The sequence below is a fragment of the Nicotiana tabacum genome, chromosome 2 (assembly GCF_000715075.1).
Source record: "Nicotiana tabacum cultivar K326 chromosome 2, ASM71507v2, whole genome shotgun sequence".
In the NCBI taxonomy this organism is placed as follows: Eukaryota; Viridiplantae; Streptophyta; class Magnoliopsida; order Solanales; family Solanaceae; genus Nicotiana; species Nicotiana tabacum.
The window spans coordinates 14,831,660-14,903,748 of record NC_134081.1 but is presented as its reverse complement, the minus strand read 5'-3'; the positions used below and the strand labels follow the sequence as shown (position 1 = coordinate 14,903,748).

Genomic DNA, 72,089 nt, shown 5'->3' with positions numbered 1-72,089 from the left:
TCGGATTTCGAGACGTGGGACCGGGGGCCGGGTTTGAGCCAATTTTGGATTTTGGTCTAATTTTGTAGCTTTTCTTGTGGAATTCATTCCATTAGCGAATATTGATGGTATTGTACTGATTGTGAATAGATTAGGAGCATTTGGAGGCCGAGTCCAGAAACAAGAGTATTGCGGGGTGGAGATTTAACCAGTTTGAGGTAAGTAACGATTGTAAATCTAGTCCTGAGGGTACGAAACCCCGAATTTTGTATCATTCTACTATTTTTAGTGACGCACATGCTAGGTGACGGGCGTGTGGGTGTGCACTATTGGGGATTGTGACTTAGTCCATCCCATAGCAATTGTAAAGTTGCATATTTTGTTGAAACTATATGATACTTATATGTTTTAGAAAGAGTTTCTGTAAATTGGACTGAATGCCATGTTCGGGCCTTGCGCCAGTGCTGTTTGGACCCTTAGGGGCTTTTTCTTACTATCCTCTCACTGTTTTCGATTAAAATCTATACTCAGTCATGTTAATACTTGTTTACCGTATAACTCAGTTTTATGACTCTATTTTGATGCATATAAATGATTTGGGCCGAATGTCCTGTTTTACTGAAATGCCCGAGTGGCTTGCGAGGTTTATGACTGAGTGAGGTCGAGGGCCTGATTTGTGAAGATATTTATGGGATCGGGCTGCACGCCACAGCATATTGCATATTTATGAGATCGGGCTGTACGCCGCAGCATGTTTGATATCGGCCGAGGGCCTGATTGTGAGGATGAGTGTGGATCAGGACTGTCCGCCTGCAACATACTTTATTATTATAGCACGTGAGTTGTCTGTGAAGATTATAACGCTTGAGCTGAAGGAGCCCCTCCGGAGTCTGTACGCACCCCCAGTGAGCTTAGGTACCTACTGAGTGCGAGTGCCGAGTGCTGAGTGACTGGGAGGCATGAGTGATTGTGAGGTATGCCCGAGTGGCAAGAGTGATTGTGAGGTATGCCCGAGTGGCACGAGTGACTGTGAGGTTTGCCCGAAGGGCTGTATATGAGTGATGTTTTGCCCGAGGGACCGTTTATGATTTCATCATTTTTGCTCACCTTTGCATTGAGCCTTTGTTTGAAAGCTGTTGAAAAATATCTTTAAATGATTTTTTTTACTGTAACTGAGTTTAAACGAGATGTTTTGATTTAAATCCTGATTTTAAAAGCATGTGGTATTTTACTGAGATTTTGTGATATGAACGTTATATGCTTTATTGCTCGTCACTACTGCTCAATCTTTATTTATTATTGTTACTTACTGAGTTAGCGTACTCACGTTACTCCCTGCACCTTGTGTGCAGATTCAGGTGTAGCTGGACACGGTAGCGGTTATTGATTGTTCTGGTTGCAGATTTTCTTGGAGATAACAAGGTAGCTGTTTGGCGATCGCAGCCCCTGCTCTTCTCACTCTTATCTTCCTCTAGTTGTATTTAGCTATTTTCCAGGCTGAGTTAGCCTTGATATTATTAGACAGATTATAGTAGATGCTCATGACTAGTGACACCCCGATATCAGGCTTTTCTTTTCCGCATTTTTATTTTGATTGGAACTCCTTTACGAAGGTTTTTATGTTAAATAACATTGAAATTATCTTTGAGATGAAAATATCGGTTTGTTTTAAAAATGAGTCGGCTTACCTAGTTCCACGATAGGCGCCATCACGACAAGGGTTAGTTTGGGTTGTGACACTTATATATCAAAAAAAAATTCTTCTTCTTTTCCCCCCAGTTAAAATCATTCTTCTATGTATTTTATAAATGATGTATATTTTGTAACTTTTGTGATTTATTTGTGAAAGAGTGGCGGGGGTTTGCCATTTTGGAATATCAACGAGAGGAAAAATGGGTAAATCATATGTGAGAAAGTCTACTTTTTCTAAACCCAGGAAAGGTCGAAATAAAATCTCAAAATTCCTTCAGATCTGGTTATATATTTTGGGATTTGGCGGACTTGTTCTTTATTGCATTTTTGGGGGGATTTGGGTTTGTATTGTTTCCTCTTAGCTATTACTTACCCTAAGAAGATGTTAGACTAGTTCCAATTATTGTTTTGGCGTATAAACTCAACTATGGAACTAAGTTCTGAGTGGTGTAACGGCCCGTAAATAATGGAGCAGAGGCTGTTTGAGTGAGGAATCCATTTTGAATTCTAGAAGTCAATATACTTGTCGTTACCTACTATCCAGGCAAACCCTTGGGAGCAAATGTCCCAGCCACGCAAAATATTCTGCCAAATAAAGGGGGTTTTGTGGGAACAATTACTCCTACCATATTTGGTGATAAGAGTGGTAGCCCATAAGGAGTTTAGCTTCATATAGAGTCTCCAGGAGAGGCTGGCTAATAAAGCTGTATTTGTTTTAGAAGCTGGTCTAAGTCCAAGACCCTCTTGAGCTTTAGGACGAGTGATAGTTTCCCAGCTAAGGTAGTGACGTTTTTTACGGTTATTAGTGGAAACCCATATAAAATCTCGCTGGATTTTGTCTATTTGCTTTAGAGTTTTTGTGGGGAGTTGAATATATTGCATGGAGTGGTTTGGTATAGTTTTTAAAGTTGCGAGAGCTAGAGTCATTCTTCCCGATGGGGCAAGAAAGTTTGTTTTCCATCCCAAAAGTTTGCTTCGCATGTTGTCAATTATATATTGGACGTCAGATACTTTTTGCCTCTTATTTAATATAGGAAAACCTAAATATCTACCAAAAGTGTCAGTAGAATTGATATTAAACTTTGAAGTTATGGTTTCAATGATAGAATTATTACCGTTTTTGGAGAAGAGAATTTTGGACTTGGAGATATTGATCTTTTGTCCAGAGAGAGAGTAGAAGTAAGTTAGGCAATGATGAATTGAGTTATCAGACTCAGTAGTGGCGTTAGACATGAGTGTGAGATCATCTGTAAAGAATAGATGTAATAGTTGGGGACTAGTGGGGCATAATTAATTTAATGGGGTCCCAAAGGCCAACATTGAGTTGGTGGTTAATATAGAGCGATAATAGCTCCAAGCATAGAATAATGATGTACGGGGACATGAGATCTCCTTGCCGGATGCCCCTAGTAGGAGAAAAGAAGTTAGTTTTGGCTCCATTTACAAGCATTGCTATAGTGCTAGTAGATATACAACTCATAATTAGTCTAGTGATGTTTGGAGGGAATTTGAAAAATTTTGGGGCACGGTAGACAAAGGACCATTCAAGTATGTCAAAAGCTTTTTCGAGATCTATTTTAAGGATGAGTTTACCTCTAGAACCTTTAAGTTTTTGAATATGACTAATGATTTCTTGGATGATGATTGCATTACCACACGCGCTATGCTCTTTAAGAAAGCTAGCTTGGTAGGGACCAATGATTTTGTCTAGCAAGGGCTTAATACGGTTGACAATAATCTTTGTAATGATCTTGTAAATAGTATTGCAAAGTCCAATAGGCCGAAATATTTTGAGGTTGTTTGCATTATGGAACTTGGGATGAGGCATAAGTAGGTTTTATTAATAAAGTTGGGAATTGATTAGGTCCTAAATATTTCATTACAAAGCTTAGTAATTGAGGGCCCTACAATATTTTAATTTTTTTGGTAAAAGAAAGGATGGAATCCTGGGGACTTAAAGGGCTTGAATGAGAATAAAGCAGATATGATTTCTTGGTCGCCTAGGGGTCTATCTAGGTCAGAAAGCCAGAGGTGTTGAAGCTCGTAGGACTCTTGTTGATATCTTGCCAGTTAGTGGAGATATGGCTTATAGAAAAAATAGACTTGAAGTAAGCAAGGGTATGGTCCATAAGTTTATCCTGATCCATGATCCAGTTATCGTTATCGTCTTTAAAAAAAGAGATTCTATTCCTCCTACGTCTATTAATAACTGAGAGGTGAAAGAATTTGGTATTGGCATCTCCCTCATTTAACCAATTAGTGCGAGATCGGAGTTTCCAGTAGTCTTCCTCAATTTTAAGAAGGGTATTGTATTCAAGTGAGAGACTTTGTTCCAGATTTTGGAGAAAGGAATGGTAGAGTGACAAGATTGTTGGATACCCTTAACTAAAATTGAGTGGCCTCCGCGAATTCCTTACCCCTGCCAACTATTATAAATAATTGAGGTAAAGTCAGGATGGGTGCACCAATAGGATTCTAAATGGAATGGTCTATCTATAGATTTGGTATGCGATTGGGTAAGATTAATAAGGAGTGGGTTATGGTCAGAGTATATTTTTGGGAGATGCAAGACTGAGGCCTGGGGGTACTGTTGTAGTCACGCATCATTAACCAAACAACGATCAAACCTTTCCAATATTAAACCATGGCTTCTCCTTCTATGATTTGACCAAGTATAACGACTGCCTTTAAATCCTAGGTCACTGAGATTACAGTAATTAATAGAGGCTCAAAGCTTAGAGGATCTAGTTCTATTTAACGGTCTACCACCCCATATCTCTTCTTGACTCATAATGTCATTGAAGTCGCCTCCCATAAACTAGGGACCCTTATAATTATCATAAATAGTTCTAATGTGATTCCATAGTAGATTACGATTTACCACTAACGTACTAGCATAAATGGTACTAAATAACTAAGGTTGGGAATCGATTAAATTTTAGATGTTCTTTATCCTTTTTCTTGCTATTCTATGATTTTTTTTAATTTATTTTGCTGGAGAAGCATGCTTATTACGTAGGGGTGTTCAAACTGAACCAGAAAACCGCACCAAACCGAAAAGTCAAACCAAATCGATTAAAACCCGGTTAGGTTTGGTTTGATTTGGTTTGGTATTGAGTAAAAAAATCCGAACCAAACCGACATATAAATATATAATTTTTATATATACTTTTAAGACTTTATATTGAATTTTCTTTAAAAAATATTTGAGATCTTCTCATGGGATGTAATATTTAATACAACTATGAAGTGTATTCATTTTGATTTACTATAAATAATGGGTTGTATCATTTTCTTATCAAATACTATTAAAATGCGTCAATCATCTCTTTGTTCTTCCATATTCATATGTCAAGATTTCTCATATCTTTTTTGAATTTTAAATGATATTTCGATAATTTAAAATTAAATAGAATATATTATTAGTTAGGTATCATCTTGATTTTTATGTTTAATTATTAAATTCGGTTAACCTTAAAAGCGTACATTAACGAAAAATTAATGTTAGACAACTAAAAAAATAACCATCATGTGTTATTAAAACTTTTTCCCATAAAATATTTTAATAGATCATATGTTTGTCAATTTTTAATTTTTACTAAACATATATTCACTTATCAAAACTTTATCTATTACTTTAACAAAGTAAAATTGAAAAATATTCGTGTAACAAAAAAATTTGAAAAAACCGATAAAATTGAACAAATCCAAATCGATATAATTAGTTTGGTTTGGTTTTGATAAAAATCGAACTAACTTGGTCCATGTACACCCCTATTATTAGTGCCCAGCTTTACATAAAAAGAGAGGAATTTTTGTGTTTTATTTTTTATTTTTTATTTTTTATATTAATCCTTCTTTAGGTGACGGGGGGTTTGACATGGAACCTATCTTGTAAATTAAAATTAAGAGGTTAATACGTTAAGGAGGGGGACATAAAATCTAACCTCCACAAAAACTATAGAAAATGAAGGCATATCCGTGGACTCGTGAAGAAGGATATACAATGAAGATTAGGGGTGGATATCGGTCGGTTCGGTCGGTTAGTATGAAAGTACGTTTTATCGGTTTTCGATTTTGTAATATTACTAACCAAACCAAACCAAAGTATTTATGGTTCGGTGCGGTTTTTCAAGGTTCGGTTCGGTTATTTTCGGTTTAGTTTTTCGGTTATTAACGGTTCAAGATTTTTATATCCGATATAAACTATAGATCTTTACCCTCTGCAATTGGCAGATATATTAAATTTGATTGATATTATTGTATCAATGAGATTTTTTATTAGATTTACATAGCATTCTTTTCACTTGCTTTCTTTATGTCATCTGTGGCTCTTGCATTTTGTAATCACAAAATTTTATTCTAGCAAATTCACTATTTCTAGTTGGCAGTTTGGCACTCTCGAAATGAACGCTCTAGTTATTTTCTTTGATTAAGAACGAAAGTTAGTGTTAGCATTTAAGTAGAAGTTGATTACACTAAATTGTTTCTTTTCACTAAATAATGAACTTTTGAGATTTTTTTACCTTGGAGACTACAAAGGTAAGTTTGTTGGCTTGTAGGGTATTTAGGTACTGGTATTGGGTAAATTGGATTTCAGATGGGTATTGGGTAAATTTGGTTTCAAATGGGTATTGGGTAAATCACTAAATTGGGCTAAAAAGTTGGTGGCCAAGTGTTGAGCCCATATGTTCAAACCTATTTTTCTCAACTCATACCTAAAACTTCGATTTTTCGGTTTAACCGAAATACCAAAACCGTTTATCGCACTGAATACCGAAATTTAATATTTTATAAATCGCACACCGACTGAATAACCGATTAAACTGACACCGAAATACTGAAATTAATGGTTCGATCGATTTTTTCGGTCCGGCCGATATTATGCCCACCCCTAATGAAGATCCTATCATTTGGAAAGGAACATTTCTCTTATTCACAGTTGCAATTAAGTGTGTACAAAGAAAATCGATAAACCGCACCAAACTGATAATCCGAGTCAAATCGAAAAAAAAACTCAATTATGGTTTGGTTTGGTTTTAACTAAAAAAAGTCAAATTGAAACCAAATCAACTCGACATTACATATATACAATTTTAAAATATATTTTATACATATAAATATTTATTGTAATGTAATTTATAAATATTTTTTAAACTTTTTCACAGTTTTATCTTTTAACGTATTATTTCAAGTTTGGACTTAACATTCTTGAATGGTAAGTAAATTTTATAACCCATAAATGTAGTAACTCAAACAAAGTTCAAATCAATACTAATGCTAACAGAAGAAATTCAATTCAACCCTAAGAATGATGATAGTGTTGAATATCTATTTTTTAGTTTTACATTGGTTTATAATGAAAATGCATAACTTAATTTATCTTTTTCTTTAGTGCTTGATTATGTAATTAATAGTACTTATCAGCTATACTTATTTTAGTATGACCTATATAGTATTTTTAGATTATGTTAATTTTCATTATGACTTATTAATTAGCAATATTTGCTTTATGCAATTTTATTATCTTTGTTACTGAATATTTTAGTATAATGCTATGACTTATCTCATATTATTATGTTATTTTCTTAGAAAATACATTGTATAGTTGTATCTTACTAGGACTAAGGAAATATTTGGAGCATAAGTTACATATTTTGTGCTATGAAGATTTTACCGGAAAAAAACTCGAAAAATTGAAGGAAAAAAAACGAAAAATTCGAGAAAAACCGAGATTGAAAAACCCAACTTTATTGATTTGGTTTGGTTTATAGATTTAAAAATCCGATTCCATCGATTTGATTTGGTAATTAAAATATCTGAATCAACCCAACCCAAGGTGTGTACATCATACCCTAGCTGCAATGATTAACCAATGATTAACCAAAACACAAAAAGTAGTATCACTATTATCATGTGGAACATTTGTGTTTACATGTCATTTCTTTGAATACCTGTAATCCATGACGATAAGCAGTGTTATTAAAGAGTCACTCAAAACGTGTTTGAACGAGTAAATATACAAGTAGTATCACTATTACAATGTGAACTTAGTGGGGGCACTTTTTCCGTCGTTTACCCATACTTTTAAATTCCTGGAAGTGAGACACACATTTTTCAGTTCAGCATTCGATCGGCCATTAGTCCATGTTAGGAACTAGGGAGTAATCTTTATTTAAACTTGATTGCTAAAGAAATCACTTACTAGGTACCAAATTAATGTTTATCTCAAGAATAGAAGCTTACTAATACCACAAATTAAAACCATAAGATAGAGAAAACAAACCAAGCTACACTTCTTTTTGTCTAATAAAACAAAAATTCAATTTACAATAGCTGGAAAACTGGTGGACTTCGAGAAAGATTCTTCAATTTTCCATCAGATACAACCAGCTGCTTTGCATTCTTCAACTCAGAGTTAATCATTAGCTTTGGTTGAAGGGGCTGAAGATGCCACTGTAGGTGGCCAAAGTTGTGCATTTTTCACCTTAGAAATACTTGCAAGAACCTCCAATGGTGTCACATTCCCAGTTACTATTACCTTCTTTGCAACAAAGTCTATATTGAAAGATGTCACCCCTGCTCATCACAATTAAATTGTTACATGTTATTTGCGATAGGAATAGTGGTGTCCATTGGAGACTTGGCGTAACTGGTAAAGTTGTTGTTATGTGACTATGAGGTCAGAGGTTCAAGCCGTAGAAATAGTCTCTTACAGAAATGCAAGGTAAGGCTGCGTACAATAGACTCTTGTGGTCCAGCACTTTTCCGAACTCCACGCATAGCGAGAGATTAGTGCACCGGGTTGCCTTTAACAATAGCGTCAAATTTAACCCACAAAATATAACTCGCCTGACATGCCCAAATTTGGGCAAATTTAGGCTTGACATATATTCATTGACATTTCAATTTAAGTACAACTCAAGTTAGTCCATCTAAAGATTGGGCCAATTTGGACGGCCTATGTAGCACAAAACCCATAAGGAAACTTATCAAAACAAAAAACAAATCGGAAAAGAATCAAAATTGCCCCTCAACTATGTGCTATCGAAGACATTTGTCCTGTGTTTAAAGTTGTGGTCGTTTATGTCCTTCCCGTTAATGTGAAGGCCTAAAAATATCCTTATTGACTAACGACCCTCACTTAAAAATTAATCGGGATTTAATTAGTCTTATTGGTCTTATTTAAAACGGAGGACCAATGTGTTCCACAACGCATAGTTAGGGGTAATATTGAACCTTTTCCGAAATGAACTTATAGGTTATACTAGTACTAGAAAACGGAAAGGTTGTCACAAAATTAAGTCCAGAGCCTTACCTTCCATTGTAGAGAGATGTTTCCTCATCTTCTTCTCACATCCTCTGCAGTGCAGTGAAACTCTTAGAACCACCACCTGCTATCAAAATTCATTAGTTTGTCTTGTTATCTCCTTGCATTGTCCTTTGGACCACTTATCTCTACAACTAATTCTCTTGTCTTTATAATACTTGTTATAACTACGAATTTCCTCTTGCTTCCACATAAAAAGGAAGGGCATAAAATCTAACTCAATAGTAAAGCTAGGATAACTTTTATAGCACAATCATAGAATTATTTATCCGATATATATAGAAGGTGAGATAAATAATCATTTAGTTAGTGAAAAAAGAGATAATAATCTCGCGATTTAACGCAGAATTATTCTATCCCGCGTTTGATTGAATTTTTGAATCCAGAACTAGCAATCCGGGGATTAATATTATTTTATCCCACATTAATGATAAGATAAAATGATACAATGATAAATATGCCATTTTTAAGGCTCTTCGCCAAAGTCCTTTTAAAAATTCATATATGATTCAAATTGTAAATAAAAGTTTATCCCAAAATTGTCTAGTATACGCCAAACACATTTTTTATATTATACCTTGTGTATTCTATTTTTAGTCTAACTAACCTGGTCCGCAGAGCATGAGGAAGAAGATGGTGGCTTTGGAGGAGAAGACTCGACTTGATGACAAGACTTGGAATTCAAAACTGGATCGTCATTATAATCAGATAAAGCATCAACCAAATCTTTTTCACTCAAAAGATACCTTGAAGAACTAGGTGGGGTGATAAATTCACTAGGCTTTGTACAACTCCAATTACTTTTTCTCTTAACAACATCACCTTTATAATCACTTTGCCTTTCTTTTGATGGTTTTGAACATGTAATTTTCTTCTTTGGTTTTGGAAAAATGGGTGGTTGATCAGAAGAATGAGATATTCTTCTCGAATCTCTAATGATGGGGTTGTAACGGTCGATTAGGCGGCTGGCAGAAATGTTGCCGCCGCCTAATTGGATTACAGAAGAAGAAGAAGAAGAAGATGAGGCTTCTTGCATACTAAGACATATGGCAGTTGCAGCTTGGGATGCACAGAATATATCGATTCCTTTCATTTTTAAAGTGATGAGAAAGAATGGTGTTTCAAAATTTGTGGATAATGGTCTACACAATCTGAATCAACACTTTTGCTGAAAGCGGTGAAGAAACTATTACTCCTATACTAAGATGCTATTTTTTTATTTTTTGAGTGGTTTGATTTTTATAAGCTTTGAAGTTTTTGAGTGAATGAGATTGGGGTTGGGTTGGTGGCATTGGCAAATTTAGAATTTAAATGTCATGAATTTTGAAGAATACAAGTTTTGATATGTATATTTAATTCTTTATAGCAGATGACCCGTGGTTTTCATGGTTTCTCCATAATACTCTTATTATGCTTTTTTTGAGCCAAGGGTAGTTCCGTATGAGGTATTAGAAAAAATAATGCAAGCTATGTGCATTACTAATACCTTGTTAGGTATATTTTTTCAACTTTTGTATAACTAATATATCATACTTTGTATTATACTATGTATAAGTAATGCATAGAAAATCATGACATTAGTAATACCAATACTATTAATGCATGCATTAGTATGGTTAAAGACAAAATTATCCTTAAAGTCCCTTAAGCTAGAGAATATGGAGGGCATTTTTGTAAACAACTATTTTTCTTAAAAATTATGCAATGCATTATAATTTTTAGGGAAAAGGCCCAAAAATGACCTTGTGGTATTCGAAATGGATCAATTATAACCCCCGTTTAAATTTGAATCCAAAAATGACCCTGCCATTATAAAATGGGTCTAATAATGCCCTTGTGTTATTCAAAATGGATCAATAATGCCCTGGAATTTTTTTTTTTAAATGCTTTAAAAAACTGAAAAATATATATTTTGTAAAAACTAAAAAAAGAAAGGAATTTGCAAAATATATATTTTTAAGTCTTTTTAATTTTTTTAAAGTATTTATTTTGTAAAAACTGGGGAAAAAAAATTAAAAAAACTGGAAAAAAAAAACTCTCCTAAAGCAGTGGACTACATATGCATTAGTTTTAAAAAAATAAAAATATTTTGCAAAATCTTTTTTTTTTCAATTTGACGGTTCAATATTTTTTCGGTTTATTTTTATAAAATAAAAAATCTACCATAATTATCGGTACAATTATAGATTTATATAAAAACATACGGTTTTATTAAAAAAATCTAAAAATCGGTTCGGTACGGTACGATTATGTCGGTTTAGTCGGTTTTTAAATATTCATTTACAAATCTTTTTTTTTTCAATTTGACGGTTCAATGAATATTTAAAACTAATGCATATGTAGTCCACTGCTTTAGGAGAGTTTTTTTTTTCCAGTTTTTTAAAAAAAAAAATCCAGTGTTTATAAAACAAATACTTTAAAAAAAGTGAAAAGACTTAAAAATATATATTTTGTAAATTTCTTTCTTTTTCTAGTTTTTACAGAATATATATTTTTCAGTTTTTAAAAGCATTTTTAAAAAAAAACAGGGCATTATTGATCCATTTTGAATAACACAAGGGCATTATTAGACCCATTTTATAACGGCAGGGTCATTTTTGAATTCAAATTTAAACGGGGGATATAATTGATCCATTTCGAATACCACAAGGTCATTTTTGGGCTTTTTCCCTAATTTTTAATACATCACACCAAACAGTAGATAAGAAATAATATCTGCATAACTAATGCTTACATTAGTAACTCATGCATTATTAATACACCTTATTCCGCATTATTCTTATACACCCTACCAAACGATCCCTAAGAATTTCGAAAATAGTTTCTCTACCTTCACAAGATACGGATAACGCTACCGAGATACTATCCTCCACTGACCCGGTTGTCGAATCACACTGACTTTGTTCAAGACCCGTGGTTGAATTCATCACTGGTTGGTGGAGTGGGGTTTGGGGGTAGAGGTATTTATTTATGAATTTTTGTACCTTGGAAATAATCAAGAAGGAAGACTGATATGTTCCACATGTATTTAAATTCATATTAAATAATGTATGATCCAGCCTGGAGATAGATTCTTTACATCTTCAGAATTTAATTTCTAACGACTATACTCTAATTTTACGAGCTCATTAATACTTCAATAGTTTGTCGGAAGCACTACATTTATCATGCTATTGAGCATCTCCAATGCTTCTTGGAGTACTTAGCAAACAAGTAGACAGTCTCAAACAGAAACTAACCAAGAAAATATTTAACTGTAAAGATTTTTATTAAGAAAAGATGAATTAAGTTCCTTTTCATGCAATATCTGTTGGAAGCGTTGATTTTACTTATTCTTCAAATTTGTTAATTTAGTTTATCATAGGTGTCTGTTGAGATATCCTATAGAGTAAATTATTTGCATTCACATTTAGTAAAAATTTAAGTAATGTTATTGATGGAGATGACACATAAATTGAAAAAATATTCAAGAAAGAAGGATTAAATATTAAGACATGAATAAGGGTAAAGTAATCAAAATTTCATCCTAACTAATTTTTCTTTAAGGACGTGTACAAGATAATCATGACAGATAATGAAACGGGGCAGTACACAAGTAGATAAATATTGTGTTTAATAGGCATCAAAGCACGAGAATAAGATAAAAATGTATATTTCGATTTGAAGTCATTTCTTCTTCAAAGATGTTTTTTACTCCCTCTAGTCCATATTAGTTGGCCTCGTTACTAAATATATTTGATCCAAAATAGTTATCATTTTAAAAAATCAAAGTACAATTAATTATATTTTTTCATTTTGCCCTTAGTATTAAATGTTCTTGAAAATAAAAACACTAACTGCAACACATAAAAATATACTCCCTCCGGTCCACAATAAGTGATTTTTCAACCTTTTTTTATGGTCCAAAATAAGTGATTTTTCTAGATTTCAAGAATGAATCAATTATTTTTTTCCTACACTGCTCTTGGAGTAAATAGTGTTAGAATATATGTTAGGAGTATTTATGTGAAGAGATAGTAAAGGTTAATATGGTCAAGTTTATTGTTAATTAATGTTAAAAGATAAATTTCTTAATCTATGTGAAAAAAACTAAAAAATTACTTATTATGTACCGGAAAGGAAAGAGTAAAAGTAGAGAGTATTAAATAAGGGTATAGTAATATAAAAAAATTAATTAATTATTTCTTAAAAAATGTGAAACAGGATAATTAAAATGGACCGGAGGGAGTATTAAATTCCTAGGAAGATGGGTATGATACTAAGATATTGAAGAAAGATATCCACACCTAATCTTCCTACCTATATTCATGATTAGCAATAAATCTTTAAAGAGTCTTTAGGTACATCAAACAAAGCTTATCTTCCAATGGGTGGGGGGAATTTGGTATCAAAAACTGTTTACCCGAAAAATCAGATAACGTTAAATTTATGTATGGTTCTAAGGATACGTGATACCCTTTGATACAAATTGTATAGAGAGATAGCAATACGAATGTTCTTGACTATGAGAATGGGAATAATGAACAGACAGAATGAATAAAATGAAGTAAAACAAACACAATGAGATATCTTTTGTTCCAGTGTATTCAGTATATCCATAGCTTAAGGATCCCCCTTTTATAGCAGAGGGTCATTACTTTATTTATAATAAAAAATAATAAAATAAAGCATATAGTGGAGGACCCATGATGATTTATCTCTTTCTCGATTCCCGCCAAGATTCTCTCTTGGTGCGATTGAAACGGCTCTTGTCTGTGAGCTCAATACTGGCTCGAACTCGTTATTGGGTCGAGCCCTTCGATCTTGGCTTGAGTTCGACCTTCGGGTTGGGCGTCGCGCATTTCCGACCTCGAAACAATGCCCTGCGGATTGATTTGGTCACGGGCTCGATAAGATTATCGAGCCAACTCCTCGAGCAGCCTTCGGACTCGAGGCTTGTTTGTACTATCTTCGGAGCTCACTCCAAAAATCTCACTCCGATTTCTTACCACTTGAACTCGATCGAACGTAGGAAGGCCGAAATCTATTTCGACCATATACAGATAGTCCCCTCGTTTCTCACGAAGGATACAGTGAGAATCGATATGATTTTCGATGGTTCGATCGGGTTATAAGCTGACATTTTAACAAGGATCGATATTGAACCGTCATGATGCGAGCCTATAAATAACCCTTCCATTTAACATTCACCACTTTTACGCATTCACTCTTCCAAATTTTCTTATCCTTTCTCTCTATTTCGTCGCTTGCAGAGCCATCTACACTAGAGTTTTGGTGTCGTCAATTTTTCACTTTTCTTTGCCTTTCTTCCTCTCATATCAATGGCCAAAACTTCGAAAACTGTACCTCAGAAGGAGAAAGCTTCTTCTTCACGGCCGTCCGACGATAAGGCACCAGTGGAGCCGTCCACCTATGACTATGTTCCTGGCCCGTGTACTCTGAAGATCAATTTTAAGGTTGAGAATCCTTCATCTGTTCCGGGTCGATGCGAGCACGTGTCGATGTACATGTGCTCTATAATGGAGGTTCATCTCGAGGCTGTTAGGAAAGACTGCAACTGGGGTTTCAAGGTTGTGTTGCAATTTTCATCCCCCGAAGAGAGCGTCATCACCTATGTGGAGGGGTTTTTAAGTGTTTACACTTATCCCTTCATATTGGGTCCCGTCGACCTGGTGATCATTGATTTTTGCAAAAGATATCAGGTCACCCTCGGTCAAATTCATCCCTCTCTATGGCGTATAGTAATCCTACTTCGTTTCTTCTCCATCAAAGCCGGGGGGCTGGATTTTTCCCTGAATCACCTCATACGATTGTATCAGCCTCAAATCTTTCGAGGACTAATCAGACTTCATCGTCGGGCATCAAAGGCTTTAATGTCGAGCATCGACGAAGATAAGGATCGGGGTTGGATGGGAAGTTATATTCTGGTGAGGACCCGTGATCTTATTCCGGAAGAGAAGATGCCATTTCCCGAGGAATGGAATTTCAACCGTAAGTGGTTCTCATAAGACGTTGCTTTTCGTATCTCTTCCCGATTTTTTCTGATGTCTTTTTTCGATATACAGCTGCCCCTTGGATGCCACAAGCAGTGCCCGACCTCGAGGATTAGGTTCGGAAGTTAGCCTCGACTTCCTCTTATGCCAAACGCGCTTGGCGTGATTTGGCAAAAGGTAGATGGGAGGCCAAGAATCATGGTAAGGTTTTACTTCTCGTTTCCTTCGAAGTGTTCTTTGTGCTCCATTCGTTACCGATTTCCTTTTATGCAAGTGTAACCAAGGATGCCGCTTTGAGGCCTTCGAGCGGTGAAGAAGGAACCAAGTCCCCGGTCCCGAAATCGGGAAAAGATAAGAAGCTAAAAGCTGCCTCTCGGTCAGAGGACCCCAAGCCCAAAACTCGAAGGGTGAGGAGGAAGGCAATTGCGCTTCCGTTTGACTCTGTCCAATGACTGAGAGAAGAAGAAGAAGAAGAAGAAGGCGGTGCCTCGGCTTTGGTGATCCGATCTACAAAAGCTATCGAGGTCACCAGAGCTCCTGAGCCGATGGTAGCTGTACCGGTCGGGGTCGGTCCAGGAATCCCGAGTCTTGATCGGAGTGCCCCGAGTGATTCTCTTGGGGCTATGACAGTGGGTCATTCGCCTTCCCTTCCAACCTTTTCTGAGGAGGCGTTAAAGGAAGCTCGAGAATTGAAGACCCCCGATATGGGAGGAGGCTCTAGTGTAGGGGATCCCTTTCGGGATTGCTTTACTGGAGTCGATAATGCTTCCGATATTGGTGACGCTTCTCTTCTACTAGAAGAGGCCTAACATTTCATTACTCGGGTAATGATTTTACTATACTTGGTTTCTTTGTTCTTTTCCAAACTTGACTTGTGTTCTTTCCCTACTGTGCAGGCCATTAGTAGGTTTTGAGTCGACCTTAGCCAGTGTGAGGTCGAGCTTCAGAAGGTCTCGGGGGAGAGAGACGCCCTGCGGCTTCTTTGTAGCCAAAAGGATGAGGCTATAAAGGATTTCCAAGCGGATTTGGCTAAAGCTCGAGAAGAAGAGGCCGAACTCGATAAGCAAGTGAGCCTCGTTCTGTTAAAGTATGGGTTTGACTCAACTGTGGAAGTTAACCCTTCGTTGTCTCAGCTGCAGCAAAAGGTTGAAAAGATCGGGTTACTTCGGGAAGAAGTTGATCAAATCAAAGCTGAATGTAATCGGTGGAAGGAGACTATTGACCGCCTGGCTGTGGAAAAAGAAACCATTTTGACCAAATTATTACCGGCCGATGTTCAGCTTCAAAACGTCAAGTAAAAGGGTTCGGCTCAAGCTAAGAGGATCGAGGAGCTTGAAGCACGGCTTGCTGAGGCCAAGGCGGAGGTTGAGTCATCGAAAATCTTGGCGGTAAATCCATTGCCGTGTATCGAGCTAATGCCAAGGCTGCTTAGATGGAGGCACGAGAGGCGGCGGATACTGCCGACACTCGAGCACATTGTGTTGCCGAACTTGCTAAATGTAGGTATCGGAGGGAGACCTTCGAGGAGATACACGCTCGAGGTTTCGACCTTACCGAAGAGATAAAAAAGGCTAAAGAGCTCGAAGTTGAAGCTGAAGCCTTGGCTTCTGATGGCGATGATGATGATGATGACAGTAGCAAGAGCGGATCCGAGGGCGGGGAAGAGCCCGACAGAGAAGCAAACGCCCCTGAGGATGATCAGGAAGCTTATTTCTTAATTTTTCACGTTTTTAATCACTCATGTAGACAATTTTGTATATAGACAACTTGGCCGACTTGTGAAGACTTTATACGTGTCTTACAAATGTTTTCACAAGGATCTTAACAATTTAACAAATTTGGACTTCGTAGTCTCTATGATTGATTGTTTTTTCAGACTCGAAGTGACGTAGCCCTTAGGCTTACTAGTTGAGTCAATGATTCGAACTCGAAGAAATATAACCCGTAGGCATAATGATCGAGTGAGTGCTCGCTCGAGCTCGAAATGAAAGTAGCCCGTAGGCTTAGTCGTTGAGTGAATGATTCGAACTCGAAGTAATGTAGCCCGTAGGCATAATGGTCGAGTGAGTGCTTGCTCGAAATCGTAATGAAAGTAGCCCGTAGGCTTAGTCATCGAGTGAATGATTCGAACTCGAAGTAATATAGCCTGTAGGCATAATAGTCGAGTGAATGCTTGCTCGAACTCGTAATGAAAGTAGCCCGTAGGCTTAGTCGTCGAGTGAATGATTCGAACTCGAAGTAATGTAGCTCGTAGGTGTAATGGTCGAGTGAGTGCTTGCTCGAACTCGAAATAAAAGTAGCCCGTAGGCAAAGTAATATAGCCCGTAGGCATAATGGTCGAGTGAGTGCTTGCTCGAACTCGAAATAAAAGTAGCCCGTAGGCGTAATGGTCGAGTTTATCTTAATTCTGATTGCATAATAAATCTCCAAATAGAGGAATTTTTCTTGGATATAAGATATCGGTAAAGAGGAGGACTTTCTTTGCAAGTCATTATACATGTTTTCATGTTTCGCGTCTGGGTTCGGGCCAACTACATGAGCATGGTTCGTTTTGACCATTTTGGCTCTTACAACTTTTCCTACTGGAACCCCGTTGTTGCGAAATAACTTTCTTGCATCAGAACTTGATATATTTGAGGGCTAATGCCCCCCAGTATTCGAGGTCAATTGTATAGAGGCCTCGGATACTTGTTGTAAGTGCAGCACGATCATTGGTTGCCTCATTAAAAACCTTGTCGAAAAGCCCATTTGGAATAAAACCGGTCTAAGGGAAAAAGAGTGCAACTCGTGCTTTCAAGCGAAGGGTCCATCTTAGCTCTTGTTCAGACTTCTGCAGGGGTCAGTTTTGAAATGTAAATGAATATGGAAGGGTCGTACCTTAGCAGTAGTATCGTTTTAGATGTGACACATTCCAACTGCTTGATAGCTGTTTGCCATTTATAATGCCGAGCATGTACGATCCCTTTCCGACGTTCTCGAGAACCTGATTTGGTCCTTCCTAATTTGGTCCTAGTTTTCCTTCGTTCGGATTTCAGGTATTGATGGTGACTTTTCTTAACACTAAGTCCCCGGGCTTGAAATGGCAGAGCTTGGTTCTTCGATTATAATATCTTTCGATTCGCTGCTTTTGGGCAGCCAATCGGACGAGAGCGGCTTCTCGTCTTTCGTCTGATAATTCGAGGTTGGTATTCATAGCCTCGTTATTTGATTCTTCCTTAGTGAATCAAAATCTGGTACTGGGTTCACCGACTTCGACTGGTATCAATGCTTCGGACCCATATACTAAGGAGAATGGGGTCGCCCCCGTACTGGATTTTGACGTTGTCCGATATGCCCAAAGGACTTCGGGCAGGATTTCTCTCCATTTTCCTTTAGCAGTCGTTCAACCTCTTCTTTAGGTTTTGAATGATAGTTTTGTTCGTTGATTCGGCATGTCCGTTCCTACTGAGGTGGTATGGTATTGATAGTATCCTTCTTATTTTGTGATCTTCGAAGAATTTTGTTACTTTGCTGCCAACGAATTATTTCCCATTGTCACATACTATTTCAGCGGGTATCCCGAATCGGCATACGATATGATCCCAAATAAACTCTATAACTTCTTTCTCTCTTATTTTCTCGAACGCCTGTACTTCAACCCATTTAGAAAAATAGTCAGTCATAAATAAAATGAATTTGGCTTTACATGGGGTCGATGGCAGAGGGCCGACGATATCCATTCCCCATTTCATGAACGGCCATGGGGATAGGACTGAGTGAAGTTGCTCTCCGGGTTGATGGATCATTGGCGCAAATCTTTGACATTTGTCACATTTACGAATAAATTTCTTCGCATTTTTGCCCATATCGGTCCAATAATACCCTGCTATGATTATTTTTCGAACTAATGTATCGGCACCGGAGTGATTCCCACCCTGGCCCTCGTGCACTTCCCGTAGGATGTAATCTGTACCTCCCGGACCCAAGCATACTGCCAGCAATCCATCGAATGTCCTTCGATATAGCATTCCATCTGAAGCCAACGTGAATCGAGCAGTTTTAGTCCGTAGGGCCCTAGAGTCTTTAGGTCCGATGGGAGCTTTCTGCTCTTCAAGTATTCAATATACTTATTTCTCCAATCCCAGGTTAAGCTTGTAGAACTTATCTCGGCGTGACCTCCTTCGATTATCGATCTTGAGCGTTGGACGACAGTCCCCGAGCTCAAGTCACCTTCCTCGACCGACGATCCCAAATTCGCAAGTGCATCGGCTTCATTATTTTGTTCTCGTGAAACATGCCGTAAAGTCCATTGTTTAAAATGGTGCAAAGTGACAAGTAGTTTGTCTAAATACCTTTGCATTCTACCTTCTCGAACTCGAAGGTTTTGTTCACTTGACTCACCACCAGCAAAGAGTCACATTTGGCTTCAATGACTTCTGCTCCCAAGTTTTTAGCTAGCTCGAGACCTGCAATCATGGCTTCATACTCGGCCTCGTTGTTAGTCAACCTGGTAGTTTTAATAGATTGCCTAATAGTGTTACCCGTGGGTGGTTTCAAAACTATGCCTAGCCCGGACCCCTTCACGTTCGAAGCCCCGTCCGCAAAAAGGATCCATACCCCCGATGATGTACCCGATTTCTTTTTTGACTTTGGGTACGAGGGTTGGCGTAAAATCAGCCACGAAGTCTACTAAAATTTGAGACTTGATGGCCATACGGGGTTAATACTCGATATCGTACCCGCTGAGTTTCGACGGCCTATTTGGCCAATCGGCCTGATAGTTCGGGCTTGTGCAAAATATTACGAAGCGGGTAAGTGGTTAATACGCATATAGGGTGACATTGAAAGTACGGTCTTAACTTTCTAGAGGCGCTTATCAGTGTAAGTGCTAATTTTTCTAGGTGCGGATATCTAGTATCTGCTTCTCCTAAGGTCCGACTTATATAATAAACGGGAAATTATATACCTTGCTCTTCTCGAACTAGGACACCGCTTACGGCGATTTTCGATACTGCCAAGTACAAGCAAAGTTTTTCGTCTGTTTTTGGAGTGTGAAGTAGTGGTGGGCTCGATAGATATCGTTTTAGTTCCTCTAATGCTTGTTAGCATTCCGGGGTCCAAGCGAAATCGTTCTTCTTTTTTAGTAGAGAGAAAAATTTGTGACTTCGATTTGATGATCTCGAAATGAATCGGCCTAAGGCTGCAATCCGTCCCATTAGTCTTTGTACAGCTTTCACGCTATCCACGATGGTGATGTCTTCGATGGCTTTAATTTTATTGGGGTTAATCTCGATTCCCCAGTTTGACACCATGAAGCCGAGGAACTTGCCCGAACCGACTCCGAAAGCACATTTTTCGGGGTTGAGCTTCATGTTGTATTTCCTCAAAATCTCGAACGTTTCCTGCAAATGGGTCAAATGGTCCTCTGCGCGCAGGGACTTAACTAGCATGTCGTCAATAAAAAATTCCATTGATTTACCTATTTGTTCTTCGAATATTTTATTTACTAGGCGTTGGTAAGTAGCCCCTGTATTTTTTAGCCCGAAGGGCATCACATTATAACAATATGTTCCATATTTGGTGACAAATGAAGTCTTTTCCTGGCCCTCCGGGTTCATCTGGATTTGATTATACCCGGAATAGGCATCGAGAAAAGTGAGGATCTCATGGTCGGTCATGGCATCGATCATGCGATCGATGTTGGGCAGCGGAAATGAATCTTTGGGGCATGCTTTGTTCAAATCCTTATAGTCCACACACATTCTAAGTTTGTTCCCTTTTTTAGGCACTACAACTACATTGGCTAAACATTCGGGATATTTCACCTCCCGAATGGACCCTATCTTGAGAAGTTTGGTTACATCGTCCTTTATGAATGCGTGCTTTTCCTCGGACTGGGGTCTTCTCTTTTGCTTCACCGGTCTGAACCTAGGATCCAAGCTTAGCCGATGCGTTGTTATGTATGGTGGGATCCCTGTTATATCTAAATGGGACCAGGCAAAACAATCAATGTTATCGATAAGAAATTGAACAAGTTTCTTCCTGAGTTCGGGGCTCAACCTCGTTCCCAAGTATACCTTTCGCTCGGGCCAGTGCTCGATTAGTGTGATTTGCTCTAGTTCCTCAATTGTTGATTTGGTGGCGTCGGAGTCATCGGGAACCATGAAAGATCGAGGGACCCTTTGACCATCATCTTCTTCGATCTTCTATTTATCTGGCTGGGTCGAAGCCGACATCTGTGATTGCTATTTAGTGTCTCGTTCTCCTTCTGAGCCCGATCCCTTTATCGGCGAAGGCGAGGATATTGATTTCGCTTCCTCAACGGTGAACATTTCTTTTGCGGTCGGTTGTTCTCCGTACACTATTTTGACACCTCTCGATGTGGGAAATTTGAGGACCCGGTGTAGGATCGAAGGTACAGCTCTCATGTTGTGGATCCATGGCCTTCCGAAAAGGGCGTTGTATCTCATGTCGCCTTCGATCACGTGAAACTTCATTTCCTGGATGGTTTCGGCCACGTTTATTGGTAGGATTATCTCGCCTTTGGTGGTTTCACATGCCATATTGAATCCGTTTAAAACCAGAGTTGCGGGTATGATCTAGTCCTGCAGGCCGAGCTATTCTACGACCTTCAACTGATGATGTTGGTCGAGTTACCTGGATCGATTAACACACGCTTAATTTTAGTTTTATTCATGAGTACTGATATTACTAGTGCATCGCTATGAGGTTGGATGACTCCTTCTGCATCTTCATCATCGAAGGACAAAGTCCCTATGGGTGCGTAATCTTGAGTCCGAGATCGCTTTTCCCTCACAATCAATGTTTTAGTGTGTTTAAGCATTGGTCCTTGAGGGGTATCGGCGCCGCCGATGATCATGTGAATGACGTGCTGCGGTTCTTCTTGCTCGTTTTACTTGCCGAAATCCCTATTTTTAAAATGGTTCTTCGCCCTATCACTCTGAAATTCCCGAAGGTGTCCTTTGTTAAATAAGCGGGCTACTTCCTCTCTTAGTTTCCTGCAATCTTCCATTCTGTGACCATGGGTGCCATGATATTCGCACATTTAATTAGGATTCCTTTGGGCAGGATCGGTCTGCATGGGTCGAGGCCACTTAGTGACTTTGATGCGTCTGATAGCCGACACGATGGCGGATGCACCAACGCAGAAGTTATACTCTGATAACCGAGGTGCTTCTATAGGATCGGCGTATTTATCAAAGTCACTCTTGCTCATAAGTCCCCGAGAATTTTGCCCTCGATCAATCCTTCGATTGTTCCGAACTGTATTGCGTGTTGAACCGTTATTCATCCGATCTGCGACGTACGGTTGATATCGGTCTCTGTTCGACCTTTGTTCTATGTCAATCTCCCTTTGTTTTTTAGTAGCTGTCCTGTTCTGATGTACGGGTCCATACGGAGCTCCCAACTGGTCATCTTCGACCCTAATTTTCGATTGATATCGGTTGTGTATATCTGCCCAAGTTATTGCTGGATACTAGATCAAATTTTGCTTCAGCCGACGTGATGCTGTCAAACTTAGCTCGTTCAACCCTTGGGTGAAATCTTGTACGGCCCAATCGTCTGTGACCGGTGGCAATTCCATGCGTTCCATTTGAAATCGGGATACGAATTCCCTCACCATTTCATTACCCCTTTGCTTTACTTTGAAGAGGTCTGATTTCCTTGTTGCAACTTTTATGGCACCAGCATGTGCCTTTACGAACGAATCTGCTAACATGGCAAAAGAATCGATGGAATTTGGTGGTAAATTATGATACCAGATCATTGCTCCCTTCGAGAGGGTTTCCCCGAACTTTTTCAACAATACGGATTCGATCTCATCGTCCTCCAAATCGTTACCTTTGATGGCACATGTGTAAGAGATGACGTGTTTGTTAGGATCGGTCATACTGTTATATTTGGGAATTTCGGGCATACGAAATTTTTTGGGGATTGATTTTAGGGCCGCACTCGAGGGAAAAGGCTTTTGTATGAGTTTTTTCGAATCAAGCCTTTCTATCATTGGTGGAGCTCCCGGGATTTGATCGACCCTGGCATTGTATGTTTCCACTCTCTTGTTGTTGGCTTCGACTCGTTTTGTGAGTTCCTCGAGCAATTTAGTAATTTCGGGAGTGGTCCCCGATTCTTGCTCGTTTGATTCACTATGGCGGGCTCCGTTCTGGGGGTGATTTCTCGAAGCGGATTGGGATCCGGCCTGCTTTGTATATGAGTTTGGCTTTGTAACAGGGCTATCGCTACTTGTTGGGCTTGTAGCATCTCGAAGATCATACGTAAGCTGGCTCCGATTTCCCCCGTGTTATGGATGTCTCGGGCTACGGATCGAGTATCGCCCTGAATGTTTTTTTCCGGTTCGGAGCGATGATTCGCCTCCAGAGCTATTTGTGAATTGACATCCAATGGTATTTCGACTCGAATTTCGGATACTTCGATTCGAGTCTCAGTGCCATAGTCAAGTGGCCTTCCGTCCCCGGGTGCCAAGTTATTGGTTTCATCTTGAAGGCCGGCTTCGTGGTCGATAGGTAAAGCCATTGCTGATTTGAAGTTGTAAACTAGTGTGTACTGCAGATTTATATCAAACGATCACTGTTATCCTTAGCCCCACGGTGGACGTCAAACTGTTTATCCGAAAAATCAGATAACGTTAAATTCATGTATGGTTCTAAGGATACGTGATACCCTTTGATACAAATTGTATAGAGAGATAGTAATACGAATATTCTTGACTATGAGAATGGGAATAATGAACAGACAGAATGAATAAAATGAAGTAAAACAAGCACAAGAAGATATCTTTTGTTCCAGTGTATTCAGTATATCCATAGCTTACAAGGATCCAACTTTTATAGGAGAGGGTCATTACTTTATTTATAACAAAAAATAATAAAATAAAGCATATAGTGGAGGACCCATGATGATTTGTCTCTTCCTCGATTCCCGCCAAGATTTTCTCTCTTGGTGCGGTTGAAACGACTCTTGTCTGTGAGCTCGATACTGGCTCGAACTCGTTACTGAGTCGAGCCCTTCGGTCTTGGCTTGAGTTCGACCTTCGGGTTGGGCGTCGCACATTTCCGACCTCGAAGCAATGCCCTGCGGATTGATTTGGTCACGGGCTCGATAAGATTATCGAGCCGACTCCTCGAGCAGCCTTCGGACTCGAGGCTCGTTTGTACTGTCTTCGGAGCTCACTCCCAAAATTCCACTCCGATTTCTTACCACTTGAACTCGATCGAACGTAGGAATGCCGAAATCTATTTTGACCATATACACTTATATAAATGTATTAGGTAAAATTATGGTTTATTATTTTTAAAATATTTGTAAAATTTCAAGAAAATAGCTAGTTTTGACAAAGTTATGCACTCTGTCCAATATGCAAGTGCACGAGGACGAATATTCTGCACAAATCAAGAATCCAAATTTAAGAATATTGGTGAATTAATAATCATGAGTTAATATGGAGGTATTACTCTCTGCAATTTTCACTGACAGTTCCATAAGAGTGGCGTTTGGCCTTATTTCTCTACAGTACCTATATTTTTATTTAATAGTTTTGTACTCTCTCAATTTAAAAACAACAATATTATTAGCACTATTTTACGAGTACTAAATTATTTCAAAAGATGTTAGATGATTTTTTTAATTTGTATAGCCTTACCTTGGTGAACATCACTCATTTACTCAGTATTTGTATTGGTTGAAAATAGCAGTTATCATTATTTTTCTGGATGAAGGAAATTTTTTTTTGTTATCCGACAGTGTTATGAATGAGACGCAATAATGCTCACCAGAATCAGATGCCTACAGAAAATTAACTTTTTTTCTCAATCTTCTTCTCTCTTGTTTTCTTCTTTTCCTTTAGTAAACTTCTACCATTAAACTTTTCCTACATTTGACATGCCTGCCATTTTATTTTCAGACTTTGTTCGCTTTGGGTGTGTTTGGTACGAAGGAAAATATTTTCCAATTTTTTCATGTTTGGTTGGTTTAAATATTTTGAAAAATATTTTTTTCATGAACTTATTTTCCTTCAATTGGAGTAAAATATTTTCTCTATCAAGAGAAGGAAAAACGTTTTCCAAAACTCTTTTTCAAGAATGAAGAGTTTGTATTTTTTTACTTGTTGAGAGAGGAGCTACATTACTCCAGCCCACCCTAAATAAAAATATTATTAATAGTACTTTCTTTTCATGTTATAGATAGATTTTTTTTCATTTCAACAAATGAGTATTTTCTTTTCATGATATAAAAAAGTATTTTTTTTATTTTAACAAAAAAATTATTTTCTTTTCTAGAAAAAGTATTTTCTTTCATTTCAACAAAATGATGAAGTAAAAAGTATTTTCTTTCATTTCAACAAAATAAATATTTTCTTTTCATGACGTAGAAAAAGTATTTTCTTTCATTTCAACAAAGTATTTCTTTCATTTCAACAAAGTGAGTATTTTTTTTCCTGATGTAGAAAAAGTATTTTTTTATTTCAATAAAATAAGAACTTTATTTTCATGTTGTAGAAAGAGTACTTTTTTTTCAACCAAAAAAGAAGTATTTTCTTTTTAGCTATGGAGAACAAATTTCAATATTGTTTTGCGTAAAAAAGTAAAGCATCACATTAGTTCCTTTGAATTTGTGTGAATTTTTAAAAGAATATTAAAATTCTTGAAGAAAATAAAGTCCTAAAAACGTTGGGTATTTGGAGGGGGAGGGGAGAGGGGGAGGAGCAAGGAAACATGTGGACTTGGGGGAAGAGGAGGGTGAGGAGTAGGGCTACTTATCGGCGGATCGGGCAGTTATTTACTCTTAATAATTCGGCTTATCGGTTATCGGTTTTTAAATGTATTAATCCGCTAGCCACCCGATAAGATATCGGGCGGATTGGTATCAGTTTAGCTATTATCGGGCGATTTATCGGCCTAGTTGTCCTTCCAACCTGCTGTGTCTATATCGACAGCCTGCCCAAAAATCTCATTTATAGAGGCATACTGGTTACGAGTCCAATCAACGAATATTCTACCTTCACTTAAAAGTGCATTCTTGACAATTTATCTCGTTTTTGTCCTGCAGCTTAGGCAGTACCCAATTGTTGAGCAAATGTTGTCGCCTTATTTGCCATCTCCAATAACTATCAGCAATTGACAAATTACAATCGAACATTTATAAGCTGAGACACTTGAGCGACAAGCTAGAGTTTGAAATGTATTAAGTGGTTGACAATGAATTAGTTCCTGGTGAAGCAAGGCACAAATGCGCACAGAGTATACAAGTACATACATACAGTATATATCAGTAAGCATTAAGAGACAGAAACGAGCTATCTCCATCATAATTCAATTGTCAGTAAGAGACGAGGTTTTCAAATCAATAATTCGTTGATAGGAAAAGATATATATATATATATATATTCTTAACGGGTTAACAGTTTATCCGATAAAAAAATTGAATAATTCGCCCCCAAACCGATATGCCGTTAATAATAAAATTTCATTCCGTTCCCCATCCGTTAAACCGATAAGCCGATACCAATAAGCCATTAAGCCACTTTTGCGGTTCGGTTTTGAACACCCCTAGTGAGGAGAGTACCACAAAAAAATATTTTTTACTCTCTAACCCACTCGAAAATATTCTTCGGAAAAAATTTTCCACTCACCAACCAAACAAGAGAAAGTAAGTGATAAAACCACTCATTTTTCATGAAAACATTTTCTAGAATATTTTCCTTCGTACCAAACACACACTTTATCTCTACTTTTACATAGCTGTAAGTGTTATTCTTTTTTTGCCCCCTCTTTAACATAGTTAACACTTAATAGAAAAGTAAAAAAAAAAAAAAAAAAAGAAGTTTAATATAGCCAGTTTAGTGAACATCAAAGGTCACTTGAACAGAGTTTCTGAAGCTGTCTCCGAGAAGAAAAGGCCAGCCCGGTACATGAAGCATCTCACGTTCATGTATGGTCGGGGAAGGACTGCACCCCAAGGGGTGTGATGTAGGTAGCCCTCTCTAATGCAAGCATCAATGGCTGATTCCACGACTTGAATCCGTGACCTATAGGTCACACGAATATAATTTTATCGTTGCTCCAAGGCTACAACTTTACCGTTGCTACAAGAACATGTTAGATTTTTTTTTTTTAAATCTACATTATCAGGACAGTTTCCTAGGCTTTAATTGAAAGAATTAAAACATAGCCATCATTCAGAGGGGCTCTGTGTATTAATGCAGAGAGGAAGCAATTGAAAACTTACCTACAAAAATTCAATGCAACAGCTAGGAAAATCATGTACTGAAAGACCCTACTCATAAAAACCAAATACAGTAATTAATAGAGTAGAACTTCTATAAAACTTATGTAAAAGAAGTTTTACTTGCACTATCAGGTCACATAAACGAGATTTACAGGTAACCGTCCGTAAAAAGTAAGATCAGTAAAAGCAAGTTACATGCTACATGTCTACAACAAACAAGTTAAAGTACACTGATAGTGCAAAAAAATTGTACATTATCAGTATATATAAGTTAAATCCTAATTAACAATATTAACAACTGAAGAGAGAAGCTTGAAAATAGAGCGCTAAATATCATAGGGCAGTGCCCAAAAGAGAAATCAAATCCATACACTGTTGGAATTACAGGATGTGGAATAGGGAAAAAATCAAACAGAAAAGAAAAGAAATATGAGGCTATAGATGTGGCTTATGGCAAGGCATTCCATCAGCTATTACAACAGAAATACAAAAATGAAGAAAAAATGAACTTCGAGCGTAATAAACAATAAACTAAGGTTCGCGCTATACATACTATTTTTGCATCTACCCTTATTAGCTCCCTTTCCCTTCATCTTCATTCAATATACGATTGCGGAAATCATTAACCATGAGAGGAAGCCCTTCTCGCAAGGGTACTTTTGGTTCCCAGTTTAACAGCTCCTTTGCTTTGCTGATATCTGGTTTCCTCTTGTGAGGATCATCTGCCGTGTTGGCTCTGAACTCAATATTTGCACTGGGATCAATCACTTCTTTAACCACCTGTTTCCAAGTTAATACAGTTTATGAGTGTATTGATAACATAACTTAGCACTTAAAACTAGATACATAACTTGGTTAAATATTAGACATTTCATGCTCTAAATAGTAAATTACTACAACTTGACTGTTAAGCGCTTATTATGTTTTGGTGTAAACTGGAACTTGTAAATGATGCTGAAATCTTGTTAGATCTCATTTCCTAATTTATAGCTCCAACATAGTGCTGATACTCAATAAAACTTACCTTTTCTAAGAAAAAAGAAGTAGAAAACTTGATTCTCATTAGACATTCCATCAACTATACTTTTATATTTGAAGATTAATGTATCCACTGATTTAGTTAATATATGATCTCTTCTCATACGGAAGGCATATCTTCGATAAGCACACATATTTAATACTAACGCATGAATGTATAAACTATAGCAAAAAAAAAAATATTTACATCGTGTAAAATTAATACTTCAGGACTTGGAACAATAACAGAGAGACAAGATTCAGTTTTTTGAGCAATAACAACGAAAATAAATATGAGAATAGATCAGATCCCAACTGTTTATGAAGGATGCGAGTGACACAGATATTCTTTTTGTAACTATGATTTCTCAATAAGCAACATTCACAGCGAGTTGACCATACAAACAGTCCCCAACATATCTGTAGACATGCACATATGCATAAATAAGCATGACTTACCTCAGCAAGCTCCAACATGGTGAATTCTCCCGGGTTTCCTAAGTTGAAAGGGCCAATATGCTCACCCTCCATGAGCGCCACCAATCCATCAACCTTTCATCAAAACAAAGTGCATTATGTTAAATATATCACAATTCAAGACAAAGAAGCCCTTCCTTATGAGTATCTAGACTCTTTATAAAAATCAATCAACTTTATACGTGTGAAGTTTTTCAATTAAAAATCAATCAATCAATGAGCTAAACCTTAGTCAAAGCTCATAAATTAGTAAGATCGGCTAATTGAATCTTCCGTACCTATGCGCTCTTAGGTCCACTTCATTCTAATACTAAATAATTTGTTTTTTTTTAAAAGAAAACACTATGGGTCTTCTAAAGCTGGAAATTCTCTAAATACATTTATCCTGTATGGACATACAAATCCCTAATCAGAATAAAAAAAATAAAAGAAACTTTTGAAAAATCTCGGAGCTAATGTAAGTATAAATGGAAACTAGTTGGAATCGCCATAGAAATCATTTTCTTCCATTGTACATTACTTAGCAGAGTCCACATTACTTAGAATAGATTGTAACCCTTTTGAGATAATTTTCTCTATGTAATTTAAGGTCTACCTGGTTCATCTTTTATTACCTCCAATCATCATATTATTGACGAGCATATGGAGGTATGCGTGATATAGCCAAACCATCACACATTCTTCGTTTCTTTTTAATTGTGGCATGCAAAAGACAATAAAGAACCACAACCGATTTAGACTATGCAGATCTCACAAAATCCACACTATGCCAGCTCTGTCAGACCTACGAACTTCAAAATACATAGTTAAACAAGTCCAGATGTTAATAGAAGTCAGTTATATATTTATCACAGAAAAAAAAAAGAGATAGAAGTCTAAACATATAAGGTTCCATTCACAGGATATTCCTTCTCGAAACAAACCCTTTACATTTAATAAGCATCGTGTTAAATCTGAAGCATGCATCTTAGTACATAGATAATATCAGCATAGCATCATGGCCTGCTTCCAGATAAATGCAATTTTTCAGTGACTAGATCATCTCCACAAAGACTAATCAAATGCAATAGTGTATTTACCGAAGAAACTTTTAATTTGGTAATTGTCAAACTTAGTTAGATGAACAGAAGACAATCCTCTTCTTTTTAACTTGCAAAGGTGTATGTGAATAGAGCATTCAATGGGACAACATAGCCGATATGCCATAGCTAATGACAACCCCTTTACAGAGGAATATTTTTAGATCAAAAACCTAAGTTTTGCAATATAGTAGGAAAAAACAAACAATGGGAACTTTTTGTGAAAAATTGAGCATCCAGTACAAATTCTTAAAGCAATTGATAAGGTCTAAAATCTTTATAAAAACATGTCCTTACACTCCAAATGTGGGACATTATATATCTCCAATAACTTCCAAGCATTTAGTGGCTCAATTTGGTATCTTTAAATTAAGATAATCGACGATTCCAACTATAAAGAATTCATTCCATGATGCTAAACAGAATATAATCACAAGCAATGGTGCCCTGCCCATTGTGATATTCTAGGAAAGTTTAAAATAAGTTAAACAGTTGAATAAGTAGCATGGCAGTAAATAGAAGTTACTAGTACGTACTAAGGAGCTAAGAATCCCTCAGTGGCATCAATATACTCCCTACTTGGCATTTTAGTTGACCTGCTTTTCATTTTAGTCATGACCTTTTCCCTGAATGGGGGAATTCACAATCCTCAAAAATTGAGAATTAACATAAAATAATCTTATATTGTTTTGAATAGGATGCATCATCTTTGAACTCATTCCATATCTTCAACATTACCCTAACATGTCTAAAACCAATATCATAATTCATAAGCAGTTCAAAGTTTTCTTTTTCTTAATATTTATAAAAGTTAAACTAGGTAGTCAATTTGGGATAGAGACACCATACATCTTTTAAAATCTAGTAAAACATTTTGTCTATTTAATGAACTTCAAAATTTTGAACATGGAAACTCCAAAATTAACTTCTTGCTCAATAAGAGAATTTCACTAGTAATATCGTGTAGCAAATTTAACAGAAAAACAGATATTTATAGTAGAAAAAGAAATAGGTTGCATTTAAGAGTCAGAACGTCGAATGTTGTTCATAACATGATTGTAACTTTTGTAGTTCTTTTATCATCTATATGGTGGAAAGCTTTTCCTACAAACTTCGGAACACAAGCAACATATATATTCGTCACCGAGAACTCAAGTCAAGATTCACTACCATCCCTACCACCCGTGACCAAATTCACTTGAAGCAACTAACACCTTATGCTTTAGCCACCCTTGGCCACCTTCAACCAATACCATATACTGCAACTATCTACTGCCATCTAATGTCCTTAAAAACATAAGTAAATATAAAGATAACATGCTAAGGCAGAAACAAGGAATGAGGAAGAGAACTGATTAAGATGCAGTACCAGATCAGAGACATATTGAAAGCTTCGTGTTTGCTTTCCATCACCATATACTGTCATTGGTTGGTTGCGGATGGCCTGCAAACATGGTTTTAGAATAATAAGTAATACAAAAGGACTTTAAAAGGCAAGCTCAGGTTAAACTAATGATATTATTAGCTGAGAGAACAAACCTGGGCAACAAAGTTGCTGACAACACGTCCATCATCTAGACACATACGAGGTCCATAGGTATTGAAAATCCGAGCAATACGCACCTGTATGCAAAGATTCTAAGCTGTAAAATTCTACGCCATCCCTGCTGTACATGTAAAACATGCACGTATCCTGTGGTACCACCTACCACTTACCACTTGAATTCATTTAGCTTTTGCAAGTGGAAAGAGGGAGAACACAATACAGAACTTAACTTCAGAATGAATCTTATTTGGGTAAAAAATGACTTTCTATATTGTTGCCCATTTTTTTTGATAAAGTTCTACATTGTTGCCCATTTTTTTTGATAAAGTTCTACATTGTTGCCCATATTCCATGCTCTCTCATCATAATATGCTGGAGTTTGTTCAAGAACTAGCAAGAAAATAGGTTTCAAGTTGAATTTCCAAACTTTTCTTGAGAAACACTAAACTCTAGAAAATAACAAATAATTTTGATGGATAGGCACCTTGATTTTATATTATAATTACTCCACCAAGCTATATAACATGTTAACATACAGTTCTGAATTGCATGTAGGCAGCTTCCTAGTGTTCAAGGAAGAAAAGAGTCCAAAGAACAAGTCACTTTACCTATACATATTACTGCCCTCCAAATTGATCTTTGCATTTTGAGATGTAACATTCATTCTGAAAATAGCAACTTTAGACCTTAATTTATCCTTTGTCTCTTGCCATTATCTTCTTTTTTTTCAAGAATGTTTCTGCTCCACTTTAAGCAGACAATTAAATAAATCCTATTCTCCATGTTTTAAGTTCAGACTTCTTTTTTTTTTTTTTTGATTGTTTATGTTTTAAGTTCAGACTTCTCGGGCAGAATAAAAGGGTCTTCGAAATTCTCCATTGTAGTGTCCATAACTAGCTGTTTTTATGCTTTTAGGGCATAGAAGCCTAACAAATAGAGGCCAAGTGGAGATCGATAAACACACAATCTACTACTCTAGAGTCTAGATCACCAAAAGTTTCACCCTATTCAAGGCATCTGTCATCACAAGAAGATGATTCGAAAATTCGATAGAGTTTTCCGGTGGCACAAAAAGCACCCCACTGATCTTTCCAGGTCAAAGACGAAAAGTAAGGGATAGTGCATTTTACTCAGTACTTCAGGCAAAACATGCTGCATTTAGTTTCTAAAGAACCCAACTAGGTAGATAATTTGCATAGAATCTTAAAAACTTTAGAATTAGAAGACTGTTAAATTGCACTATAAGCATTCAGCAGATCACATACCCCCTCCATCCCAATTTATGTCAAGGCATTTGACTGAAGGAAGACTTTAAAACAAACAATAGAAATTTGTGTGGCTAGAAATCATCTCATTAAGTGTAGAAAGGGAATTTTTTAGATGAGTTGGTACTAAATATAGAAAGTTGTTATTCTTTTTGGCACCGACGAAAAAGGAAAGAGTGGCACATAAATTGGGACAGGGGGAGTACTATTTTTATCTGTAAAAAAGCAAATCCCCATTACCTCAACACCTGCACCGCGATGGTAATCCATAGTCAAGGTTTCAGCAGTCCGCTTTCCCTCGTCATAGCAGCTCCTAACACCTTGATGATTCAAGACGCTCAAACATCATTAAAACCAGCTGAAGAGATAACTTTCGTTATACAAGAGATTTGTTAGGTTATACAGACCTATTGGATTCACATGACCCCAATATGTTTCCTTTTGAGGATGCTCAAGCGGGTCACCATAGACCTCACTTGTACTGGTAAGCAAGAACCTCGCACCAATCCTCTTCGCAAGGCCCAACATGTTAAGCGTGCCCATCACATTTGTCTTGTAATCACAGTTAAGGATCTCAAACGCATCCAAATTCAATAAACTAATGAAAGAACTCACATTTCCATAACATTTTACTAATTATAATATTAGCACAAACACACACAAACCAAAGAAGTATTATACATAAAGCTAATTTTAAACAATAAGCCAAGTAATGATCTAGAATTTTTATAACAGTTGGGGGGAAGCCCGTTACACTAAGCTCCCACTCAGGTACGGAGCTAGAAAGCGAGATACAGGTTCGACCAAACCCAATCGCTTTAGTCCAAACCCTATACGTGTATTAAAATTTCAGTAAATATGTAAAAAAATAAATTCAGAACCCAGTTACTAACAAGTGATGCCGCTATCCTGCAATTTAGAACTCATAAAGTTCAAATCCTAGCTCTGTTTCTGCTCCCACTATGAGGAGGGTATGGGGAAGGGGCGGACCACATTGAGTCTATTCTATGCAGCCTTACCTTGCATTTATGCAAGAGGCTGTTTGCACAGCTTGAACCCGTGATCTCCTGCTCACACAACCGGCAACTCGCGCGCCACCTTCCAAACTGATATAACAGTTCTGACAGGTATTTTACAAATTCAATAAACAAATCAAAGAACACTCATTTCAATAACATTCAACTAATTATCATGCAGACACACACATACACAAAACCAAAAGAGGTGTTTCTACGATGAATCTGAAAACTAAGCCAAAAAATTATCTTTAAAAAAAGGATATAATAGTTTTGACAGGATTATACTTGTAGTGAACAGGAGAAGCAGGGCAAGCCAAGTGATAAATCTGATCCACTTCCAACAAAATAGGCTCAACAACATCATGCCTAATAAGCTCAAATCTTGGATTCCCAAAATGATGCATCACATTTTCTTTCCTCCCAGTAAAAAAATTATCAATAACAATAACATCATCACCTCTCTTAATTAACTTATCCACTAAATGACTCCCAACAAAACCAGCCCCACCAGTTACAACAATCCTCATCCTTTTCCTCCCAACCCCAACTGGTACCCTCCCTTTAAAAATTGGTACATTATTATATGATGAAAATGTTGATAAAGATTCATGATTTAAGGCATTATATGATCTGGGAATTGAAGAATGTGGTTCAGAAGATGTGCTTAAGAGAGAAAGACTAGGTTGAAATATAAAGAAAGTGGAACCAATGAGAATGCCAATAAGAATGAATAAAAGTCTTTGTTCTTTGAGGAGATAGTTAATGGATCTGGGAAGAGATCTTGTTGGATGTTTGAGGGTCTTTGGTGAGTATGGTAAGCTTATTTGAGAATTGGGTATTTCTTCATCTCTTCTGCTTGACTGTTTATGCAATTTCATAGCTTTTTTTTTGGAACTGATAAAAGGGAATCTGAGATTTGTAGCTCAAGTGTATTTGTGTGTGTGTGATTTGGGGAGTTTTAAGGTAAAAGAATTGTTTGATTAATAATGTAAAGAAGATGAAAATGATATTGCAGCGAAGCAACTAACTACCTGGTGTTTGTAGGATTTGATTTCAGTGATCATTCGAGAGAGAGCGAGAGGGGGGGGGGGTTAAATGGGCTGGGCTTCTACTCGGGCACAAATCCTTGGGTAGATGAGCTGTTAGAAATAGCGATGTGATAGCCACTTTTTAATATGGTATTTATTTTTTTTTTTATTTTTAATGCTGAGCAAAAATAGTCGCTACTCTATTAAAATTAATATGAAAAGATGTTTTTACCCTTTTTTCATGAGTAACATTTACAATGCACACATGAAATTAAGGACGTCGTGTCCTTAACATTTTCACTGCACATATGAAGTTAAGGACATGATGTCCTAAAGTTTAACAACGGAAGGTGCAAATACAGGACACTTTGTCCTTAATATTTACACAGTATTCATGAAGTTAAGGACATCATGCCTTTAATATTTACACAACACTCATAAAGTAAAGGACACTAAGTCTTTCACATTTACACTGCACACATGAAGTTAAGGATACCGTGTCCTTAATATTTACACTGCACATATGAAGTTAAGGACATGAGGTCCTAAAGTTTAACAACATAAGGTGCAAATACAAGTTAAGGATATTATGTCTTTAACATTTACACCGTACACATGAAGTTAAGGACGTCATGTCCTTAACATTTACACTGCACATATGAAGTGTCCTAAAGTTTAACAATGGAATGTGCAAATACAGGGCACTTTGCCCTTAATATTTACGGATAATTTCAGAGACCTCCCTCCAGGTTTTGCCCTATCACACTGACCTCCCTTGTGATTTATAATATTACGCCTAACTCCCTTATTTTATTTTTCTTGTAACCATTCTTTAAACTTATTTAAAATAAATATAAATAAAATACAATCTGACAGTTTTGCCCTTTTAAATGTTAATTTCTTTCAATTAGAGAAATTACTTTGAATTTAATTACTTGAGTGTTAGAGAAAGTTTGATTTTTCTTGTCATCAAAATGGTCCTTGAAAACAATATAAGAACTAATGAAACCGACGTAGCTGCTATTTTGTTTGGATATGTTTGGAATATTTTTGAAAAATAAAATAAATAAAATGAGAAGAGACTAATGTCGAATATTAATAATGTAGCTTCGTTAAGTGTTGTCACCAACTCTGGCCTTTTGTCATGAACATATTATATATTTGCAAGTCAAGCTACTGGATACTGTGACTACCTCATTCCTTATACATTTTACAAATTGGATAACCTTCTTCGGTAATAACAATAAAATATATTATAATAGTTTTGTTACATAGAATAAATTAAAAGGTTAACAATTATAGTCTATTTGTAGTTTAAAATATCATCTCGTTACTAAAAGAAAATCTACATGTAGGGGTGTATATAGGTTAGGTTGGTTCGTATTTTTCAATATTAAAAAGGACAAATCTGTCAAATTATATTTTATTTATATTTATTTTAAATGAGTTTAAGAATGGTTACAAGAAAATCAAAATAAGGGAGTTAAGCGTAATATTGTAAACTACAAGGGAGGTCAGCGTGATAGGGCGAAACCTGGAGGGGGGTCTCTGAAATTATCCGTAATATTTATACAGCATTCATGAAGTTATGAACATCATGTCTTTAATATTTACACAACACTCATATCTAGCACAAGGGTATTTTCGTCCGGGGGTAAAAAATTATTAAGCATTGGCTAAAGAGTAAATATATTTTAAATAGCGGCTAAAGAGTAAAAACATCTCTAATTAGTGGCTAACTGTTCACTTCCCCGATGAGCTGCTGCTTCTTTAGGGTGATTTACATAAATATGACACTTCAATGCCACTCTTAATTTTTTAATGAAGAACTAATCAAATAGTTGCTCATCCAACTTAAACTAAAAATAACCGGTGAAAGTATAATATATGCATAATTTAAATATTATATGAGTGTAGTTGTGTATAATCAATGTACAATCTATGTATATGGCTAGACAAAGTAAATAATAAATATGGACGGCTATTCGTGTAAAGATTCTTTTTTGATCTTACTTGCTCTATGGGCAGAACTTTAAGTTTAACAAGTGTCGCCCCTCGCTTGTCACATACACAACACTTTTGACATTTGACCTAAAAGATTTGCTCATGGGGCAAGTGAGGGTAAAAAAATAAATACCATCAATTTTCAAGGTCACGAGGTATAATTCCCGGCCTCTTTATCCATTTATGCAACATTTAAGTTTTAGCAATAATCCCCCCCAAAGAATAATTAACTTAAATAGTCGCTTATTTAACTGTTTAAACTATATATATATATATGTATAACTATGTATTATCTTTGTATACATATCAAAGAATAAATAATGAATCAGGTCGACTATTTGCGTAAAATCCCTTAATCTAACCCAATTGTTCCACTGGTAACAAGGTAATACATCCCAAGTAATTTTCTTCACCAGAGGTTGAGGTAACTTTTTGGAATGTACTCTTCTCAGCAGTATTTTAAATAAAAAATTTGAAAAGATATAGCATTTCATTATATGTTTATAGTTTTTGGCCAAATTTTTGAGAACTTGGAAGTGATTATATATATATATATATATATATATATATATATAGTATTTCATCACCTTATTTGTGTATTGTAGATAAATTGTTGAAAAATTAGGAGGATTTCATTTTTCAGAAAAGGTACTTGATTTAGAATAAGGTGTTTAGTCAAGTTTTTCCCAACTAGAAAAAAACAAGCGAATCGACATTAACAACCAAATACCTTTGATTGTATTTTAAGTTAGCTACTAATTTATGAACAGAAGGAAGTGGAAACCATCAAAACCTCCTTGCTTATTTTTAAAGATAAAACAATAAACAAAAACTCATGTGAAAAAGGCCTAGCTTCATGTTACGCTTCGAGGTTTAATAATGATTTTTTTTTCATCTTCGAGGTTTAATAATGATTATAGTCATTTGTTTTCAGCCTTTAACTATAGGAAAAGATTTAAGCTTCAATTTATTGCTGGATTATTTAATGGGCAAAGGGCCAAATATACTCTTATACTTTCGAAAATGGTCTAAGAATACCCCTCGTTATATTATTGGGTTATCTATACCCATGCAGTCATACTTTGGGTTCAAATATACCCATCATTTAAACGGAGGTGCACGTGTCATCGTCATGTTGGCCAATTTTAAATATCTCCTAATTAATTAAAAAGACCCATTACGCATACCCGAAAAAATATTTTCTAAAGCAATTTTTTTTTTGTAAAAACTGAATTTTGTTTTACTAAAAACTGAAAAAAGCGAAAATATATATTTTTTTCCAGTTTTTACAAAAAAACTGAAAAATATTTTCTAAAACAATATTTTTGTAAAAACTGAAAAAAAAAAAAACTGAAAAGCAATTTTCTAAAGCAATATTTTTTGTAAAAACTGAAAAAAACTAAATATTTTTTTACTAAAAACTGAAAAAATCGAAAATAGTTTTTTCCACTTTTTAGAAAAATATTGCTTTGAAAAAAATTAAAAAATAATTTCTAAAGCAATTTTTTTGTAAAAACAAAAAAAACTAAAAAGTAATTTTCTAAAGCAATGTTTTTGTAAAAACTGAAAAACACAAATATTTTCTTTTTTTCCAGTTTTTAGGTAAAAACATTTCATTTTTTTCCAGTTTTTAACTGCTTTAGAAAATTACTTTTCAGTTTCTTTTTCAGTTTTTATAAAAACATTGTTTTATAAAATATTTTTCAATTTTTTTTAAAGCAGTTTTTTTGTAAAAACTGGAAAAAAAATATTTATGTTTTTTCAGTTTTTAGTAAAAAAAAATTCAGTTTTTTTCAGTTCTTATAAAAAATAATTGTTTTAGAAAATTGCTTTTCCGGTATGGGTAATGAGTCTTTTTAATTAATTAGGAGATATTTAGAATTGACCAACAAGATGATGACATGTGTCCCTCCGTTTAAATGTGTGGTATATTTGAATCCTAAGTATGACTGAAGGGGTATAGATAATCCAATAGTATAACGAAGGGTATTTTTAGACCATTTTCAAAAGTACAGATGTATATTTGGACCTTCGCGGTTATTTAATTTAGTCCCTAGATTGAGTATTATTTACCAATACTAAAAGGAAGATAAAAAGTGGTAAATAAAAATCGACCACAGTGGGAGTCGAACCCACGACCTTCTGATCCGAAGTCAGACGCGCTAATCCACTGCGCTATGCGGTCTGCTGAGTATTGCCTATCTTTTATTATTTTGTTATATTCGTAATTTAATTAATCGTATTCTAAACATTTAATGGCAAATAAATTTTCCAAAGAGGATACAGCCGAAAGGGTAATTGAAAAAATAAATTAAAAGAAAAGAATTGTCATTAATAGAGGTGGAGCCAAGATTTTAACCTTATAAGTTGTTAATTTTAGAACGACGACTTCAAGTGCTAATGATTGAGTTCTAAATTTAATATTTATACATATTTAATAAACTCTTAACATAAAATATATCATTTAAGCAAAAGTTACTGTGTTCGACGAAACCCGTAGCTCAACTTCAGCCTCCGCCACGGTTGCCAAACTATCTAAAGCTGATCATTATTGTTTACAATTCCAACGTTAATTTTCCATGATAAATATGCTTGTAAGATTTACTAGTCTCCTAGTAGTCATATTATCACGAGCATGCAATGTTAAGATCCTATTGTACCATACAACATTGTTTTTGTTATATACAACATTTTAGGTCACGGGTTCAAACCGTGAAAGCAGCCATTAATATTTATATTAGGATATGTTATCTACATTACACCCCTTGGGGTCCTGGACTTTGCATAAACGCGGGATGCATTGTGCACCGGGCTACCCTTTTTAAGTACATAATTTATGTTTTTAATCAAAGAATTAAAAAAAAAGAAAAAAGAAGTTCAATGTTTGTAAAAGATTATTGATGAGATCTCTGTTTATAAACCTCCTATTCTACGATAAAGATGTTTTAGTGGTCTCGCCTCTTGATTAGGACAACTAAACAGACATATTATGCTTACCAATATTTGCATCATTTGTCAATGCCAATAATGTACAATAATTCACTTTCCATTTGTGCTAATTTTCGAGTTGAGTTAAACTCAAAATCCAAACTTTTACACATGATATTAGAAACAGACTCATTCCTATGCTTAATTTTGCCTAATATGTTGTTTCCTTACATTCATTGAACAATCGTTATTTATGAGTTAATAGTTAAATATTGTTGGAGTTGAATTGGACCCAAAATTGATTTATTGTTTTTCACATTTAAATTGGAGAACGAACTCTAATGAGAAAGGACAGAAAGACAAAAAGAAAAGTATAATTTCATCTTCAAGAGAATCGTAGAAGTAGCACGTTCTGGAAATCTATGTTTCTAACCACAGAAAGAAAATGATACATTGCATGTACGTTGATGCTTGAACAAAATGTAACCAGTAATTAATTCAACAATGGTCCAATGGTTTTAAGTTTTAACTTGTCATTTTCTATCGCCGTGGTTTATATTTCGTAATTCGTTGATTACTTAGTAGTTTTTTCTCGCTACAGGTCAACCTGGCATGTCATAACTTTCGACAAAAAATATAGATTTATATATAAATGCCTACTAAAATTTCAACAAGTATTAGATTTGAACACATAATTTTAATAGTACATTGTGTTCAATATCAAAAATCATAAAAGCTAAACATTTTAAATTTAAATCTTGGATCCGCTTTTGTCCAAATTAAAGAAAGATTACATTTAGAAATACTACGATCACCCCTTTGAACATTAATCAGACAGAGGTCCATCGGTACTTGCTTCTTTTCAAGAGTTTTGAAAATCTAGCTAATTAGTTGAATAATTTCGAAGGTAGTGATTCAATAGATAGTCACTTTCTTTCCCATTCAAAGGTTCCCTATATATTTGGCTAAGGAAAACAAACACAAAATGTGCTTCAACAAAGATGAAATGGTACAAAAACATGTATGCAATCTCAGAGTTTCTTTGGGGGGGGGGGGGGGACTATATGGCATATTTTGAAATAATTAAAAAGGAAAATTAAAAATAATTTTAATATCTCACAATTTAATTGCTTAGCAAAAAAAGATAAATAGTACCCTCACCTAGTGTTTACACTCAACAGTATCAATTTATCATGTTAAATGATTTAATAAGGTAAAAATATATGTTAATTAAACTTGGTTAAGTAAAAGAAATCTAGGACAAAATACATATCATGTAACTATTAGTTTGTATTATAAATTGTCGGATAAGGATAAATTTTTACCGTGAAACGGTGAAAAGAACATATGGATTTGCAAGAAGTGTTGCTTTGGACTCTATTATTATTTTCAAATCACAAAACTTCAAGTTCATACCAAATATTCCACGTAGCGGGGCATTTGGACATCATTCACAATTTCAAAAAGTATAAGATACTAATTAATTGGCTTGAATTATTATTTACGGAATTGAGACTAATTTATTTTTTTCATATTGAGACTAATATTTCACTAAACGAAAATAATGCATGTCAATTTGTAAGATTCATAATCTACACTTGTCAAATTTTGGAGTATCTTTTGACCTTCTCCACCGATAAAATTTGGTTGTGTGGCTAGGAAACAATTACTCTTATTTAAAATGTTCAAAACTTTGTTTCTCAATTTTTCAAAGATATGGTTTGGTCGGCTAGTCGGCTACTACAAGTAGCCAAAATTTCAGATTAGACGATACTAGTAGTGTATAAAAGTTAAACTCGTGTCATATTTATGCTTTCCAATTCCATCAATATTTTGTCAATATTTCATGACGTACAATATCTTTCAGCTGATTTACATGTCAAGATATAGATACGTAAATGTTGGAAGTTAACGTAATTATCAGTAATTGATTCAATAACGGTCCAACTATTTTAAGTTTTAACCATTCATTTTACAAGGGTCCTTTTCTACTAACTAATAATTGCAAGGTGAAGTTGTAAATACTATACTGCAACTATTACTAGAAATTAAATTAGACATTTTATGCGGACTTTAATAGCTGCAAATGTCACCATTGAAAATGTCATTTATAATAGTGAACTCAATCATTTTATGATATTCCTTTCATGACCGTCACGACGTCACTTATAGAAGCAGACCTAGGATTTCAAGTTTATGGGTTCAAAATTTTAATCTCCAGTTACTGAATTCTAAAATAATAATTTATACATATTCAATAAATTTTTAAGACAAATATATAGTTCGAACCAAAACAAAAGAATTCGACCGAACCCACTCTCGACAGTCTAGCTCCGCCCCATATCACCTAAATGCAACATTTTTTTGTTAGTATCGTTATCACAAAAGCCGCCATTCATTTGAAGTATTCTCACGTAGGGGGAGCAATTGGACAGAATCTAGGAATTAATTAAAAAGCATAAGGTACAAAACAGCTTGGATTATTATGTACGGATTTGTGACTTGTAACATTTCATTGTAGGAAAATAATCCATATGTCAAAGGTTAAAGTCTTAATATTACACTTTTGTAAAATCTTGGAGGATATTTTGACCTACTGTTAGTCAATTACACATTCGATTTTCTCACCCCCTAAATAATATATAATAATGAAAAGATTTTTCTTAATTAAGTTGAGACTTGCGCACTTAGAGAATTTGACATTTATACTTAACGTTACATCTCAATCAATGACCCTTGGCATTAAATCAGGGCATGATCCTAGGACCTTTTTCCCTGGGCATAGCTATAAATAGTGAGCTTAGTTACCATTGTAAAGGAGACGAATTTTCTAGCAAGAACATATACTGTATTCTGTACAAAGCTTTGTACAATTTCACTTTCTTGCTTTTAGATCTCATCATTGCTGTGTTCGGGAACCGTATTCACGTAATCGTCGTCTTTGCTATTTCATATACTTTTTAAGGCTAAATATTGTGTATTTTTTCAATTATTATATTATTTTAGAATCAAATTAGTTCACTTCTGTAGAAATCATATATAAATTCAATTGTACCGTAGCGCATAATATTTTATGTCCCAAACGAAAAGAAACCTTAGTATACTTTAAAAGTCAACGAAAAAAAGGTTACATGTGAATAAGTGTTACGGTTTTATATTGATGTATTATGTCCATAATCCACTTTTAGAGAACCAAAGAGAAATAGATGAGTTTACATAGGTACCCCTTTAGTCCATTTTTGGGTGCTTAACCAAGCTGTTTTACAAATTCAGGGGCGGAGCCCGAGTAGGGTGTACGAGTTCGGTCAAATTCAGTAATTTTGGTACTAACTATGTATTTGTTTTAAGAAATTTATTGAATATATAAAAAATATTAATTTAGAACACAGTAACATAAAAATATTAAATTTTTAAATATATAAACTTTAAATTCCGACTTCGTCTCTAAATTCGTTTCATCTTTTATGGCTCTCCCAGTTAATGTGATTTTTTTTATTTTCATTGGTACTATGAGTTAATCATGACCTGATGTTTAATGTTTTAATAAGCTGTTGAACCCAAATTTTCTAAGATCTGATATTTCCTCAAATGCATATGTTCACATTATCCTTATCTGTGAGCTGGCTAGGAGTTAAGATTAAAGGGTTGATCCGCGTATTCAGAATGTTCAAAGATATATTGTCCACTTGCTCTTTTTGTTTATTTATAAGGTTAAAATTAGCACATTATCCTTATCTCTTTGTTATGCTATATATAAACAACACTAAGAACATAAGTCAGCCAACTTTTCTAGAATGGAGATACACAACAACACGGTTTCAAAGACAATGAAAAGAAAAAAAAAGGTGCCGAATAAAGTAATAAAAACTTTTCCTCTTAAGAAAATATTTCTATGAACATAGAGAACAGAACAATAAGATTATTTAAAAAGATGTAATGTGAATGGATTACGATTTAAATTGTTTCCTGAAATAAAAATATAATGTCAATTAGATGCATAGCATCTTTTTCTTAATAAAGATGCGGAGCTAGCTCTTCATAATTAAATTTACACCGTACTAAAGGAAATTGATCAAGAGAATTCTATTATATTCATTTTAGTTAAATATAATTATTTTCTTTTAGGCAAGATATTTCTTTTAGGGGAATAACGAAAGTGTTAGTAAAATGTATTTGCAAAATAATTCTCGAGAAGGAAAAATAATATAAAACCAAAAAATGTAGAAGAACATAAATTAATCCGAGTCCATTGAATTCACAGTATTTTTTTAAGGAACTTAATCCTCTCCTAGTACCCGAGGTTTACGATTATTTTCTCCCAGGATAGAATGGATTACCCTCATTGGTGTAGCGGTACTTCAAACCACAGTGACCAAAGAACTCAAAGAACAATGGTAAATCACACTTAATGCTTTCTTTTCTGTTAAAACAATGCAGAAGGAAGATGAGAAATCAAAATTTTTTGTAAGGAAAATCTGAGGGAGAGTTCATGTATTTATAGCCAAAACGTTTGGTAATACTGAAGAGTTGCAACTCTTCGTCGTCGTCACTCGCTCGACCCGGCTTCGGCTTCGAATTTGGTTAAATGATCTGATTGATTGATTAATTTTTTGGACCAAATTTATTTGTTAATATTAACGCAATATTATTTAATCCAAATTAGACCATTTCTGTAACGATAATTTAATTTTTTCCTCTGTTTTAATTTTTCCGTTATAATTTGAATTTGGCGGTTTGCGTTACGTGAGCTTGTGACCTAAGTGGGGCAGTAAATTGTTGGGACAGCCGTGGTGCAACCCTTGATTGTTAAAGGTGGGACTTTGGACCACGAGGAATTGGCTCGAGGTTTGTGGTGTTGTTCTTTGGGAGTTGTGTGACCTGGTGAGTTTGACCTGTTGAAGGAGCCAGATGCTGCGTGTGCTTTAAGTAGCAACCACCACCTCTTGGGGCTGTAAAGCCGGCTTTACAGAGCAGCGCTCCTCGATCACGGACAAAGACCACCAGTTCTGCAGCCAGTCCAAGCCAACCACTAAGATGTCGGGTAGTCATTGGTTGGACCGTCACTTTTTATTGTTAGTAATTTGTATTCGAAACTAGAAAATTGGAGAAGTAATGAAATGTTAGTTCAATAAACAAATCGTAAAATAATTTTGTGCCCATAAGTTGCTTGTATATTCTTAAGGAATTTAATGACCTCAATGTTGCCCAAGGTTATGGATTACTTCCTCCCAGGATAGAACGGAAAACTACTCTGTAATATTGGCAATCGAAATTACAGAACTTCAGCGAACTCAACAAATGGAGCAAATCACATCTGACACTTTATTTATTTAGAAAAACAATGCAGCAATGTAGAAAAGATAGGAAAAGTTTTTAGATTTTTCATCTTTTAAAAAAAAGGCCAAACCTCTAAATTTATAGACAAAGAAAGGGTGAGATAAAGAGGTTCAACCTAAGAGGTGCCTCTTCCATTTTTCATTCACACCCTTTAGAAAGAAAGTCCAACAATCCCCCACATGAATGGGAAATGGAAATATGTTTAAGACATGCAAAAACTTCGGACTGTGCTCTCCTCATCCTTGATGAATGCATGCTTGACCTCGGACTGTGCTCTCCTCTTCTGTTTAACCGGATAGAAATTCGGGTCCAAGCTCAGCTTATGAGCGTTTACTTCCGGGGGGTCCCTGTTATGTCAAGATGGGACCAAGCCAAACAGTCTATGTTAGCTTTAAAAAATTCAATGAGTTTTTTCCTGAGCTCGAGAGTTAACCCTATGCCCAGGTATACCTTTCTATCTGGTAGGTGTTCGATCAATATGATGTGCTCCAACTCCTCGACCGTCGATTTAGTGGCGTCGGTATAATCAGGAGGTATGAACGATCTCAGAACTCCGTAATCATCCCCTTCGTCTGCTCCTCGCACCTCTGGTTTGGTCGGGACCGACATCAGTGATTGCTATTTAATTTATTCCTTTCTGATCGGCTTCGTGTTCTTGATGTCGAAACCGCGGGCACCAGGATTACCTCATCGACTGCAGATATTTCCTTTGTGGCTGACTGTTCTCCGTAGACCGTCTTGACTCCTTCCGACGCAGGGAACTTCAGTGCCTGGTGTAAGGTTGACGGTACCCCCCCTCATATTATGAACCCATGGCCTTCCAAATACGGCGTTGTACCTCATATCCCTTTCGATTACATAGAAATTTGTCTCTTGGATTGTCCCGGCAGTGTTCACTAGCAGGGTTATCTCCCTTTTAGTAGTTTTGCAAGCCATGTTAAATCCGTTCAACACCCGGACCACCGGCACTATTTGGTCTTGTAACCCCAACTGCTCTACGACCCTTGATCTGATGATGTTGGCCGAGCTACCTGGATCAATCAATACACGTTTAAATCGAGGTTTACTGATAAGTACGGATATTACCAGCGCATCATTGTGTGGTTGCATGATGCCCTTGGCATCCTCGTCATTGAACGAGATAGTTCCCTCCAGGGCATAATCTCGGGTACATTTTTTCCTTGTGATAGATACTTTATTGCGTTTTATCATCGGTCCTTGAGAGATATCGCCCCCTCCAATGATCATGTTGATGACGTGTTGAGGCTCCTCTTCTTCAGCCTGTTTGTCGGCGTCCCTGAAGTGATTTTTGGCTCGATCTCTCAGAAATTCTCGGAGGTTCCCGTTATTGAACAACCGGCCAACTTCTTCTCTCAATTGTCTGCAATCCTTGGTCTTGTGGCCATGAGAGTCATGATACTTACACATCAAGTTAGGATCTCTTTAGGTAGGGTCAGACTGCAACGGTCGGGGCCACTTGGTTTTCTTGATATGCCTGATGGCTGATACGGTGCTGGCCACATCAACATTGAAGTTGTATTATGATAATCTTGGTGCTTCTCTACCCCCGAGCGGCCTGTCGAAACTATTTTTGCTCATCAAACCTCGGCTACTAGGCCCTCGATCGCCTCTCTTTTTGTTCCTTGTGGGCTGGCGCCCAGACCTATTTCCCCTTTGGTCTGCATTGTATGGTTGGTATCTATTCCGGACCTGTTTTGGCTCATGATTGACGTCTCTCTTAGACCGGTCGTCGGCCTAATGGGGTAAACAGATCCATAAGGGGCTCCGAGTTAATTGTCCTCGACTCTAATCATCGACTGGTACCTATTGTGGACGTCGGCCCAAGTTATCGCCGGGTATTCTACCAAGTTTTGTTTTAGCTGATGTGAAGCCAAGGAGCTTCGGGGGTTAAGTTTTTGGGTAAACACCTGAACGGCCCAATCATTCGCGATCGGGGGCAGGTCCATCCGTTCCATCTGAAACCTCGATACGAATTCCCTAAGCATATTGTTGTCTCTTTGTTTAACCTTGAATAGGTCCGACTTTCTGCTCTCGAACTTGATGGTCCCGACATGGGCCTTCATGAAAGCATCTGCAAGCATAGCAAATAAGTCAATGTAATTTGAGGGTAAGTTGTGGTACCATATCATTGCTCTTTTGGACAAAGTTTTCCCGAACTTCTTTAGTAACACCGACTCGATTTCATCATCTTCTAAGTCATTTCCTTTGATTGCGTATGTATAGGAGGTCACATGCTCATTCGGTTACGTTGTTCCGTTATATTTTGGAATGCTGGGCATACGAAACCTCTTAGGGATCGATTTTGGTGCCGCGCTCGGAGGAAAAGGCTTCTGGACTCAGCTTCACCCGGTCTCTCGGTGATCTGCTCATTTCTTCGGATGTTATCCCGGGACGGTTCAGGCTCAACTCAGCTGGGGGCATGACTTTGATTTTGTAGCTGCGCTATCGCCGCATGTTGAGCCTATAACATTTTGAAGATTAACCGTAGGCTAACCCCATCGCCTTCGCCTTCGGGCGCTTCTCGAGCCGTTGGCCGGGTCCTCCGTGAACGTTGTTCTCGGGATCGGTTGGCAGGTTGACGTCGATGGCCACCTGTGAGTTAGCATCGACTGGGTCAGCAACTGGGATCCCGTTGGGATCAGCAGGAGACACGTCATTTCTAGGTACCAGATTGTTTTTTTTCACCATGATGGCCAGACTCAGCGTCAACGTTCAAGTGGGCAGACTGAGAATTTGACATTTTTAAACTGATCTGAAATTAAGACTTTAAAGAACAAGCGTAAAATATAGTGTGTTATGGAGATTTGTATCAAATCACCACTATTATACTTAGCCCCACGGTGGGTGCCAAACTGTTTACCCTAAAATCGGATAATAATTAAATTTGTACGCGATTTTAAGGATATGTGGATTGATTCAACACAAATAATCAAGAATGCTAGATAAACGAGTTAATGATAAAATGAATAATCAAACCAATTATGATGTTACGACCGTGCTCGTATTTAGGCTGGACAGTAGTTTTGCCCTCGATTGGACCCTCGGTTCGAAGTCAGTTATGTATGAAGAACAATAATAAAATAAGAACTTTGCAATAGCTAGAAAGCAAAAAAAATAAATTTGTATTGCCTTGCTTTGCGTGTTACAATGTGTGTTATCAAAGAAAAAACTTCTCCTTTATATAGTAGGAGAGTTTCACCCATAATACAAGCTAAAAAAGGTACAAATCTTCCTCTCTCGTCAATTACTGATCCGTAACTGCCATCGAGCGAGATCCGTGCTGTGATATCCGGTTAGTTCCGGATATTATGGCCCTCTATCTGTTGTCTAGCACCGTTCATTGCGCTTCCCGAACTCTCAGATCTCGTCCCAAGTCCGGGGTGCATCGTTTTATCAGGTTCGATGGCGAGCACTCCGTTCGGGCCTCGATACAAAGAGTTTCCAGCTTCGATTTCGATCTCGTATATTCATACTCTTACTTCGTTTGAACCGCCGAGAAATCGGAGTGTGCGTTAACTCCGATTTTACCCGTATATACTTATATTTAAAAATATAATGGCAAAGAGAAACAAATAGAAATGAGAATATACTCGTAGAGAGAAAGTTGGTAGTCAAAAAAGACGTGTTCTCCTAATAACGTCTGGTATAACGACTTTTTATACTATATGATAAGCATGTTTTCGTCATGCCTTATTTTTAACTTTGTTTTTTCTCAGATAACGGCTTGCGTCGAAAATGGAAGCTGCTATTGACTTTTTTCATATTTGAAAAAAGACAAATAAGAGTGAAGAAATACTATATGATTTAACGCCCCAACACCCTCGTATATGATTTGTTATCATTCATTTGTAGTTTTCAAATAGTTAGTCTTGTTTATTAATATTACTGTTATCAACTTTGTTAACTTTTTTCTTATTTTATCTTCATCCTTAACAATATAATATGACTAAAATAAAGTACAATATAGCTTAAATAAAAGGACTTGCAGTAAGAGTTGCACAAAATAAGTCGGGAATTTTTTGTTACTCAGCTCCAATTTGTTTGGTACATTTATCAAAAGTCAACTTGACCAATATTTTTAGTGAAACAAGACCTATGCACGTTAATTCGCTTTACTAAATATTTTTTTAATAGAAATTCAGAAACTATAGAAAAAATTAGTCTTAGAGCTGAGAGCAACTTCTCTCACATAGAAAGGTGAAAGAAGACATCTACAAATATTAGTGGGAATTTATTGTGAAGCAATTAAAAAAACAAATATTTCGGTACGAGTATAAGTAAGGAGAGTTATTTTATCTCACGTGTAAAAACTATTTTAATTTCAATGCATCGACAATATGAAAATATGCAATTGAATATCAAGCCATGTTATCAATTCCCGAGTAAACCATTCTATATATTTCTTTGACTTTTAAATATTTAGTTAATCTTTAATTTGATCATGTGCAATATCAACTCTAATATATGACACGTGTGTACATATCTCACACGGATTTATTTTATCTCACATAGGTGAATAGAAAATATAATGTCAAAATATATTACTCCTTTTTCTTTTTTAAAAATATATTATATAAGTTGAGGTAATTTCTAGATCTTTCCAATTTCTTAATCGTAAATACAAAGAATTGGGACATAACTCAAAATAAGCAACAGAAAAACTATAACTGTGATTATGAATAATTCAAACTCCTTGTTATTCAAGTAATAAAACGTGTGTGAATAAAACCTTTTAATTTGAATAATTTATTTAATAAGAATAATTCAAACTCCTCAATAAATCCTACGTGTAAGCCATGTCATGCGTGAGAGTCAAACGCTCCTCGTGCGTTTATTGCTGACTCACATACTCTCGAAAGTCTAATACCTACTACGCGCCTTACTTTTCTCTCTATATATATCCCCTCAACCGCCATGAAAATCCATATCAAAGCTTCAATCACATAACTGTACTTTTTTTTCGTCATCCAAAAACCATATCAAAATACTCAAAATAATTTCTGTAAACCGAAGACGATGCCGAGAAAAGGAATGAGAACTCTTAATTGGTTTTCACCTAAACATTCAACAACTGATAGTACTTCTCCATCTACTTCCCAATTCTCTTCCCCTTCGCGTTTCGGATTTTCGCCTTCTCGGCCGAGTTTTTCAGAAGCGGTGATTGATCGAACTCTGGAGATGGCGGAGCCAATGATCATGAAGTGGGACCCAGACACCACCACCTTTGCTAAGGTGACTTCTCTGTTCTATGAGAATAGAAAAGAAGCCAAGGATTTTATCAAGTGTGTGCATAATCTACAGAAGGCTATGCACTTTCACTCTACTGAAAATTCGAGATCCGATAAGCTCGTTCGTGCTCAATCTCTAATGCAAATTGCAATGAAAAGACTTCAAAAGGAGTTTTACCAGATTCTTTCAATAAACAGAGCTCATTTGGATCCTGAATCCATTTCCACTGTCTCTTCCCGTACTTCGACTGTTTCGAGTATTTCTGAATTCGACGTTGAGGATGACGATGATCGTGTAATTGGCGGTGAGTCTATTTCTGAAGTTGAGGATTTTTCTATTGTTGTAATGTCGGATTTGAGATTGATAGCGGAATGCATGATCTCTTCTGGCTATGCGAAAGAGTGCTTGAAGATTTACAAAGTTATACGTAAATCGATCGTTGACGAAGGCATTTATAGACTCGGAGTTGAGAAATTGAGTTTTTCGCAGGTTCGTAAAATGGATTGGGAAGTTGTGGATCTGAAAATCAAGGATTGGCTTAACGCCGTAGATGTAGCTATGAAAACGTTATTCAACGGAGAGAGAATTCTCTGCGATCACGTCTTTGCATCTAACGATGCAATAAGAGAATCGTGTTTTACTGAAATTTCAAAAGATGGAGCCATGACTCTGTTTAGTTTCCCGGAAAATGTGGCGAAAAACAGCAAGAAATCGCCGGAAAAAATGTTCCGTCTGCTCGATATGTATACCGCCATCGCCGAACACTGGCCGGGGATTGAAGCTATATTTTCCTTCGATTCAGAATCCGTTATCCGATCTCAGGCGTTGACGTCACTCGTCAAGCTTGGCGAGTCTATAAGTACGGTGTTGGCTGAGTTTGAAACTGCTCTACAAAAGGAATCCTCAAAGACGTCGGCTGCCGGCGGTGGAATCCATCCTCTCACCATTGACGCAATGAATTACATCATTCTACTTGCCGATTACAGCAACATACTCTCCGACATCCTCGCCGAAGCTCCTCCTCCGGCAAAAGGTTCGTTGCCTGAATCATTTTTCGGCATTGCGGATTCTGATGAGTCTCCGGCACCGGCGATCTCACTCCGATTTGCTTGGTTGATTCTCATTCTTCTCTGTAAACTCGATGGCAAAGCGAAACACTACAAGGATGTATCCCTCGCGTACCTCTTCTTAGCCAACAATCTCCAATACGTCGTCGTAAAAGTCTGTTCATCGAATCTCAAGTACTTGCTAGGTGAAAATTGGATATCAAAACAGGAGGGAAAAATCAAACAGTTCGCATCAAACTATGAACGGCTAGGATGGAGCCACGTTATTGAATCTCTCCCCCAAGAGCCAAATGCATCAATGGCTCCCCAACAAGTGAAGGAGATTTTCAAGAAATTTAATTCGTCGTTCGAGCAAGCTCACCGGAAGCAATCTGTGTGCGTCGTACCAAATAGTAAGCTCCGCGATAATTTGAAAGTATCAATTGCGAGGAAAATACTTCCAGTATATCGGGAATTTTACAATACATATAAATTGACGATAACAAGAGAGAGATATTCGAATCACGTGATCAGATTTTCCCCCGAGGATGTAGGGCATTACTTGTCTGATTTATTTTTTGGACCAATTGAATTGGGAAGTTGCTCATCGGTTGAGTCTTCCCCATCACGTACAATACCATCAAGATTGCGGTGAAGAGAAAAAAATAGTTTAGTTTTCTTCTTGTTATGTCATGTAATTATGTATAAACATGAAGATCATATTAAAATGTGTATAAATTGCACAATAATTTTTGGCGTGTTTACTGAAGGCGCACAGTTAATACTCTATATAGTGGTAATTGTAACTCGTGTTGATTTGAATGCATTGACGAGACAAAATTTTAATTCATGATTTTGGTGTCTTCGGCTTGTACGTGCCATAAAATGATCAGTATATCGAGAACATATATAGTCGTCTTTTGTTATGATGCAATTGCACCGCAGATTATCAAGTTGGTATACGGTGTGAAGTTTAATATTTGTAATGAGTTTTGATTCTAAGTGCAATATGAGAAATGTGCATTGTGCTATATATAGCTTCTCTGCTTTTCGAAACAAAACATAATTATGGGTCCAAATGTAACAACAGATTTTCGAGGCTGTGATTATTACCTAACAATTTTTTACACTAGAATCTATGTTTTATTATTCTCTGCAAAAAAAATTAACATATGATTGTTTATTTTATAATTATTCATTGAGTTAAGAATTTTTGCATCATAATTTCCACGTAAACCAATTCATCGTTTACTAATTCGGCAAGTACTATGTAAGCCCATGGAGAATTACAAGAAAATACACGTGACTTTACACCATAACAAAAACTAGCACATGTTTTTTAGTTTTACTCGACCTAACCCATATTGTACATATTTTTAAAGTACTAGCAAATTTAAAATCTGTGTTCTTACAACCATTGCTTCTAAAAGTTATGGAGTTAAATCTGTGTTCTCACAACCATTGCTTTCACTCTCTTTTCTTCTCACATCTTCTACATATGCTTTAAGGGGCCGTCCGCCATTACTGCTTCTCCCCCTGTATCACCTGGTTGTAGTGTAAGAAAATTGAAGAGTAGAAGTCACCATTGAATGCCATTCAAAACTTTGCTTGCGAAAATATGATTTTTTGAGTCTGTTAGTTGTTTGGATTGAGTGTTGTTCCAATTGATTAAAAATATCAAAAGGTAGTTCAAATTTAAATTTGAAGTGATTTGGAGTAGATTTGAGCAAGATTTGAGTTAAATTTCAGAAAAAATACAAGGAAGAAGACGAAATCAGTTTTTTGTATAATTATATATAATCTTGTATAATCGTGTATAAGAGTGTATAAATACATCTTATACACTTTTATACACCTTTATACAAGCGTCTGTAGACGAACTTCTTTCACGATTTTTAGTTGCAATTCTTGTTTAAAACCAGTCCAAATCTCCATTAAATGACTTCAAATTTTATATACAACCTCCTTATACTATTTCTAACAAGTCTAAATAACACTCACTCCAAATTTCTCACAAAATCAAATTCGAAATTTAAACCCACATATTTAAGCTTGTTAAAAATCTAGTTTTTACCACCCCAAATAGATTTGGTTTGTTGAACTAATATTTGAGTCACATCTACTGATTTAAAAATTAACTTAAAAGCTTAAACAATCTTTTTTAAAAATTAAATAGTAATTTCGAAAATCTATTGGAGTTGAATGTTAAATCTTAGCATATTATTTTTGGACTAATTAATTGTAAATTGAAATATGAGTTATAAAATTAAAAAGTTTGGAGCCCGGTTATTCTTATGTGAAAATTTCCCCCCATATATATATAAACCATGGGTGATATGAAAAAGATGTGTGAAAACTGCTCAAGTGACATAGATACTCATGACTTTTTTGAGACAGCGTGATATGATAAAAGAGACACATTCTAAATAACAAGTTGATAGAGAGAAAAACCATCAAATAGTATGTATGAGTAAGGGCTGACCTCAAAATAATAAGCATTAATTAGCGGTCACAAATATTTTTATTTTTGTGGTTTTTAATACGGGAAAATAGCGTAACCGTCTTTTTTATAATCCCATTTTAGAAAAGTTTGTCTTCTAAACTAATGTTTTCTCTTATTGCATATAGTCAAAATTAGATGGCCATTCACTCGTCCCAAAAACTTTTTAATGTATATATAAGAGAACGTATTAAATCAATAAGAGAAGTAGGACATATATAATTTTAATAAGTCAAACCACAATAAACTTAAAGAACCTCAAGAACAAAGGATTAGTTTTCTTTTGGAAAAAGAAAAGTAAATAAATTACAAAATGAAAGCACATAGAAAATCTCAGGAAATGAAGTAGAATGAATGCTGATAAAACAGATGAGGTAAGCGATTTCATGTAAATCTTGTGCTTACATTTTCATGACATCGGAGTTGGGGTCCACAAATAAGATTCAAATATAGTGGTGGTGTTTGGGTGTTATTTCTTACATACTTGTTAAAAAGTCAAAGCCGTCAAAATCAATAAGTTCTTGTTTCTCAACTCCTTTCCTACATCTTTATTGACATGCTAACAACATAGCGGGCCGGCTACCATTCTATTTTAGTTATTCAAGAATAATTAAGAGGAATTTACAGAAATTATAATTGTTTAGTGACTATTCTCCAATTGAGAAGGGGAATGGTTAGTGATGACGGCATAAGACACAGAAAGTTCCTTCTCTCTCTTTTGAATCCCAGGGATTGCCTCCCTCAGGGAAGAGGCCAGTCCCTGAAAAAGCCATCTCGATTGGTATCATTCAAATGTGAATATAGGCCTGATTGAAGCATAAAAGTGAAATAATAATAATGAGAGGCTTTTGTCCGTTGACGGTCATCTTACCTGTCTCCTACGCTACGCTCTCAACTGGATTAATCGTTTTGTCCTGATTTATTGAACGCCTTCTTCTGTCAAAATCTTTTGGGAGGCCTTGGTGGTCTTATATTATTTAAAATTCGAACCAGGGGAGGATCTTCCACCTTGTTGGTCATCGAATAGTTGAAACTACTATAACTCCTATTTTTCTGCTTTAAGAGAAGCCTTCTAGCTCGTTTTAAAGCGTTGAAGAGAGAAACTTCGATTAGACCAGACCGTCCCAGAGAGGAACGTGCCCACGAGGGCACCACCAGATGTTGTAGATAAACGCCGGAGATAGAGAGTGATGAAGGGGGAAGAGGAGCTTGGTAGCTTGCGTAAGTCCAGTTTCAGAGGTTCAGAAGCCAAAGGCAACTCTCAGACCATTTGAGTTTACAGACTCTGCCGCTTAGGTGACTTTCCTCCGAGTCGCACGGCGTTTTAATCGAAAGAACTTCTTGCGCAATTCATGCCTTTCTGTTTTTTCGCCAGTTATTATGAACTCAAATAAAAAAAAATTAGATTTAGAAGGCTTGTTCAAAAGAAAAAAAGATGTGGGTGGCATTATGACTGGGGTGTCAGTTAGAAAGGTTCTTACAATGTTCGTTCAATCAAGCAGCAACATGCACATCTACATCTTTTCCTATCTATAGTCAATCAATATCAACAAGATATCGTGACCGCTTAGGCTTGGTTTATTTTGTAAGATTCATCCCCTACTCTTAGTGCTAGCTCTATAACTATTATATACATAATTATTTTCCGTAGCTACCTTTCAGTTATTATGGTAATGTATTCGAGCTACTGTATTCATGTATAAAGTAGCAAAAATCGGCTAAAAAATAGGGCAGTCCAGCTGTCAGCCGCTGTATTCACATGTATTCATGAATACAACGTAATAATAGGTCTCTCAAGTTGTTTAATAATGAAAAGCTGCTAATTTAACGGAATACACTCCTAATATAACTCACCTAAATTAATTATAACACACAACATTATCAATCCAATTAATGAGAAGATTTATCAGACGCTAAACACCAAAAAACAGAGCATTCTTCAGAGTTTCACTCCCTCTTTTTTCTGATATAGTTCTATTTTTTTGTGACATTGTTCGAGGTTCTGCTCGAAATTGCTACAAGTATATATAGAAATATTTTGAAATTTTATTTTCTGTATATGAATACATTATGTATTTATGCAGGATACAACCTGTAATAGTAACCTTCTGCCTGCATATTTCATAATAAACCTAGTTGTGATGACCTAAAATATTATTTTTAAATTTAATAAGTAATTTTGTGTTCTAAGACCTCGAAAAGCACCATGTATTATTTTTCGACTTGCGTGCGCAGTTCGTAGATTTTTCCGGAAAGTGTTTATGTGAAAAATAGATTAAAATGTGAAATAGAGCTTTAAAACTCAACTGAGTTGACTTTGGTCAATATTTTGAGCAAATGGACCCAAATCAGTGTTTTGATAATTTCGGTAGGTTCGTATCGTGATTTGGGACTTGGGCGTATGCCCGGAATCGAATTCCGAGGTCACTAGCCCGAGATATGGAATTTTGATGAATAATTAAAAGCTTGAAAGCTTAATGATTTTTAAGAAATTACAGATGTTGGATTTATTGACCTCGGGTCCGTATTTTAGTTTCGGAGCCCGGTATAGGTCCACTATAATATTTATGACTTATCTGCCAAATTTGGTGAGAATCGGAATTGATTTGACGTGATTCGGACGTCCGGTTGTAAAAATATAAGATTTAAAGTTTTCTTGAAAATTTCCTTTGATTTTGCGCCCGATTCATAGTTTTAGGTGTTATTTTGGCAATTTGATCGCGAGAGTAAGTTCGTATGATGTTTTTAGACTTGTGTGCATGTTTGGTTTGGAGCCCCGAGGGCTCGGGTGAGTTTCGGATAGGCCACAGGACGTTTTGGACTTTGAAAATCTGGTATTTTGCTGCAGCAGGTTTTCTCGCATGTTCTTCTTCGCGTTCGCGAAGGTACTCTCGCGAACGCGAAGAGTAAACTAGGCAGCTGAAGTTTTCTTCTTCGCGAACGCGAAGGCTTGGTCGCGAACGCGAAGCGATGGGGGCGCTACCCTTCGCGAATGCGACCAGCTCCTCGCGAATGCGTAGTGTTAGGCACACCTAGGGGAGGGTTGATCATTCCTTCATCACGAATGCGAGCAATGCCTCGCGAACGTGAAGGCCAGGGGGGAAAAAAGCCTTCGCGAACGCGAAGGAGGACTCGCGAACACGAATGCCACGGACTGCTACTCATTGCAAATGCGGCAGGCCCTTCGTGAACGCGAAGAAGGCCTGACGCCTGTGACTTAAAACAGAACCAAAACGGGATTTTTCTCATTTTTCATAAACCCTCAATTAGAACTCGATTTAGGGGCGATTTCAAAGGAGTTTTTCTCTATTTCGAACTGGGTAAGTGTTCTTTATCATATAGTGATTGTATTTCATGAATCTAAGTCTATATTCATCATTTATTTCGGATTTAGATGGAAGAAATGGAATTTTTATAAAATCTTCCAAAAACAAAAATTTAAGATTTGAAGGTCCATTTGATATCGAAATTTGATAATTTTTATATGGTTGGACTCGTCTCGGAATGGGTGTTCGGATTTCGTAAGTTTTTCCAAGATTTGAGACGTGGGTCCCACTGCCAAATATTTTAATGAATTTCGAATTTTTATCCGGAAAATTTGTAAATTCATATGGAATTAATTCCTAAGATTCGTATTGAGTATATCAAATTGTTTGTGAATAGATTTGAAACTTTTGAAGATAAATTTAAAAGGAAAAGTTGCGGTCGAGTAATTGATTGGAATTTGCAAAGCAAGGTAAGTGTCGTGGTTAACCTTGACTTGAGGGAATAAAACCCTTAAATTATTTGTTAAGTGAATTGCATGTGAACGATGTATATGCGAGGTGACGAGTGTCTATACGTTGTCAAATTAATTGTTTGCCTGCTTACTTGAAAAATTATAAATTATTTTAAATCATGAATTAATTATTATAATAATTGTTTCTCTCCTATTCTTTGTCAAATATTAATTCTTGAATTTTTGCATTAATTGTTACATGCTATTTGAATTATGTGCCTTAATTATTATTTGACATTTAGCATATTAAATATTAAACTGCATATTTTCTCTATGATTTCCATAATAATTTGCTATTTGTCTTTGTTTGTTTCATAATTAAATTATAATTATTGTATGCTTGTTGTCTTAAAATTTTATATTAATTATTGTATTTATTGGAGAAATTTCTTCTATAAGAATTGGTAAATGGATATGTTGGAGGATCGGGTTGCACGCCGCAACAGAATTGATTATAATGAATATATTGGAGGATCGGGTTGCACGCCGCAACATAATTAATTATAAGGAATGTATTGGAGGATCGGGTTGCACGCCACAACAGACTTATTAAAAGTCCATATTGAAGGATCGGGTTGCACGCCGCAACAGACTTATTTAAAAGTCGACATATATATATATATATATATATATATATATATATATATATATATATATATATTGGGGGATCGGGTTGCACGCCGCAACAGACTTGATTAAAATGAATATATTGGAGGAGCGGGTTGCACGTCGCAACAGAATTGAATGTGAATATATTGTGAGAGCGGGTTTCACGCTGCAACAGAATTGAATGTGAATATATTGGAGGAACGGGTTGCACGCCTTAACAGAATTGAATGTGAATATATTGTGTGAGCGCAGGTTGCACACTGCAACAGAATTGAATGTGAATATATTGTGAGAGCGGGTTGCATGCTGCAACAGAATTGAATGTGAATATATTGTGAGAGCGGGTTGCACGCTGCAACAGAATTGATGGTAATGATAATCGGTTATGACTGTTGAGTTGGATTCAATTATTATAAATGAATTACCTGATTTATTTCTATTATTGTTGTTGTTACTAATATTGCGTAAAGGTAATGTAAGTGACCCGCCTTAGCCTCGTCACTACTTCGTCGAGGTTAGGCTCAGCACTTACCAGTACATGGGGTCGGTTGTACTGATACTACGCTCTGCACTTCTTGTGCAGATTTTGGAGTTGGTCCCAGCGGCGTACCATAGACTTACTCGGATTTCAGCTACTCAGAGTAGACTTGAAGTATAACTGCACGGCGTTCGCAGTTCTGAAGTCCCCGTCTATTTTACTTTAGTTGTGTGTTTATTTCGAGACAGCTTTATTTCATTTCATACCTTTATTTGTATTATTCTAGAAACTCGTGCACTTGTGACACCAAATTCTGGGATGGTATTTAGACACCGTTGCATTTATGAATTATTTTACTATATTTCAAACTTTGCTTCCGCTTTTATTTCCTTGATTATTAATAATGTTAAGATTGTTTAAAAATTGGTTAATATTATTCTAACGTTGGCTTGCCTAGAAAGTGAAATGTTAGGCGCCATCACGGTCCGAAGGTGAAAATTTCGGGTCGTGACAGTTGGTATCAGAGCACTAGGTTTCATAGGTCTCACGGGTCACGAGCAAGCTTATTAGAGTCTGAAGGATCGGTACGGAGACGTCTGTACTTATCTTTCAGAGGCTATGAATTTTAGGAACAATATCACTTCTTTCTTATTCTGTCGTGCGATTTTATTCTATCATCGATGATTGAACCATTCTACTCTTATTCTCTCACAGATGGTGAGAACACGTAACACCTCTACCGATGGGCAGGGACCAGAACCCCCGGTGGCAACTATGGCCAGGGGTAGAGGTCGAGGCCGAGGTCGTGCTAGAGGCTGAAGTAGAGGCTGAGGTAGAGCTCAGTCCAAAGCTCGAGCAGCTACACCTGTTGAAGAACCTCAAGTGGACCTTCAGGAGGAGGTTCCAGTTCAGAATGTACCAGTTGGACCAGTTCAGGTCCCGGAAGGATTCATAGCTACTCTAGTGCTTCAGGACGCTTTGGTCCGTTTAGTAAGTCTTATGGAGGGCGTGGCCCAGAATGGTACATTTTCAGTGGCACCAGCCATCTCACAGGCTGGGGGAGGAGCACAAACTCCCACTACTCCCGCTCCGGAGCAGATGGCTCCCTAGAATCAGGCTCCAGCAGCCCCGCCAGTTGGGGTAGTTCAGCCAGTTGTTGCGGCACCGACCGGTGATAGACCCACCATGTCTTTTAAGGCCTTATTGAGACTGGATAAGTTTACCAAGCTCTTTCCAGTTCACATCAGTGGTACGCCTTCTGAGGACCCACAAGATTATCTTGAACGCTACCATGAGGTGTTGCGGAACATGGGTATAGTTGAGACCAATGGGGTTGATTTTGCTGTATTTCAGATGACGGGTTCCGCCAAGAGGTGGTGGAGAGATTATACATTGACCCGACCAGTCGGATCGCCTGCACTTACATGGGAGCAGTTCTCTCAGCTATTTCTGGAAAAGTTCCTCCCTATCACACTGAGAGAGGAATTCCGCAAGCAATTTGAGCGTCTACAGCAGGGCAGTATGACTGTTACTCAGTACGAGTCCCGTTTTGTGGATTTGGCCCGTGATGCTTTACTTTTACTACCTACGGAGGGAGAGAGAGAGTTAGGAGATTTATTGAGGGACTCACTCACCCTATCAGACTTCAGATGGCCAAGGAGACCGGAAGTGAGATTTCTTTTCAGGCAGCTGCTAATGTCGCAAGGAGGATCGAGATGGTTCTTGCACAGGAGAGAGGGCAGAGGTCCGATAAGAGGCCTCATCAGTTCGGTAGTTTCAGTGGTGCCTCGTCTGAAGGCAGAGGTAATTTTGGTAGGGTCCATCCTCCCAGACCATTTCATTCAGCACTTCATGTATCTCCCGGTGCTTCAGGGAGTCATGGTCCTATTATGCATTACTCTGGACAGCCAGTATTCAGTGCACATTCAACTCCTATCAGTGCATCACCACTCTAGAGTTACTACAACGGTTATCCGACCTATTTGGGTCAGCTTCAGCTTCAACAACCACGACATCAGGATGTGTGTTATGAGTTTGGAAACATTGGTCACATCAGGAGGTATTGCCCTAGATTGGCGAGTAACAGATCTCGGCAAGATTATCGTGCCATCATACCGGCACCGATTGCTTTACCGCCTACTCAGCCAGCTAGAGGTAAGGGTCAGGCAACTAGAGGTGGAGGTTAGGCTATTAGAGGTGGAGGTCAGGCCATTAGAGGTGGAGGTCAGACCGTTAGAGGTGGAGGCCAGCCAGTTAGAGGCCGTCCCATTGACGCAATTCAGAGTGGTGGGGCCCAACCCTGATTTTATGCTTTTCCAGCTAGGCTTGAGGCCGAATCATCTGATGTTGTGATCACAGGTATTATTCCAATTTTCCATAGAGATGGTTCAGTTCTATTTGATCCAGGATCTACTTATTCCTATGTGTCCTCCTATTTTGCTTCATATTTGGTTGTGCCTTGTGATTCTTTTAGTGCTTCTGTATGTGTATCTACACCGATGGGAGACTCTGTTGTAGTAGATCATGTTTATCGTTCGTGTGTAGTTACTATTAGTAATCTTGAGACTAGTGTGGATTTTTTACTTCTTGATATGGTAGATTTTGATGTCATCTTGGGTATGGATTGGTTATTCCCTTATCATGCTATATTGGATTGTCATGCCAAGATAGTGACCCTAGCTATGCCGGGGTTACCTCGGTTAGAGTGGAAAGGAACTCCTGGTCATTCTGTCAACAGGGTTATTTCTTATATGAAAGCTCGGCGTATGGTAGAGAAATGGTGTCTAGACTGTTTGGCTTATATTCGCGATCCCAGTACATATGTCCCTTCTATGGACTCAGTACCAGTTGTTCGTGAATTTCCAGAAGTATTTTCTGCAGATTTGCCGGGGATGCCATCCGACAGAGATATTGACTTCTGTATTGATTTGGCCCCGGGCATTCAGCCCATTTCTATTTCACCATACCGTATGGCCCCGCCAGAGTTGAAAGAATTGAAAAAGCAGTTACAAGACTTGCTTGATCAAGGATTCATTAGACCCAATGTCTCGCCCTGGGGTGCACCCGTATTATTTGTAAAGAAGAAAGATGGCTCTATGCGGATGTGTATAGATTATCGACAGTTGAACAAAACCACTATCAAAAACAAATATCCGCTGCCAAGAATTAATGACTTATTTGATCAGCTTCAGGGTGCCAAGGTATTTTCGAAGATTGATATGAGGTCTGGTTACCATCAGTTGAAGATTAGGGAATCTGATGTCCCTAAAAGTTGGCATTACGAATTCCTAGTGATGTCATTTGGGTTGACAAATGCCCCAGCAGCATTTATGGATTTGATGAATCGGGTGTTCAAGCCTTATTTGGATTATTTTGTGGTTGTATTCATTGATGATATCTTGATTTACTCTAGTAGTCGAGAGAAACATGAGCTGCATCTTCGAAGTGTGCTTCACACCTTGAAGAATAAGCAGTTATATGCCATGTTTTCAAAATGTGAGTTTTGGTCAGACTCAGTTGCCTTTTTAGGGCATATTGTATCGGCAGAAGGCATAAAGGTGGATCCTAAGAAGATTGAGGCTGTTCAGAATTGGCCTAGACCTACTTCAGTTATAGAGATCCGGAGTTTCCTGGGTTTGGCTAGTTATTATCATCAGTTCGTGGAAGGGTTTTCATCTATAGCAAGCCCATTGACCAGATTGACCCAGAAATGTGTTCCATTCAGATGGCCAGACGAGTGTGAGTTGAGCTTTCAGAAACTCAAGACCGCTTTGACTACGGCGCCAATGTTGGTATTACCCACAGGCTCAGGATTGTATATGGTATATTATGACGGATCTCACATTGGGCTTGGTGCAGTATTAATACAAGATGGCAAGGTAATTGCATATGCGTCGCGGCAGTTGAAAATTCACGAGAAGAATTATCCTGTTCATGATTTAGAATTGGTAGCCATTGTTCATGCGCTGAAGATTTGGAGGCATTACCTCTACGGTGTCTCGTGTGAGGTATTTGCTGATCATCGTAGCCTTCAGTATTTGTTCAAACAAAAAGATCTTAATTTGAGGCAGAGAATATGGTTGGCGTTGTTTAAAAACTATGATATCACCATTTTGTATCATCCCAGAAAGGCCAATGTGGTGGCCGATGCCTCGAGTAAAAAGGCTGTGAGTATGGGCAGTCTTGCGTATATTCCGGTTGGTGAGAGGCCATTAGCTACAGATGTTCAGACTTTGGCTAATCATTTCGTGAGGTTAGATGTTTTAGAACCCAGTCGGGTTCTAGCTTACACAGTCGCTCGGTCTTCTTTATATGAGCGCATCAGAGAGAGCCAGTATGATGATCCTCATTTACTTGTCCTTAAGGACACGGTGCGACACGGTGATGCCAAACAGGTTGCTGAGGGGGAAGATGGGGTTCTGCGAATGCAGGGTCATATTTGTATGCCTAATGTGGATGGACTTCGTGAATTAATTCTTGAAGAAGCACACAGTTCCAGGTATTCTATTCATCCAGGTACCTCCAAAATGTACAAAGATTAGCGGAAACATTATTGGTGGAGGAGAATGAAAAAGGATATAGTTGCATATGTAGCTCGGTGTCTGAATTGTCCGCAAATTAAGTACGAGCATCAGAGACCTGGTGGTTTGCTTTAGAAGTTAGAAATTTCTGAGTGGAAGTGGGAGCGTATCACTATGGATTTTGTTGTTGGGATCCCACGGACTCAGAGAAAATTTGACGCAATTTGGGTCATTGTGGACAGGTTGACCAAGTCAGCACATTTCATTCCAGTGGCAGTTACCTATTCTTCAGAGAGGTTAGCTGAAATTTACATTCGTGAGATTGTCCGCCTTCACGGTGTGCCCGTGTCTATTATTTCAGATCGAGGTACGCAGTTTACCTCACATTTCTGGAGGGCTGTACAGCGTGACTTAGGCACGCGGGTGGAGTTGAGTATAACATTTCATCCACAGACTGACGGACAGTCAGAGCGCACTATTCAGATATTGGAAGATATGCTCCGCGCTTGTGTTATAGACTTTGGAGGTTCTTGGGATCATTTCTTGCCACTTGCGGAGTTTGCTTATAATAATAGCTACCAGTCGAGCATTCAGATGGATCCATATAAGGCATTATACGGAAGGCAATGCCAATCGCCAAATGGTTGGTTTGAACCGGGAGAGGCTCGGTTGTTGGGTACCGATTTGGTACAGGATGCCTTGGATAAGGTCAAGATTATTCGGGATCGACTTCGCACAGCTCAGTCTAGGAAAAAGAGTTATGCCGACCGTAATGTTCGTGATATTGCATTCATGGTTGGTGAAAGAATATTGCTCCGGGTTTCACCTATGGAAGGTGTAATGAGGTTCGGAAAGAAGGGCAAGTTGAGCCTTAGGTATATCGGACCCTTTGAAATTCTTGAAAGGGTGGGTGAAGTAGCCTACAAGATTGCCTTACCACCTAGTTTATCAGCGATTCATCCGGTGTTCCATGTGTCTATGCTCCGAAAATATCACGGTGATCCGTCCTATGTGTTAGATTTCAGCTCAGTCCAATTGGACAAAGATTTGACTTACGAGGAGGAGCCGGTGGCTATTCTAGCTCGGCAGTTCCGACAGTTGAGGTCTAAGAATTATCCTTCAGTTTGGGTGCAATGGAGAGGTCAGCCGGTAGAGGCATCTACCTGGGAGTCCGAGTCGGACATGCGGAGTAAATATCCACACCTTTTCTCCAGCTCAGGTACTTTTTCTAACTCTGTTCGAGAACGAACGTTTGTTTTAGAGGTGGAGAATATGATGATCTAAAATGTCATATTTAAATTTAATAAGTAATTCTATGTTCTAAGACCTCAAAAAGCACCATGTATCATTCCTCGACTTACGCGCGCAGTCTGTATAATTTTTCGGAAAGTTTTTATTTGATAAATAGATTAAAATGTGAAATAGAGTTTTAAAACTCAACTAAGTTGACTTTGGTCAACATTTTGAGCAAACGGATCCGGATCAGTTTTTTGACAATTTTGGTAGGTCCGTATCGTGATTTGGGACTTGGGCGTATGCCCGGAATCGAATTCCGAGGTCCCTAGCCCGAGATATGAAATTTTGATGAAAAATTAAAAGTTTTAAAGCTTAATGATTTTTAAAACATTACTGATGTTGGATTTATTGACCTCGGATCCGTATTTTGGTTCCGGAGCCAGGCATAGGTCCACTATAATATTTATGACTTGTCTGCCAAATTTGGTGAGAATCAGAGTTGATTTGATGTGATTTGGATGTCCGGTTATAAAAATATAAGATTTAAAATTTTCTTAAAATTTCCTTTGATTTGGCGCCCGATTCGTAGTTCTAGGTGTTATTTTAGCGATTTGATCACGCGAGCAAGTTCGTATGATATTTTTAGACTTGTGCGCATATTTGGTTTGGAGCCCCGAGGGTGCGGGTGAGTTTCGGATAGGCCACGGGACGTTTTGGACTTTGAAAATCTGGTATTTTGTTGCAACATGTGTTCTGGCATGTTCTTCTTCGCATTTGCGAAGGTACTCTCACGAACGCGAAGTGATGGGGGCATTACCATTCGTGAACGTGACCAGCTCCTCGCGAACGCGTAGTGTTAGGCATACCTGGGGGAGGGTTGATCATTCCTTCATCGCGAACGCGAGCAATGCCTCGCGAACGCGAAGGCCTGGGGGGAAAGGTTCTTCACGAACGCGAAGGAGGACTCTCGAACGTGAATGCCACGTACTTCTACTCATCACGAATGCGACAAGCCTTTCGTGAACGCGAAGAAGGCCTGACGCCTATAACTTAAAACAAAACCAAAACGGGATTTTTCCCATTTTTCACAAACCCTCAATTAGAAATCGGCTTAGGGGCGATTTCAAAGGAGTTTTTCACGATTTACTGGGTAAGTATTCTTTATCAAAAAATGATTGTATTTCATAAATCTAAGTTTATATTCATCATTTATTTCGGATTTAGATGGAAGAAATTTGAATTTTTATAAAATCTTCCAAAAACGAAAATTTAAGATTTGAAGGTCCATTTGACATCGGAATTTGATAATTTTTGTATGGTTGGACTCGTCTCGGAATGGGTGTTCAGATTTCGTAAGTTTTTCCGAGATTTGAGACGTGGGTCCCACTGCCGAATATTTTAATAAATTTTGGATTTTTATCCGGAAAATTTATAAATTCATGTGGAATTAATTTCTATGATTCGTATTGAGTATATCGAATTATTTGTGAATAGATTTGAAGCTTTTGGAGACAAATTTAAAAGAAAAAGTTGTGGTCGAGTAATTGATTGGAATTCGCAAAGCGAGGTAAGTGTCGTGGTTAACCTTGACTTGAGGGAATAGAACCCTTAAATTATTTGTTATGTAAATTGCATGTGAACGACGTATAGGCGAGGTGACGAGTGTCTATACGTCGTCAAATTAATTGTTTGCCTGCTTACTTGAAAATTCATAAATTATTTTTAATCATAAATTAATTATTCTAATAATTGTTTCTCTCTTATTCTTTGTCAAAATATTAATTCTTGAATTCCTGCATAAATTGTTACATGTTATTTGAACTATGTGCCTTAATTTTTATTTGACATTTAGCATATTAAATATTAAACTGCATATTTTCTCTCTGATTTCCATAATAATTTGCTATTTGCCTTTGTTTGTTTCATAATTAAATCATAATTATTGTATGCTTGTTGTCTTGAAATTTTATATTAATTATTGCATTTATTGGGGAAATTTCTTCTATAAGAATTGGTAAATGGATATGTTGGAGGATCGGGTTGCACCCCGCAACAGAATTGATTATAATGAATATATTGGAGGATCGGGTTGCACGCCGCAACAGAATAATTATAATAAATGTATTCGAGGATCGGGTTGCATGCCACAACAGACTTATTAAAAGTCCATATTGAAGGATCGGGTGGCTCGCCGTAACAGACTTATTTAAAAGTCGACATACATATATATATATTGGGGGATCGGGTTGCACGCCGCAACAGACTTTATTAAAATGAATATATTGGAGGAGCGGGTTGCATGCCGCAACAGAATTGAATGTGAATATATTGTGAGAGCGAGTTTCACGCTGCAAACTTGATTAAAATGAATATATTGGAGGAGCGGGTTGCACGCCGCAACAGAATTGAATGTGAATATATTATGAGAGCGGGTTGCACGCTGCAACAGAATTGAATGTGAATATATTGTGAGGAGAGAGTTGCACGCCCCAACAGAATTGAATGTGAATATATTGTGAGAGCGGGTTGCACGCTGCAACAGAATTGAATGTGAATATATTGTGAGAGCGGGTTGCACGCTGCAACAGAATTAAATGTGAATATATTGTGAGAGCGGGTTGCACGCTGCAACAGAATTGATGGAAATGATAATTGGTTATGACTGCTGAGTTGGCTTCAATTGTTATAAATGAATTACCTGATTTATTTCTATTATTGTTGTTGTTACTAATATTGCGTACAGGTAATGTAAGTGACCCGCCTTAGCCTCGTCACTATTTCGTCGAGGTTAGGCTCAACACTTACCAGTACATGGGGTAGTTTGTACTGATACTACACTCTACACTTGTTGTGCAGATTTTGGAGTTGGTCCCAGCGGCGTACCATAGACTTGCTCGGATTTCAGCTACTCAGAGGAGACTTGAGGTATAACTGCACGGCGTTCGCAGTTTTGAAGTCCCCGTCTATTTTACTTTAGCTGTGTGTTTATTTTCAGACAACTTTATTTCATTTCAGACCTTTATTTGTATTATTTTAGAAGCTCGTGCACTTGTGACACCAAATTCTGGGATGGTATTTAGACACCATTATTTGATGGATTATTTCACTATATTTCAAACTTTCCTTCCGCTTTTGTTTCCTTGATTATTAATAATGTAAAGATTGTTTAAAAATTGGTTAATATTATTCTAACATTGGCTTGCCTAGCAAGTGAAATATTAGGCGCCATCATGGTCCGAAGGTGGGAATTTCGGGTCGTGACAGAAATGAATCAATGCCACGACGTGGCCAACAGTTGTGTTCAACGTAATCAATTTTATTTTTGTATTCACAATATTTTATTTATTACTAATATATGGTATTATTGCTTTATTGAGTATATTTCATTGGTTGTATTCATTAATTTTCTATTTGTATTGAGAGTATTTTACTGTGTTTCATTGTACTGTTGTTTTAAAGATAGATGGATATAGTTAGGTTTAAAATATAGATGAATACAGTTAGATTGAATGCATAACTAATTGATGAATAACATCAAAATGATAGAATTAACAATGTATTTAAAAATATTGTTGTAAGAACACAAATACATATAAATACATCTAAATACAACAGTCAAAAATCAATGTACAAAATAAAAATCAGTGTATGCCTTATCGAATACATATAAATACAAAAAGAGAAAACCATGGTAGAAACTAAAAATCAATGTATGCAGACTCGAATACATATAAATACATATACAATTAGCGTCATTGCATATTTTTGTTCTCCTTTCGGCTTAAATGGTTGCTGATGAACCTGCAAATACAGGTTCCTCTTGAGTAATTTGCAAATCGAAAGATGACCCTTCGAAATTGAGTGCTTTAGTGGGTATTCTGAAGAAAACCTAACAATGGTGAATATTTATTTTAAAAAAAAATAGCTGAAGAGAAAAAGAAGAAGCTTTAACTGGCGAAAAACTCAAAAACTTTAGTGGTGAGTGGTAAAAATCTGTGTTAATGATTTACGACTTGCACAATTTCATAGTTCTTGACAGAAGCAAGAAATCATGAATCAGAAGGGAAAAAAATTGGTGTCACGCCTCCACGTCCTGTGGAATTGGGAAAGAACAATATTGAAAAGGATGTTAAGAAAACTTGCAGGAAATCATGGAAAAATTCACTGTTTTCATGGCTGAAGAGTAGTGATAACCATGGAAATCATGGAAAAGCTCGATGTCTGTCGGAAGAAACCAATTTTCTGGCTCATATAGGAAAGAATGAGAGAGACCGTGGAGAGAGAGAGATCATGGAGAGAGAAATAAGATACTATGCGTGATTTTAGGAGAGAATAAACTGAAAGAATGAGAGAGAAGAATATTAGACAACGTATTTAATGGCTTAACAGTAGCAAGTGACCATAAATACATATTTTTCTATAAAAACTAAAAGGTAGCTATATAAAATAATATTTTAAAAGGGTTTTTATTTATAATAAATAGGGTGTAAAGCTTTGCTATAGGAGGTAAAATTTCCAAGAAGTAATTAGCATCAAAGAATGTGATGGGATGTGTGAGATTTCCACATTTTTAACTTGATATTTTAGGTTCAAATTTTGGAAGTGAAACAATTTCTTATAGGAAACTAATAGGCCTTACGCGACTCGAATCTGAAATAGTCAAACCAATGACTTCCATATGATAAAACTATAAAAAAAAATTAGAATTGGATCTTCTTTACTTTTTAATTCAATATTATAGAGTGGCTAAAGTATTACCAATATGGAGTTTTCTTATGAAATTGATTTTATTAAACCTTCCTATATATTTTTAATAAGAATTCAATAGACAAGATTGTATTAATTTTAAAATCTTAAATATTAAAAAAATTAGCATAGAAGTTATTGTACTCCAAAAAAATAAGTTATTACATATATGTCCTTTCCTCACGAGTTCTTCTATTTAATATTTTAGGGTTATTTTGGTCTATCAATATTATATTCGTATTTTTATAATAATATATGTTCTCCTGTTTCTAAATGGATTTGGACAATAAAATATATTTTAAAAATTAAATTAGTAATAGAATTTTTAAAAAAAAGTATATATCCTAAGAGTAATAGGATTACCTGACTAAAAATATGCTCATATCCCGAAAGTAATTATTCTAATGAAAAATCTAACATGTTCCTAAAGGTATTAGGTTTACATGCTAACATGTAGTATTATATATCTATGCAAAAAATAATTATACTAATAGGATTTCTAAAGGTAGTCATGCAGGATTCCTAACGCGTAGTATTATATCCTAAAACTAATAGGATTACAAGGCTAATATCTAGAATTCCGATTATGTCCTTTTACTGTGAGTTATTATTCTTAATATTAAAATATTTTTGTACTTCAACATTTTATTCATGCTTTTATAATTGTCACGATCCGAAATTTCCACCTTCGGACCGTGATGGCGCCTAACATTTCACTTGCTAGACAAGCCAACGTTAGAATAATATTAATCAATTTTTAAATAATTTTTAAATTATTAATAATCAAAGAAACAAATGCGGAAGCAAAGTTTGAAATATAGTGAATAATCCATAAAAATAACGGTGTCTAAATACCATCCCAGAATTGGTGTCACAAGTGCACGAGCTTCTAGAATAATACAAATAACGGTCTGAATAAAATGAATCTGTCTGGAAATAAACAAACATCTAAAGTAAAAGAGACGGGGACTTCAGAACTGCGAACGCCATGCAGTTATACCTCAAGTCTCCTCCGAGTAGCTGAAATCCGAGAAAGTCTATGGTACGCTGCTGGGACCTACTCCAAAATCTGCACAAGAAGTGCACATTGTAGTATCAGTACAATCGACCCCATGTACTGGTAAATGCTGAGTCTAACCTCGACGAAGTAGTGACGAGGCTAAGGCGGGGCACTTACTTTACCTGTACGCAATATTAGTAACAACAACAATAATAGAAATAAATCAGGTAACTCGTTTATAATAATTGAAGCCAACTCAACAGTCATAACCAATTATCATTTCCATCTATTCTGTTGCAGCGTGCAACCCACTCTCATAATATAAACACATTCAATTATGTTGCAGCGTGCAACCCACTCACATAATATATTCACATTCAGTTCTGTTGCAGCGTGCAACCCGCTCATACAATATATTCACATTCAGTTCTGTTGTAACGTGCAACCCGCTCTCACAATATATTCATTTTAATAAGTCTGTTGCGGCGTGCAACCCGATCCTCCAAAATAGACTTTTAATAAGTCTGTTGCGGCGTGCAACCCGATCCTCCAATATGGACTTTTAATAAGTCCGTTGCGGCGTGCAACTCAATCCTCCAATATGGACTTTTAATAAGTCTGTTGTGGCGTGCAACCCCGATCCTCTAATATGGACTTTTAATAAGTCTGTTGCGGCGCGCAACCCGATCCTCCAATATATTCATTGTAATTAATTCTGTTGCAGCGTGCAACCCGCTCCTCCAACATATTCATTTACCAATTCTTATAGAAGAAATTTCCCCAATAAATGTAACAATTAATATAAAATTATAAGACAACAAACATACAATAATTATGATTTAATCATGAAACAAACAATGACAAATGGCAAATTATTATGGAAATCAGGGAGAAAATATGCAGTTTAATATTTAATATGCTAAATGTCAAATAACAATTAAAACACATAATTCAAATAGCATGTAACAATTAATGCATGAATTCAAGAATTAATATTTGACAAAGAATAGGAGAGAAATAATTTTTATAATAATTATTTTATGATTTAAAACAATTTATGATTTTTTAAGTAAGCAGGAAAATAATTAATTTGACGATATATAGACACTCGTCACCTCGCCTATACGTCGTTCACATGCAATTCACATAAAAAATAATTTAAGGGTTCTATTCCCTCAAGTCAAGGTTAACCACGACACTTACCTCGCTTTGCAAATTCCAATCAATTACTCGACCACAACTTTTGCTTTTAAATTTGTCTCCAAAAGCTTCAAATCTATTCACAAACAAATCAATATACACAATACGAATCATAGGAATTAATTCCATATGAACTTACTAATTTTCCGGATAAAATCCGAAATTCATTAAAATATTTGGCAATGGGTCCCACATCTCAAATCTCAGAAAAACTTACGAAATCCGAACACCCATTCCGAGACGAGTTCAACCATACAAAATTTATCCAATTCCGATGTCAAATGGACCTTCAAATCTTAAATTTTTGTTTTTGGAAGATTTTATAAAAATCTGATTTTTCTTCCCTAAATTCACGGATTCATGATGTAAATGAGTATGGATTCATGAAATATTATCAATATAGGATAAGGAACACTTAACCCAATGTTTTCCCGTGAAAATCGCCCAAGAATCGCCTTACCCGAGCTCAAAAATGGAAAATAGTTGAAAATGGGACGAATCCCATTTTCCAGAACTTAAGTTCTATTTCTGGAACTTTTACCCTTCGCGAACGCGGTCAGTGCCTCGCGTTCGCGAAGCACAAATTAGTGATGTCCGATTTTACTCTTCGCGAACGCGAGGGCTACCTCGCGAACGCGATGCTTGCCTGTCTTGTCCTTCGCGAAGGCCATTTTCTTGGCCAGCCCCTTTCCCTTCGCGAACGCGAAGCTTTGCACCTCGTCCCCTTCGCGAACGGGTTCCCTCTTTCGCAAACGCAAAGCACGATTCCGTTTGTCTCCAATTTCTTCT

The 72,089-nt window shown here is 36.7% G+C and overlaps 3 protein-coding genes and 1 non-coding gene across 4 annotated transcripts; 1 reads left to right on the top strand and 3 right to left on the bottom strand.

Annotated features, from left to right (window-relative positions):
• Positions 1-7,819: 7,819 nt before the first annotated feature.
• LOC107776858 (protein SODIUM POTASSIUM ROOT DEFECTIVE 2) lies at positions 7,820-10,319 on the bottom strand. Its single transcript, XM_016596799.2, has 3 exons — positions 9,609-10,319; positions 8,990-9,065; positions 7,820-8,250 (listed from the first exon to the last, which is right to left on the bottom strand). Exons 1-3 carry the CDS (start codon positions 10,092-10,094, stop codon positions 8,090-8,092), a joined length of 723 nt encoding a protein of 240 aa, XP_016452285.1. The 5' UTR covers positions 10,095-10,319; the 3' UTR covers positions 7,820-8,089.
• Positions 10,320-27,549: 17,230 nt separating this feature from the next.
• Positions 27,550-34,707, bottom strand: LOC107776859 (UDP-glucuronic acid decarboxylase 1). Its single transcript, XM_016596801.2, has 7 exons — positions 33,904-34,707; positions 33,029-33,176; positions 32,862-32,941; positions 31,350-31,433; positions 31,180-31,254; positions 28,714-28,806; positions 27,550-28,017 (listed from the first exon to the last, which is right to left on the bottom strand). The coding sequence occupies exons 1-7, from the start codon at positions 34,516-34,518 to the stop codon at positions 27,811-27,813; spliced, it is 1,302 nt and encodes a 433-aa protein (XP_016452287.1). The 5' UTR covers positions 34,519-34,707; the 3' UTR covers positions 27,550-27,810.
• Positions 34,708-38,783: 4,076 nt separating this feature from the next.
• Positions 38,784-38,857, bottom strand: TRNAR-UCG (transfer RNA arginine (anticodon UCG)). Its single transcript has one exon. It is a non-coding gene; the product is annotated as a tRNA-Arg (tRNA).
• Positions 38,858-49,877: 11,020 nt separating this feature from the next.
• LOC142169485 (exocyst complex component EXO70H1-like) lies at positions 49,878-51,955 on the top strand. Its single transcript, XM_075231107.1, has one exon. The coding sequence runs from the start codon at positions 49,975-49,977 to the stop codon at positions 51,886-51,888; it is 1,914 nt and encodes a 637-aa protein (XP_075087208.1). The 5' UTR covers positions 49,878-49,974; the 3' UTR covers positions 51,889-51,955.
• Positions 51,956-72,089: the final 20,134 nt, after the last annotated feature.

Excerpts from the sequence above, each read along its gene's own strand:
- LOC142169485 (XM_075231107.1), top strand. The coding sequence starts at position 49,975 with ATGCCGAGAAAAGGAATGAGAACTCTTAATTGGTTTTCACCTAAACAT.
- LOC107776859 (XM_016596801.2), bottom strand. The coding sequence starts at position 34,518 with ATGAAATTGCATAAACAGTCAAGCAGAAGAGATGAAGAAATACCCAAT. Across the intron at positions 32,942-33,028 it reads GGGTCATGTGAATCCAATAG|GTGTTAGGAGCTGCTATGAC; the intron begins GTCTGTATAACC and ends TGAATCATCAAG. Across the intron at positions 31,255-31,349 it reads TCAGCAACTTTGTTGCCCAG|GCCATCCGCAACCAACCAAT; the intron begins GTTTGTTCTCTC and ends CCATGTTTGCAG.
- LOC107776858 (XM_016596799.2), bottom strand. The coding sequence starts at position 10,094 with ATGAAAGGAATCGATATATTCTGTGCATCCCAAGCTGCAACTGCCATA. Across the intron at positions 9,066-9,608 it reads CCTCATGCTCTGCGGACCAG|GTGGTGGTTCTAAGAGTTTC; the intron begins GTTAGTTAGACT and ends TTTTGATAGCAG. Across the intron at positions 8,251-8,989 it reads ACATCTCTCTACAATGGAAG|GGGTGACATCTTTCAATATA; the intron begins GTAAGGCTCTGG and ends TGTGATGAGCAG.